Genomic DNA, 61,364 nt, shown 5'->3' with positions numbered 1-61,364 from the left:
CTTGTCAGTATCTGTTGGTTTTTATTTTTCATTCACTATAACCATTCAATTGCGACATACAATTGCTATATATGTCAGAGGTCGCACGCCTCTGGAGCAACTAGGGGTTAAGTGTCTTGCTCAGGGACACATTGGTGTCTCACAGTGGATTCGAACCCGGGTCTCTCACACCAAAGGCATGTGTCTTATCCACTGCACCATCACCACCAGAACAATATGTATTATTTCTTCTTATATTCTTAAGGAGAAAAAGAAATAGGTACAATAGACATTTGTTGAAAACAGTAAAAGTACACATCTCAATATTAATGTGAATATGGTTATTATAGCAAATACTTAAATAATTAAAAAAGTTTACACACTGAGTCACACACTGACTGTGTCAACAATCTGAGACATTACTGAAATATCTTTGGAAACTCTGGAACACAAGATCAAAAATCAAGATCAGTTTTATTGTTACCTAGGAGAAAGAACATGGATATTAAAGAGATCTCTTGAAATTACTTACCCATTGAAAATTGGATGTGTGGTACCAAAGGTAAAGGTATTTTGCTAGACTGTTGAAAGATTAAAGCAACAATATGTAATTTGTTTTGCTGCCAGAGGTCGCATTTTCAAAACAATAACAAAGACGAAGCTTGACGCTATTAAGGAGAGAGTTGAACTATGGGAGATGTCGTTTTCACCATCCAGAGATGTATAGAATTCACGAATCATATAAATTATATATCAGCTAATAAATTAGTTTTTGTATTACCTGTACGTTTGATCACACCATGTTATGTCATCGTAATGAATTAGCTGCCAGGAACGTGAAATATAATGCTATTAGCCTGTTACTAATATGTGACTATTAGAGATGCGCGGTTGGAGGTTATAGCTGCGGATAAACCGCGGATCGGGCGGATGACGTGACGAAAAAAAATATTTTAATTGAATTCGGGCAGGTGGCGGGCGGTTTCTAGTCTCGCCGCTGTCATCGGATGGCAGTTAATTAAATGTTTTTTTTAAATGCTGCGCACACGCTGTACACTTTTACTGTGCACTGTCCACACACTGCATGTATTTGTCCATTTCTTTTACTAGATTATACAATCCTAAAAAACGACTGAGTCACTCTGACACGCAGCTGTCAAACTCACGCGCGTTGCTCAGCAACCGGGAGTGGCGCGAAAACTTCTGACAGCTGGTTTTAGCGCTTTAAATGCGCTTTAAACACCCCTTGGCGGTTGTAGGCTATAAATGATCATATATTATATAATCTTTTATTATGAAAAGAACACCCAAGCCATCGGGATCGGCTTTCCGAAAACGAAAGGAGGAGGAAGAAAAACGGGCCCAAAGCAGAGGTATGTAGACCATAGACATCATATAGAGACTAGATCCCTTATTAGCCACTGTGGCGCAAGAAATGCGGCCGCCATCTTAAACCGGTCATACTCCTATTTGCGTTGCATAGCAGCAGTAGATGCCAGAGCACTGTGCAGCATATTCCTGCTCAAATCGGCGGACCATCACTCGGGGATTACTTTTCACAAGTAAGATTTAACATTTAACATTTAACATTACCGTACTATTGGTTGTATTTTGTGAACAAAATATTCAATGTATCCTGTATCGTAGCTACATGTATGACCTTTGCAGCAAAAAAAACACGAGTGAAAATCAGTTCGGTATTCAGTGAGATATGATTAATTAAATGCGCTGGCAGCTCATTGCACCTGCCAAACAGATTACACTGAGCGGAGCGGGTGACCGATTTAAGATGGCGGTCCCACGGCTTGTCCGCGCCAATAGGCAGTAGCGGTCGATAGGGCGTCTATCTATATGATGTCTATGATGTAGACTATATCATCAAGCTCACAGCCAGTGGTTAAATTGGGCCCGGGCTCTCCGGGGCTCAGCCCCAGGCAGGGCCGGCACATAAGCCTGCCAGTGGCGCAAAAAGTGGGTATACCGGTATGTGTAGCGGAGTAGGCGACCTCATAAGATTTATGAGGAGTAGACGCCCTCAAAAAGATGGATAAAGCAAAAAAGCGGCCGGGGGCTAAAATAGAAATAGCCCATTCGTTTTGTTTTGTTTTGTTTTGCTTAATCGGCGGCGCTGGGTTAGTGCTGGTGTAATGCATTGGTCAAAAAAAAGTCAGCGTCAGCTTTTTTTCTGATACCGCATGAAACGCGTAGATCAGCGGCCCATTGGTTGTTTTCTTGATTGACACTGGGCTGGCCCAATCACATCTTTAATGTGAAGTAAAGAAAAATACTCTTTCTATTAGTATAGGAATTAGTACAAAACTTATGAAAGTTTCCTGTATTTTTCAGTGCATTGTTTTACAATAAGGGGATTATCATGGGATTAATGTTATAACTATTATTATGTAATGTAGACAGACACTAACTAAAAGAGGTTTGAATTTTTATTTTTTAAATTTGAACACTGAATATGGGATTGGAATTCTCAAAGTGCACCAGATTGATGAATTTAACATTAAAATGCACAAAATTTTCTTACGGGGGAGCATGCCCCCGAAACCTCCTAGCCTTGTAGCAGCCTAATACACCTTGTAGCAGCCTAATAAAGCGCATGTAGCAGCCTAATAGATTAGTAATAATAGTAGTGGTGGTAGTAATTGTCATTTATCTACTACAAGTTACCTGGTCAGATAAAATGTATTTGTACAATGCAATTATGTAGGATGATTGAAATATCCTGAAACGTTCTTTGTAGCAAAAAAAAAATCAATCAATCTCGCCTAGGGCAACCAAAGGGCTAGAGCCGGCTCTGCCCACAGTATTTGCAAGTAATGGATAAATATTTTTGTGCAACACATACTTAATTTAACTGTCATAGACTTGGTCACCAGACTTGATAAAAAGCGTAACTGAAGTACAAACAAAGTGCAATATAATGTAATGTACAATAAATAATATATATTTGCTTACCTGTCTAAAACACATGCGAGAGCGGAGTCTCTGTGGACAGATGGTTTTATTATTTTCATGTTATCACTGTGAAGCTGCTTTGATACAATCTGTATTGTAAAAAGCGCTATAAAGGTGACTAGACTTGACAGATCAAGTCCAAGTTTGTCGCGAAGCTCTCCCCATCCTGAAAACGCCACGCCGATATTGATCCTAGTTTTATTTATTTTTTTGGATTTGATGTACTCACCAATCTGATGACTGAACGACGCATTAGTGGCTTACGTATTGCGGACCATTGAAACAGCCGCTAATGAGGAATCTATGTATTATATCTATGGTTACTACGAGCGGAAACCGAGGATAGCGCTAATATTACGTCATTGACAATGACCAGGGATAAGCCATTATTAAAAACTGGAATTTCTCTGGATTTACAAATCCTTGGGAACTTTTGGGATAATGTCGCCTAAGTACACAGCTGCATGAAATATATCACACTGTGAAAGTGTCTTTTGAATGTTTATTACAAAAATCTTACATATTGTACCTTCAACTAATTTAGTTGTCAAACACAAAATGTAAAATTATTCAAAGAGGTCAGCCTCCCCCCCCCCCCCCCCCCCCCCCCCCCCAGTTATTTATAAATGTCTCCTTTTAACCATGCCTTTGATTTGTCCTTGATCATAGTTCTCACCCAAGATTTTTCAATTAAACTCCCTCTCCCATGGCCTGTGTTTATCCAAGCCAGTCTACTTCATTAGATGTAAGGTCTTGCTACAGTGTGTGCCAAGTTCAATTTTGAGTTAAGCATATGCAGTGGCTTCTCCCCACGGCATTCTCCAACGGAAGGTGCCGGTAGGGTATTGACGGCGCTGTCAGAAGTTTTTGCTTAGCTAAGCACAGGTCTCCTGACTGAGGCGGTGGAGACGGATCTTCCGATCAATAGGTGCCAACCAGTTACAATAAACTCCCCTTCAGACACACACACACACACACACCATGGATCCCACCCCCACTGCCATCAAAACCTGGCTGTAGACCGTGAAGCTGCCACACTGCAGGGAAAAGATCCCCACACATGATGTGCCGGCGCAATGCAGAAAGGGGACCAAACTCCGGCACCCTGTGTGCAACTATGTCCTCAGAAAGACAGGTAAAACTTATACATTTGATTTAGTTCTGCAAATCTGAGTGACATTTTAATGACCAAATGGCGTTATGATGATTTTAAGGTGTTTTATTAAGATATTTGATAACCAGCATAGATCCTTTAATCCTCAGCCTACTGTCTTAAAGTCTTGCTTTTCTTTCCTTTAAAATTTAGAAATCTGGCTTTAAAAAACAGGCAACAAATTCACAGGTTTTTGTTGCAATTTTGTTCATGTGAAAAATAAAATAGGTTATTTGTCTTTTTTAAATTTGCTAAAATAATGGTAACACTTTACAATAAGGTTTATATTTTTAACATGAGCAATGACTATTACTTCTGCATTTATTAATCTTAGTCAATGATATAGTTTCAACATTTACTAATGCATTTTAAAATCAAAAGTTGTTTTAGTTAATGCACTCTGAAGACAAACAATGAACAATTAGATTTTTACTCATGTTTACAAAGATTAATGTTTACAAAGATTAACATTAATAATGTTATATTTGTGGTTATTTTAAGCATTATGGTTAGTTAGATAATGTATTAACTATGTTAACAGATGAGACTTTATTTTTAAAGTGCTACAACAGCAGCAATGAAAAATGCAATAAACTAGTGAAAACGTAAATGTGGAACTTATAAAATATTATTATCACCTACATGTACTGTGTATGTGTAAACTAACATGGTGTTTGCTAAGGTCTACATTACTATTAGGTTATAATTGCTCATTTAATTGTTATATAACTTTGCATCAAACTTTAGCATGCAACTCCATTCCACAACGTTTGTGTCATGACTGAGTTCTTAAATCGTGTGGGTTGATGATGAGATATTGCTGTGATATGCACTTTTCTAAACAAGTTTAAGTTTATTTTTATTTGGTGGAAAATAAAATACAGGTAAAAAATCTCATAGATTTACACTGAATGATTAAAAAAACATTAAATTGACCCCACAGCTGTATGTAGGGACCAGAGTGTTTGTAAACAACACAAAACAAATGCTAATAACCAGTCAGAATGCTTTAGCAACCGCATAGCAACACCCTGGTAACCACCCACAACACCATAGAATTGGTGTTATTGAGTTTTACATGGTCAGGCGCCATCTTCTGGAATGTAAAAAAATATGCATATTATGAGCATGATATGTGGGATCAGTCTAAAACTTTGTGTGGGAAGAACAGGCTTGGCCTACAATGTTGTCTTCATAGCTTACCAACCTCCAAGATCCACTTCCTCATCTAAGTTTTGGCCAGTTTCCTTCTTTCCCCCTGCCATGCACTGGCATCTCTGCTGTGCCAGACAGATGGGCTGTGCTGGGCTGCTGTGCTTGCAATGTAGCTGTTTACCTAAAGGAAAATACACTGTGCTTCAGCTAAATTTAATGTGCATCACAAAAGCAACACAACAAGGATGTGGAAATTATTGTGTAAAAAGCGGGTGGACAGTAAAAGACCTTTACTTGAGTACTGTATTCAAGTAATCTTTTTGAGTATGTACTTTACTTGAGTATTATTTTTTCTGGAAACTTTTTACTTTAACTTCATACATTTTAAAGACAAGTATTGTTCTTTTTACTCTATTAAATTTCTGCCAAGGTCATTAAATAGAAAGTAGTAACGTCAGTCAGGGGATGTTTTTGGTTGCAGATTTTGGATTTTGGTTGGAAATGAAAGTCGTGTTGACTTCAGAACCCGACGTCGGGTTGACGTCAACATCCAACGTTGGCATTTTAATTTTCAACCCCAATACAACATCTGTCCAACGTTGGAGATTACCGTCAATTTGACGTTGGATTCTGACATCGACCTGATTTTCATTTTCAACGTTGAGTTCGGTCTTCAAAATGCAAATTTTGTCATTGTTTTGGAGTACACTAGCTTATAGATAACAGTAAACTTTTCATAGAGACTTAGGGAACTATTTGAGGGAACGGCCATTTGGGTGTCCAAAACAATTATGGATGTTATTGAGTACACTTATTCAATGTCACATTCAATCCCACTACTGGAACTGTGTTCTAGAAATAAATTTGATATTGATATGAGGGTATAAGGGCGATTTCTGACACAACCAATATCTGAGTAACGTTAATTTTACTAGTCTTCTCGACTAGATGTCATCCTTTTCTCTTTTTTTACCTTGTGTGGTCCCTGTCATCAAAGGTGGACAGCAACCAAAGTACATTTACTTGAGTGTTGTACTTAAGTACGCTTTTTGAGTATCTGTACTTTACGTTTTACTTTACCTTTTACTTTAACTTTACATTTAAAAGACAAATATCATACTTTGTTATCATACTAACTGGTGGTGTATTCACTAGGTTGCTTCAGAGGCATAAGGTACTGTAAGTACATACAACAATGCAACAATAATAAAACAATGCATTGACATTTAATTTTTACTTTTGATAATAGGCCTAAGTAATTTTAAAAACGAGTACTTATGTACTTTTACTTAAGTAAAAATCGGTCTTTACAACTTTTACTTGTAACGGAGTAATATTTGACCAGTAGTGTCTGTACTAGTACTTTGGACAAAGTATAAAGGTGCAAAGTGGTACAAAGTGACACAAGTCTAGTCTCAGACCTATACAGACAGACAGTCAGCAGTATAAGGTTTTTGCAAATAATGCAATATATATTTGTGTGTAATTAATATACATACAAGCTATATAAAATTAGCATTGAGTCTGCCATTTCATTACAAAAGATATTTCAACCACTGAATGCTCGTGATTTAAAAAATAAAATTAAATAAAAAAAATGCCACAATTTTCCTATGATTTATGCACATGCAATATTGGACATTGTTAGTGGCCAAATTAAATATATTAGTGAGTCTGAAAAGTGTGTTTAAAGATAGTATATTGGTGGTCCGCATGTGTAAAATCGTCCATAGAAGATGAAGCATCCATGGATTGGATTGGATGCTCATATCTTACTGGGTATCAGAATTTGGGTCTGCGCAGGCGCACTGCGTTCACAGGTGGTCGTGTCTTCATACGGCAGAGAAGCTTCAGCTCAACGCATCTCATTTTGACGATCTACCCTGAACAGTCACGATTTTTAAACGATTGTTTCTTTAAATACTTCTTAAAATGGGCTAATCAGAGTGCCGAAAGAAACAGAACTTCTCAGTCTCAGAGTGAGTTATACATTTCTTGGCGAATTTATAGAGGCTTTAAAATGAGCGCGTGCGCACGAACTGCTCATTGCATTTAAATGCATCCTTAGTCCTTTAAATGCATTCGTCTAGCTTGCAGTGAAAAGTACCATAAACAAGTTTACACAATTGTCTGTATAAGACAGCGGTTCAGCTCAACTGCAAGTTCTGACTCTCGCAGTTTTGTACAGTTTCATTGATTGGCAGAATTTTGTCGTATTGCGTTGTGTCGTGCCTCTAATTTGCAGTGTTGACGTTGTGTTTACGTGCAGGTTGGTTCTTCTAAGCTCTACATTTCCGCTGAGATCCATTGTGTTCTGATGTCTCTTCTTTAACTTCAGGGGAATGATAACGCCTTCAGACATGAGTCCGCGCCGATTGTCAGATATCAGTCCTGAGATCAGACAGCTGAAATCCCTCGTCATTGATGAAGAACTAAATGAAGAATTGAAGTCATCGAGATCGGTCGAGTACATCAACAACGCATCCATAGAAGAGCGGATTCTGAGGATCACTGGTTACTATGGTTATGTGCCTTGGAACGCATCTCTCAGAGGTAGGCTACTACTAGTAGGCTAGCTTACACTTGATGTATGCTTGTGTTTATATGGTAAAGGTAAAAAATGAAAGAAATATTATATAAGTTAAATTCACAATGAACTCAAAATAGACGATTCTTTTTTTCTTTTCTTTTTTACAGAATATTGCAGTATTTTGATTTGTCCATGCACTTCATTATGATTTAATTCATGGGACATCTTTGTTAAAATAACTTATCTTATCTTAATAATATTGTAATGAGATATTTTCTCTGATGACGTGTTTACTGACGCGAGTGCGGGACATCTGTCACTCACATGAGATCACATCAGTAGCAAACCACAATCATCCAATCTATTCCCAGTGGACAAAATAAATTCCTGCCCTACATTTTACTTGTTGGAGAGAAGCCGTTTCAATCGGGTATACGTCACAATAGGGAGTTTTGTTGAACTCTGACTGAGTGTACTATATAATTCATAATTTAATTAATCGTATTTCATTATATTGCATTATAAGACTGTTTACATGCATTATGTAGTAGGCTATGTCCTTATAAGTTTAAAGGTGGCTTAAAGGTTCAAGCGAGGACTGTTTCTTTTTGCTTTTCAGCTGGTGGTCCAGTCTATTAGTTTGATCGATTTTTTTTCACACGAGGGGTAAGTTGTAAACAAACACATCAATCAGAGTCCAACTTCACACCCCTGCATCTATCTGAGCTCCTCCGCAACCCCACGCACAAGCAACAAAATCTACGACCCATTTGAAAAACAGCTGAATCATTTGTAGAAAACTTTTTTACTTTCTATACGTGTATATGTAGTAGGCTACTCAGTAAAAATAAATTTTAAAAAATGCAATTTTTATGTCATTTAAAAATATTGCATATTCTGAAAAAATCTGTTAAGCAAATGATGTATCTATTGTTGTATTTGAGCTGAGCACTGTAGCCAGAGATATGATATGCAGCTCTAGCACTGATTCTATATGCATAAGATGGTAACAGAGTCAGAGCCCAGATTTGCTGAGTCATCAGGGGCAGACGAGGTCTCTCTCAATTCTCATTTCAATTCCTCTACTGACTGCATAGCAATTTTATTTAGATTTGAACTAAAATAAATGTTAACTTTGTTGTGTGTTTTTGTCTTTTTTTTATATACTGTATGTCTGTATATTATACACATTATATATACTGTTTTTATGAATTTTTATTTTAGTTTTAGTTATTTTAGTACATCAAGTTAAACTAAATGAAATGAAAAATGTTGTCTTGGCAAATTAACTGAAATATCTTTTTAGTCGTTTTAGTTAATAACCCATACACTGTCATGTCTTTGTTGTGCTGTTAGTTAACTCAAGCCTCTCCTGCATGTACATATTGAAACTTACCACAGTTGCTCCTTAAGCAGTTGAGACCTCTAAAACCCCCTGAGAGCATAAGCACCGATCATCTTTAAAAACTAGCCGGCAGTTCAGCATGTTTTGATGTTCAGATTGCCGATATACTGGGTTTTTGAATCATTGGGTTTAGAGGCCCAATCTTTAACCACTTTAACATCACTTCGGGTCAATATGCACAGCACTGAGCTGGCACTCGTATCACATTATCTATCCCAGACTTTGGTCCGTGGTGTGGCTATGGTGAGGGTCACATTCGTTGTGTTGACTGACTGCTACTTGGGGACAGTCTGTCTGTCTCCTTGTCCTCAATGCACTGACAGTTCTATCCTTCAGACCTAGCTGGTTCTGGACAGTACATACTAAATGTTTTCCGACATACCATGAGGACACAAGTATAGTACATGAAGGAGAAATGAGATGCCTTGTAAAACAATTAATGTTTTTCTGCATAGCAGGAAAAACAATGTTAAATCTTCAGTGCAATGGACAGCAATACGTTTGACGATCTTGTGAATGGCGTCTTGCTCTCTGTTCTTGTATCTTGTTTTATAATGTTTTATAATCATCTCTTACCTTAAAAAAAGCCTAAGGACAGGTCAAAAATATGTTCTGTGTTAAATTACATTGTCACACAAATGGAGGACTGTTTAAATCCCAGAGTAAGAAGAAATTGACTTTATTTCTTACAACTGCAATTTTTATCTCACTGTTGTGACTTAACAACTGCAACTCTATATCTCACAATTGTAACTTTAAATTTACAATATGACCTATACAGTACCATTTAAAAGTTTTTGCTAAGTACGATGTTAATTAATACGTTATCATATATATATATATATATATATATATATATATATATATATATATATATATATATATATATATACACACACACACTATATACCACAAAGATTAAATTGATAAAAAGTGACAACAAATGCATTGATAATGTTACAAAAGATTTTCAAATAAATGCTTTTCTTTTGAACTTTCTATTAATCAAAGAATCTTTAAGCAGCTCAACTGTTTTCAACATTGATAATAATTGATAATAATAAATGTTTCTTGAGCAACAAATCAGCAAATTAGAATGATTTCTAAAAAGGATCATGTGACACTAAAGACTGAAGTAATGATGCTGATTATTCAGCTTTGCCATCACAGGAATAAAATACATTTTAAAATGAATTAAAACAGGAAACAGTTATTTTTAAATTGTAATGATATTTCACAGTATTACTGTTTTTAATGTTAAAGTAAAGGCAGCCTTGGAGAGCATTAGAGGCTTCTTTTAAAAATCATTTTTTTTAAAATTCTTACCGATGTCAAACTTTGCTTGATTCCTGCTGTCAAATTCCAGGTTTATGTTGAAATATTACTTGATTTGAGTTGTCTAACTAATGTTAGAGTTCAGAAATTATATTATTATATCTTTTATTTGCTGCATTTAAGCTTTGTCAGCATCAGCTTTGTTATGCAAATTTCTCCTATAGTACTTCATGAAAGTTTACTGCTGAAAGAAAAGAGTTGGCAGTACAGTTAAATTCCTGTGGCTATTCTTATGACGTTGTATTAAGCAATTATGCTGTCTGTTTCTGCAGAGGAGGAGCAGTCCGGCAGCGAGAAGGTGGAAGTGAAGGTAGATGGCCATTCGGCTACAGAAACAGTCAAAGCAGATTGTGTGAACAGACTGCAGAGGCTCCGCTGCTGTTTGTGTACGACTGCAGTCCTCCTGCGCAGAGCACTGTGGGGTGTCGCTATGGTCATCTGCATCTGCGCGTCTTGGACAGGCTGCACTCAGTTGGCCAAAATAACCGTCAGACGCTGGAATGTCCCGTTCACCCTCACTTGGTTCTCCACCTCCTGGAACTGTGCCATCTTCCCTCTTTACTACCTGGGTCACCTGTGCTGTAGCAAGGACAGACAGAGCCCCAAACAGCGCTTCAGGTGGGACGGGTTGGGTTTCCTTTCATGCAAGTAGATCTTTCTAATTCTGTGGCCTATGAAACTTCACTGAGTTTCAAAATGAGAACTCTTTGCAAAAGTGCTGCACTGTGTAATAGTTTGGATTTATGCAGACACTTCAATTTGGCTTGCAGAACCAGAGTGACTGTTGACTTTGCAGTTCTGTTGGGCTAGGGTGCTCAGATAGATAGAGGACTTGACCTAAACCTCATTTTCTTAACAATGTCCCATGGCATTTTTGTCCTTTTCATGAGTTCGGGACAGCAGATTTTTCTAAAGGTTTAGTCTTTTGTACCGAGCAGCACTTTTGGAAGTAGGTGTAATTTAACACAAACAGGGTTTTCCTCGTTTGTATCTAAATTGGATATGTTGTATCACTAGTTCTTCTTTAAGTCATCATGAAATCAAAATCTATTTATTAAAACATTCTCAATGTGCACATCTTATTGTGTACATCAGTGCAAGAAAAAATGTTTGTCTTTGTAATCTTAAAAATTTAATAACTTTCTCCACTTCTGAAATTACTTTCCTTGCCTAATGTTGATTAACATTACACATTATCCAAAGGCTTTTTATGATTTTGTTTACTATTGTAAGTAACCCCCCCCCCCCCCCCCCCCTTATGAGAAGTCATAAGAAGTCTCTTATGCTTTCCAGTGTTGAATTTATTTATAAAAAATACAGTTAAAACAGTAAAATAGTATTACATTATTACAATTAAAAATAGATGTGATTAGATGGAATGACGATCCTTAAAAAACAAAACACTCTAAAATGCTGATTTGGGGACAAAGAAACATTTATTATTAGTATCAGGTTTGATTTTTTTTTTACTGCTTAATATAGTGGTGTTTTCTTTGATGTATAGAAAGTTTTAAAAAAAACAGCATTTAGTCAGGTGTGCCCAAACAATTGGCAATATATGCTACAAAAATGCATATTGTAAATGGTAGAATGATAAATGTTGGTATGATAGATTATTTGCATGTGTGTGGATTCACAATAGAGAGTGTTGTCAGTTCTTGGGAGATGACGGGCTGTCACTGAGAATGCTTCTCTCTCGCGTGGCTCCTTTTGGAGTGCTGTGGACTCTCACCAGCTACCTGTACCTGCAAGGCCTTCGCAGAATCCCCGCCACTGATGCCTGTGCCCTCTTCTGCTGTAGCCGTGCCTTTGTCTTCCTAATATCCTGGATTGTCCTGCGGGATCGCTTCATGGGTGTGCGGGTGAGTCTATTATGTATCAATTGTTGTATTATAAAATGCTTTAATAGCGGCTATACTGTTGTGTGTAATTGAGTCTACTGTGGATTTTCCTTTTTATTACAATGTACTTTGTTAAAACAGTGTTCTGTCTGATCACAGATTGTAGCGGCCATTTTAGCCATTGGGGGCATTGTTATGATGACATATGCCGATGGTTTCCACAGCCATTCTGTGATTGGCATCTCCCTTGTGGTTGCGTCTGCATCAACAGCAGCAATATACAAAGTAAGAGAGGATTATATACTGTAGCACAACAAACACATCTTAGACTGTCATACGTCATTGACCTATATTTCAAATGAACATTTAATTGTTTCATTCTCTCTTCAGCTGTACAGAAATGCATAAATGCGCATGTTTCCTCAGGTTCTGTTCAAGCTTGTTCTGGGTAATGCAAAGCTGGGTGAAGCAGCAGTGTATCTTACAGTCCTCGGCGGAGCTAATTTGGTCTTCATTAGCGCTGTACCTCTGATCCTGCTTCTCACGGGGGCCGAGGACTTTGTTTCACCTAGAGATTTGCCATGGCCAAGCATCTGTGGCATGTCCGCTCTTCTGCTGGGTAAGAAGATGGACACAAATACACAAGCTTCTCTTATGTTCTTGAATATCCATCTTCCCTTCAAATTATTAGCAATGTTGATTTTTCTTTGTTTGCCTTAGTGTTCAACTTCCTCTTGAATTTTGGTGTTCTGGTAACACTTCCTACTCTGATTTCTCTGGGCGTTGTCCTCAGTGTGCCTGTCAACGCTGGTGAGTCACTTGTTGTTTTTAAAAATAGTTAAACTGTTATGTTCTTATAAATTTGTTTTAATATTTCTTCTGTAATCCACAAAAGGAGATGCTAAGACAGTATGTTAACTCTGCTCTTTTCTGTACATTGAAAGTAAATATTGACAAAAAAGCACCATAATGAAATTTTGAAAACTAAATAATTTTCCAGAAAATCTCTGCTTTAAAAACTCTTTTGTGCAATTTGAATATGTTTATATGAAATATTTTTCATCTTTTACTTACTCACGTCAGATCTGTATGAGGATTTTTAGTGGAATGTCGCTGATGTTTTCCATATAAGTAATGTGAATATAGAGCTTATTGATTACTTATGTTTTTTTTTTAGATTTTTTTAAATACAGCGTCAACATTCTGTTAAACATTTCCTTTTGGGTTTCACGAGGAAAGCTAGCTTGCAGGTTTAGTACAACATGAGGCTGAGTAAATTAGTTTACTCCTTCAATCTCATAATATACACTAAAAGTTTGATGTCAGTAGAAACAGTAGTTTATGCTCAACAAGACTGCATTTATGTGATCAAAAATACAGTGAAACAGTAACATTGTGAAATATTAATACAATTTAAAATAACTGTCTCTATTTTTATGTATTTTTAAATTTCTAGCATCATTGCTCCAGTGTCCAAGGTCACATGATCCTTCAGAAATCATTCTTATATGCTAAATTTGCTGTTCAAGAAACATTTCTTATTATTACCAGTGTTGAAAACAGTTGTGCTGCTTAATACTTTTGTAGAAACCATGATAAGTGTTTTTTCATGATTCTTCGATCAATAGAAATTCAAAATAACATCATTTATTTTAAACCGAAATCTTTTGTAGCATTATAAATTATATAAATTGTTACTGTCACTTTTGATCAATTGAATGCATCCTTTCCCAAAAAGAAATCTTACCGACCCCAAGCTTTTGGAAGTTTAAATTTTACTAGAAATTGCATACAGTTGAGATGTTTTCCAAATATCCCTGATTATATTAGCATCTTTGTTTTTAAGATCAAATTATTCAAACATTTGAAGTAATAACCAAGTGACCACCATAAATCTTCTGCACTCCAGTCATAGATCGCTACATGTGTGAGATCCAGCTCAACAGTGTACGCGTCATTGCGGTGTCCATCATTTGTTTGGGCTTCCTTTTGCTCTTGCTGCCCGAGGATTGGGACCAGTGCCTGCCACACTTACGATCAATGCTGCACAAGCGAGAAGAGCCACAAGAGTGCGCCAGAGACAAACATTCAGAGATGCTTCACATCAGGCCAAGGGAGGCCAAGAACTGCAACGCCAAAACTACTCCCAGTGTCCACTGACTTAGCATTTTATTCATCCCATAAGCTCCGTATGGACACCAGTCTTCCACATGTGTGATAAAATTTAGATGTATTGCACATTAAATTGAATGGCAATCACTGCTCAGAGAGATGGTACAGATCCTCAAAAGAGGGTGTTATAGATAGAAGATATTGAACAATTCTATGCAAAGTTTGATTGGTTAACCTGTTACACGATTAAGTACGAGCAATTTTTCATTTTTAAGCACAGCTGTGAGTCTAGATTTGAACATTTCATTATTGCTTCATATGTTTAATGTTTGTATATTGCCAGTATCTCCATCATCACACTCTTCAAGTATAAAATAGTACTCCTGATATGAGCTGTATTCTCAAATTGGCTCTATATACTCTGCATATGTATTTGACAGTGTTATGGCCTCTCATATAATCTGTGAGATAGGCTATACCCACAGATTCTTCAGATTATTGTCTTATCCTTACATTATATCAGTGGCAATACTTGTTTCAAATATTCCTGTGGAATTAAGGCTTAATGTAAACCTTTGTAAGGATGATTTTTGTTACTTCTCATTAGCAATAATAAAGAATGAATGCATATCCTATGTATACTGTAGTGTATTTATCTGAAGAAAAGACCAAAAAAAATTATATATGGGGGTCGGTAAAATTTTATTTTTTAATACTATTTATCACCAAGGATATTAATTTGATCAAAAGTACTACGTAATTTATAATGTTACTCTCTCTCTCTACATACAGTATATATATGCTGTTATTTTTAAATAAATTATATATGTGTGTGTGTGATTAAAAATTAAATATATACACAATTTGTCATTATAAAATTTAATAGAAATTTGCTACAGGTATTGTTTAAATATAAAAAAAACAAAATCTCAAATAATTTTACACATTACTTCAGGGCAATACACAGGGAATTCAAATACAGAATGTGCCTTACAGATGCAGACATGAACAAATGTTTTTTAGCACAACGGATTATTTTACCTCTCCTGTTACATCATAGTATGTAAAAAATATTTATATATATATATTTATTTTAAAAAAATTGCAATAAAATATGAGAAACAACAAAAAATAAAAAAAACATGAAATGACAGACCTAGCAAAATGTCTCTCCATTTTGCGATCCGTAAAAAGAAGTGCTATGCTGAAAAAAATGCTTAAACAATGATATCCAGTGATAGTCATATGGCCATTATGTAAAAGAAGGTCTACAACGAGAGATCTTTGATCTCACAGACATTTCTTTATAACAAGTAAAAAAGTAAAAGATGCTGGCGTCAAGAAGATATGTGCTTTTCTATAAATTGGGAGAACTTTCATACAGACTAAAGGCAAACGATATATTGAATGTCAGTGCACTTTTCCTTTTAAGAAAGCTTAGCAACCCTCTTTCATCCAGCTCCCCAAAAACTAAAACCTGTACTTATGAAAACTTTTATTTGGTCACAAAAAACACAAACGGGAATCGAGTTGCAGTGGAACATGTGACCCTTCTTTCTCACAAAACCTGTTTATCCTTCATATGAGGTATGGTGTCCAAATTCTTTGAAATGTAAGAACATTTAGATAAATTCAAAACATTATTTTTTTTCTCTGCAGAAATAAACATTCAGTATTAAGAGACCACAGCAAAATATATATCTAAATAATGCCTTTCTGGGCTTTTCTAGTGGACTGACGGAAATACAGGTAGGCCAGAAGAAGGAGAACAAGTATAAAAAATGTGAAGAGGAGCATAAATGTGACGTATCCCCCATTAGGCATCAGGGGAGTGTCTGGCGCTTCAGCGGGGATCATGTTGGTCAGGTTAAGCATGTAACCTAATGTCCAGCCAGCATCACTGTCTCTTATCTGCAAAAAACGAAAGCAGTTATGACACAATGTGTGGCCCCAAAACTATTTTTTTTGCAATTATTTTTTCTGTAAAATAAAAGTGATTCAGTATTAAAAGTATTAAATTGATTTTAATTTGTACCTAAACCTACTTTAAAATGTTTTGAAAATATTTTTTCCAGTTTCTAAATACTTTGAACCTACTAAATACTAAATACTATCATATTTATTTATTTTATTTTTAAATATATAGTATTTTTGAATACTAAATACTTTGAGTGTATTCTTTGATGAGAAATCATTTTTTAATTTACCTTTTTAATGAAACGGATGTCTTTCCAGTTTTCAGAGGTGAAATTGTATCCGTCTTCCAGAAGAGTGAGTATGTATGTTCCTGAGAAGCAGTATTCTGAAAGGTACTTCTGTTTTGTTTTGGGATAATTTTCTACAATCTATAAAAGTCAAGCAAGTTCACATTTAGACATCCTGTCCCAACAAAATGCAACCGTTTTAAAACATCTTTCAAAGACAGTAGATAAACCATTTAACCTTTTCCCATGAAGTAGAGCAGTATTCTTCCAGCTTCTGCTTTGTAGTAGTTAATGAATCACTGGTCAGATTCAAAAAGTCCATCACAAAGAAAAAAGCAGAAAAGGCCTACAAAATCAAATAGCGTGATTATTAACACTAGTTTTGATTTGCAACCAGCCATTCAAATTTATCCAATCAATCTTCATTGTTTCTTACCCCAAATTTTCCATCAACAGAAGGCTGGAAAACCTCATTGAAAGAGCATTTTGAGTAAGCACAACGGCTGGTATTGAAAACCTTTCGGATCGATTGTTGGCACAGAGACCAATTCCCCAAACCCACATGAAAGATATTTCTACTTGAAATGTTCACTGCTTTCATACAAGGAGTATCAAAGACACTTTGAACTGTCTTGGTGAAGTTATATCCATGGTGGAAGCAAGGATCCTTTAACTCAATGGGGTCTGTCTTAAGGAAGAAAAAAATATTTAAGAATATAAGATACAATTGTATTAGAGTCAAGTGTGACCTACATCTATACTTAAAATATACATAAAAAAACAATAGTTAACTTCAACCAAAGATAAAGTAAAGAACCAAAATGCAGCTAAAAGTTTCATTGTCCCTCTCAAATTGAAATTGTTTGCTGTAAAATGTTTTAATGGCTTTGCAATGTAGGCATCATAAAGTATGTACAGTAAATGCATTAAAAGGGTACTGTACATATATTGCCTCAATACAACACTCAATTTTATACAATATGCAACAGGGGGATTTTACGCAAGTCTACTCCTTTTCTTTACATATATATTTATTTAGATTGTACTAGGAAAGGACCGTGAATAGCCCACACACCAATGGCTTCGACACACTTTTTTAATTGCAATGACAAGCATACCTTGCTAGCAGCATGTGTTGACACTAATTTCTTGCTCATTGAAAGCTTGAGAGCTTGGTCCTTCCCGTAACAGAGAAAGCTGTGGGTGTACAGGTGATAATCGTTTCCATACAGCCTAAAGTCAATAGAATTGTCATCTGATTCAATGTCCTGTTGAGGTATGAAGGTTATCTGAGTAGAGGCGCCACCCAGGTCCAGAGCTCCAAGAGTCCCTGTGGGCTGCATGAGAAACACAGGAACTGACATCATTCGCCTTTTCACTCTGAAATTGTTTGTTTCACTCTTCATTCTTATACTAGATAAGTCATTCACACTATATTTTGCACTGTAATTCAGTGTGGAGCAGAGCTTTGGGTTAAAGATTACAAATTTGAAACGTTGCTAAACACAGGCGGAAAAAAACAGCATACCTTATTTAGGTTTTCGCTCAGGTAATTGACAGTGATCCATCCAAAAGCTCCCTCCTCTTGGCCTGAAATGATACGAGCTCCCTGGTAGGAGAAAGGGTACGTCTTCAGTGAATGTTCCACCGAGGCCAGTACATTTTCTGAGGCTGTTTCATCCTCCATCCTTGAGAAAATAGATATTATTGAACTTCATCTGTAAATAATTAATTCAATAATCATGACATTGAAGGATCCTATGAAGGAGTGAGAGAGCTCTCAGATTTCATCAAAAATATCTTAATTTGTGTTCCGAAGATGAACGAAAGTCTTACGGGGTTGGAACAACATAAGGGTGAGTAATTACTGACATAATTTTCATTTTTGGGCGAATGGCTCCTTTGAAGGGATAGTTTATCCAACAATGAAAATTCTGCCATCATTTACTCTCCCTGTCCGTTTTTTGTTCCAAATCTTTATTTTACTTTATTTTATTTATTTTGTTGAACACAAAAGAAGATATTTTGAAGACTGTTGGTAACCAGACAGTAGATTGTAGCCACTGACTTCCAACGTATTATTTTTTTTTATATTATGGAAGTCAATGTCTACCGTCAACTGTCTGTTACCAACATTCTTTAAAATATCTTATTTTGAATTCAACAGAAGAAGGAAACTCACACAGGTTAGGTACAACTTGAGGGTGAGTAAATGATGACAATTTTCATTTTGGGGTGAACTATCCCTTTAAGGCTTGTCAGTAAATGACCACTTATGATTGGCTAATGTAATTGCATAGGAAACAGTATCCGCGCCCTCTCTCTATTGCACGCCAGAAAGTGTTTTGAAAACATATAAAACCGTAATTTACAGACAAATCATTATGAAATGGATTGCTTTCGATTTGCGATGCAGCTGCTGTCAGATCCAATACAGCTGACTGCTTCATCTGTCAACAACGGTTTCTTTGCGAACTCTCCATTACACTGTGCCTCGTTTACAAAACAACCTGTGGTCAAATTCTCTGAACAAACATATAATCCTCTGACGTGATCCAGGACGCCACTAAAAATAACAATGATGTAAAACTATTTGTTGATATCTTGCTCTGCGGGCAGGCATATGCAAAATGCAAATACATTTGTTCGTGTGACATCACAAGTCCCCCAATATCCAAACAAGCTGTTTTTGGAGCTTGATTTACTGTAAGTAAATGCTTTGTTTACAATCAGGAGGACGTTTTAAGCTCTGAAAATTGCAGGATGTTTTAATAGGACAAATACCTCTTATATGTCATAAGATCAATGCAAATTTGATTTCTCATGTTTGATTTCACCCCTTTAGTAAAATTGTTCAAATAAATAAATTGTTCAGTTGTTCAAATAAATAAATTGTTCAAATAAATCATTGTTCAGATTTGCATTATATACTGTACACTACTGGTCAAAAGTTTGGAATAATTCAGAATTTTAATGGTTTTGAAATAAGTCTCTTATCCTTATCAAGGCTGCATTCATTTGATCAAAAATACAGTAAAAATAGTAATAATGTGAAATATTATTACAAAATCAATGTTTTCAATTTCATGTTTTAAAATTGAACATTTATATTTAAAATTTATTTTCAAATAAATGCTTTTCTTTTGAACTTTGTATTCATCAAATAATCCTGGTTTCCACACACACACAAAACATTATACATAATTGAAATAATTGAACACCAAATTAGCATATTATAATTATTTCCATGTGACACTGTAGACTCGAGTAATTATGCTGAAAATACAGCTTTGCCACTACAGAAAAAAATCACTTTTTTTTTATCAAATAAATGCAGCCTTAGTGAGCATAAGAGACTTCTTTCAAAATCGAAATCTTATTTATTTCAAACATTTGACCTGTAGGATAATTACAGAATAAAGACAATTCATCATTGATTTATAAGTCTTTCGTCTGAGTACTTAGAGTTCTATTCCAAATTATTCTCTATATCTCTCTACTCCCTTTTTGATTCTTGAAAATTGAGAATATTGAAAAGTGATTACTTGAGCAGTCGCATGCCTGCTGTGGCTCCCAGGTACACGGGGGTTTCTGTGTGTCTGTGAGCAGGTATTATTTTCTTGGCCTCATCCATGCAGTCCTGTAGAGATTTGCCAGCCCCCTCTGGATTAGCATAGTAACTGGAGATGCCTTTGCCTACAGTATACAAAATGTTGTTGGAAATTATGTGGTGTTGACAAACTACTAACGGGATAGTAAATTAAACTTCTGTCTTTATCTTTCATGGAATAGCGAAGAAGTAGTTTAGCAGACTGTCTAAACTGCGCTATAATGAAAGTGGATGGGCAAAAAAGTACCATAAAAATATAAATTATCATATATATATTTTCAAGATTTCGGAAAGACATATGATAGCTTTGTGTGAGGAAATGGCTGAAATTTAAGTCGTTATTTAATAAAAATCAGTGACTGTATGGAGAAAGAGCAGCTTGGACAATCTGCTCAATACAGTATCTATTTTTTTGTTCCACGGAAGAAAAAGTCACACATTGTGCATTCAAGTCCTCCTGGGAAGCTTGTATTTAAAAGTTGGGAAGTTGTGTTTATGACGTCATGTGCGTTCAAGTCACTTTAGTCTGAGCAAGATGGCGGTGTACCTTCTCTTAATTAAAATACAGCAAAATCTGGAAATCTACTTCTAGAAAATGAAGAACAAAGACAGTACATCAGGTGCATTCTGCTTTTTAATGTTTTTAATTAATTTATAATTAAGGTAAGATAACAGTAAAAAAGTAAAAAAAAGTTGCTTATTTAAATTAAGTACAATCAACTTGGATGTCATTTTCAACTTTTCGAAAAAAAGTTGAACATTGCTTAACTTATTTTGATGAGTTAAAGAAATGTAAAAACATATGCTGTCATAACTTATTGATCATATAATTTTTTACAGTGTATAAATATTGTGGAATTCCATGACCCAAACTCATAAAGATCGGGGCTTAAATAAGAAAATCCCAAGCTTCCCACTCGTATTTACAGCTTTGTGGTGGCATTCCTGATCATTCAACTCATAAATACGATCTTTTCCACATGACTTGAACGCACCAACAAACACTGGGGGTGAGTAAATGATGATAGTTTTTAATTTTGGTTGGACTATCCCTTTCATGTAGTTAAAAAAATTACTAATTTATCCAGAATTATACGTTTTTCAGTTTTAGTTGAAATCCAATCCAGATCTTGGCCTCTGCAGAGTAAATTAGAGATCATGTACCTTGTACATTGCAGGTGTGTTTCTGCCGTACCATGCCTGTGTTGTTCTCCTTCTCGGCAGGCCATTCATAGATAAACACAGAGGTGTGCGAGGAGCCTGCATCCAGAACTATTCCATACTGTCAAGTGAACAGGAACGACTGCATCAGTGAAGTCTGTACAAATCTAATCTGATTGACTCAAAGTGTCAGTCGTACCTTGTACTTCTGGGCTAAAGGTTTGTTCTGGACGACAGAAATGGACACCATGATGACGATCCCCATGATGATCAAAGCAGTCAGAGTGATGAACGCTGGTCTGTGCCATGGGTTCTTGACTTTGACTTCTAAAAAGAGATAATAAAGAGAGACGGTTGACAATTTACACTTAGTATTTAACAGCCTCTGTAAGTCTGTTTTACAGTGTAAGCTGAATAAATACATAAATGTTGTTAACTAAAAAGCACATGTATTTCATATCTGTGTTACAGAACTGTGCAGTAGCCTTTTAAATTATTAACAACAGCAATACAGGCTGGTGTCAATATCATTCAATTCTGCATTCAATGCAAACTCAATCTATACATCTTGGGTTTTTCTTCTTTTTCTTTTTCAAAGTCTATAGTACAGTCTAATAATAATAATTGTGAAGTACTTTTTGTGTTTTGGTGAGGCTTTTTAGGTGTTAAAAGAAAATAAATCAAACAGTTGGAATGGAAAAACAAACAGGGGTTGAAAGCAAGATGGCACTGTGTATTCTGCTGGGCATTACAGCTGTCTCCCCACTGTGTATACAATAAAGCCCTCTAAGAGGCCCTTCATTCGTGTTTTAGATTGATGTATATATTTTACAGATCAGGAGAATTTTTCTTGCTCAAATGAATAACTTTGAAATAAAGAAAATATCCTGTTCTTATTTTCTGTGATGGACAGGACATCTGTCTAGGGTGTTACCCTGTCTTTAGCCCAAAATGCTGGGAAAGGCTTCAGAATTCCCATGAGCATAATGGACAAACCCATGCTTGGCGAATGGTTGGATGGATTGATAGTTAATTTTGGCAAAATGTTATAAGTAGGCTACCCTTGGGGAAAGTTATTCCAGGAAAGAATGCGAATTTCGGGTTCACTATTCAACGAATTACGAGATGATAAAAAAAATAAAGGCGAAATTATATGTAATATTATTATAAGTTTATGAAACCTCTGTAATGTAATTATTTTGATTGTTTCATTTATTTAAATCAGATAGGCTACTCAACTTTGTACATCAATGAATTCAGCCTAGGGGAGAACAGGGAATGTTGCAGTAATGGATATAGCACCATAAATTTAACCAATTAATTAAATTACTATCACACATGACCACCTCCCACATGAGGTCCACACATAAGCTGTCACTATGTAAAATTATAAATGATTAATATGGAGGAAAAAAACACATTTTGAAGTAATTATTCTTTCACATCTGTCTCAATTTAATTCGTGATGATCATGTTAATTAAAGTAAAATAACTGAATTGGTATAATCGAAATCTAATGTATAACATCAGCACAAGTTTTTAGAGGCTGATTTGTTCTGGCGTATTTCCATTAAAATATTAAAAAAATAATTAAATAAGGATGGTGATGGGGTATGACACAATTAATAATAAATCTGATCACATTACATTTGTGCACAAGATTTAAAATGATCATGTTTTCAGTTATTTAAACTCTGGTAAAGTTTTGTGTGAAGGTCCAATTTAACGAGACATCTACAAAACACTACTTTATTTTGAAGCAGACACATGGACATGTTACGTCTGAGGCACACATTAAAAAAGAACAGATCTCCCCTGTAGGCTACGCTATTAGTTTAGGCCTAGTTCTAGTCCTTGCAAGCCCAATAAAGCCACATCTGATAAGGTTTGCTTAAAAGGACATTTTCGCATGATTTCATGCAACGAAGCGGAAAGCAGTTAACGTTAAAAAATAAATGCCAAGATTGAAGCATTTCAATCCGCGTGCCTTGTCGCGCTTTTCACCTACCCATCAGGACACGCGCAGGCCGTTTAACCGCTGAGAATGGTGTCAACGACTGTCGAGGTTTTTGTGGTAAGTCCCAGTGAACTGAGAGTTAACCGATTCCTGCCCACTTTTCAGTATTAAGTATCAGGATTTCAATATTTGAGTAACGACTAATCACACATGTGTACGTAACTGCATCTTTGCTTTCTTTACAGAAATATGCGTGTGATTTTGGGGAAACACCCATTGTGCATGTGGAGCCATGCAGGCTTGCAGTGACGTCACGGGCGGCAGTGAGCGGAATTCCCTAGTGCAGTGAGTCGTGCACTCGTTTTAGAACTAAACCTGAGTGTGAGCTGTATAGGCTACTGATGATCTGTCTCTGGAACTGAAGCTTCTGCCTTTAACGTGTAAGTCAGTGGCATCCAAACACTTGGATGCCACTGCATGCCAAAGACAGAAGCTTCAGTTCCAGATTTTTATTAAAATGTTTTATTAAAAAATGATTAGGGGAACTGTCTTCATAAGAGGACACAATGGACGAAAGATGTGTCCAGTTCATCCAAGCATATACAGTATATACTGTATACAGTATGTCAGAAATGAGATACAGAAATAAGTCACTTTTAAATAACCACTTTCCTTCATTCATTGCATGTAGCAGCATATGTTATTTACTGAACAAATAGCGCAACTGTTGTTCCCTTAAAGCAATAGCTCAACCAAAAATTTAAATTCAACTTAAATTCCAGTCTGTTTTTCTGAAGAACTGAAATACAGCAAATGATTCATTTTATGACAGTTTTATGTCATTTTTATGGCTTGACAGCCCCATTCCTTTATGGAAAAGAAATTCCCGGGAAATTCCTCATAAATTCACCCTTTGTGTTCCAGACAAGTGAATGCAATGAGGGCAATTCGATTTTGTTTATTCCTTAGCAAGAACAGCAGAACTATTTATTCGGGAAAATAGGATCTGCTGCATGCTGTAAATGCAGTGCATGAAGAGAAGTGGTCAGATTTGAGAATACAGATCACCTTGTGTTTAAGAGACATTTAAGAGACATAAGGTCATACGGGTTTGGAACAACACGAGAGTGAATAAATGAAATATTATTCTTTTGACTCTTGTGGAAGGTGCTGTTATCCAGAACAAACTGCTCAGTTGTTGGTTTCCTTCCCTGAATTGAACGCCTGTTTGTGTTTGGATAATCTGCAGTGTTGCCTGGACACAATGAAAACACTCATTGTTAGATTAGAGGTTTGGTGACATTTTGTTAACGTAGTCTCTTATGCCCACCAAGGCTGCATTTATTTAAACATAATACAACAAAACAGTAATATAGTTTAAACAGTATTCCAGTGATTGCAAAGCTGCCATTACTCCAGTCTTCAGTGTCACATGATCCTTCAGAAATCATTCTAATATGCTAATTTGGTGCTCAAGAAGCATATTATTATCAATGATGAAAATAGCAGTTGCTTAATAATTCTTTGATGAGTTCTTTGCCAGATTCTTTGATGAATAATTTCAAAAGAACAGCATTTATCTGAAAAAAGTGTAACATTATACGGCCTGGTGTGCATCTTGAGACAAAATAATGGCACTGACACATTTTTAATATATGTCAGTGCAAGTTGCTTTCAGTTAAAACGGCTCAAACATGCATTTTACTCTTGGACTAGGTTTAAGTCTTCTCTGTGAAATCGGGGGTAGATGTCTTACGTCACTTACAAACAATTTAATGCATCAATTTAAAGTATTAATTACTTTTGAATGCTAGTAGCCTGGTCTTTTTTAACTGTTGCTATCAATTGTACAATGTAAACGGAGCAAAGAAACACTACTAAGTTCTTAAACACCAAGAGACACTGTTAAGTGTCCAAAGTCACATCGATATAAGACTGGTCTGTTTATGTAAGACTAAGCAGACTATGCAGATTTTGCACAGAACTAAATATATGTTATAAGTCATATTGCACAAAACCAAAATACTGTCTGAGAAAAACAGCTGTGCATGCATGTAATGCACTTTGCAGCTGTCCAGTTTGCAGTTCATAAACACAGAAGAGCATTGGTTGTAAGCAGCTAACAAATTGCTATAAGAACTACGACAACTCTCTGATTTACCAAGAACTTCAATTTACATTCTTGTGGTAGTTAAAGTTAGAGGAAATCCATGGTAAATTAACCATGGATGACCTACAGTACATATTCCCATTAGGACTGAACAGCTGTGTTTTATTGCTCTGAAAACTAAAATGAACATTAGCCTTGGTGTTTTTCATGCATGATTTTGCAGTATTCTTATTTTATGCAGTCCTATCAAATTTAAAACTTTGGCAATACTTTTAAAAATCCCTTATAGCGTAACCCTTTACATGTGGAAAATGCTTTTCAATTTTGATCAAATCATCCTCTATTTTCCGTTCAGGCCTCTTGGGAATACGTCACTTGACAAGACAGAACGTTAGCAGATTGCGAAGAAACCAGAAGTACCGCTGTTATGCTAACAAAATAACATTAGAACCAAACAACTCAATCAGTGGTCTTTTATGGACAAACACTCTTCTACACTATGTTTACTGCATTCTTCCAGACAGAAAAAATGCATCACCTCAGAGCTGTCTAGCAAAATGTCTGATTTTATGCCAAATGCAAGTTGTTACTGATATAGAGACAGGGGCCAAAAACAACCTTTGGCACCAGTGGCGTGTTGCTTGCCTTACTTAACAGAGCGTTATTACAAAACAATGAGTTCCATTTCCTCTTGAGAAAAGGGAAACGCACACAAAAAAGCTTTCTTTGTGAAAAGATGGTCATTTCAATAGATCTTTGTATAGCAACCCTACATGTCTCAGCTGTGAATCTTTTATTGCCTGGAACACAAGAGATACGTTAGAATACACTCATGTTCTCAAGTAAACAGACTTTCTTTCCACGTCGGGTGTTTCTCTAAAGTCCTCCATATATCAGCCATAATTGAGACTATGTCTCATCAGACTGTCACTGTAGTCGAAATCCCTGACTAAACATGTTACATCAGGTTTAATATCTTCTCTGTAAGGTTCACCTGCACTAACATGCCTTAGGTAACTGAGAAAGCTTGTATGAGGTAATCCAAGTCAATGTGACACTCTTGAGACATGGTAAATAATGATGTGTCACATCACACCCTAAATAGAGAACTCTGACATTGGTTCTTGCAAAACATTCGTGTGAAAGTGTGATGTCTTTGGGTTGTTTGTATTGTCATGTAGGCCTATCAAATGCACGGTAGCTTTTCTTTCAAACACTGAAAGAACAAAATTCTATTCCTCATTCAAATGTGGTTTAGATTACAAAAAACAAAGTACCTGGATTATCTGTAAAAAGCTATCTGATAGCATAAAATTTTGTTGTGCGTCTCTAAGCAACACACAAATGTTTCATTACTGAATGTCCTCGTCAGAGCTCATTTCCCAGTACATTCAGCATCTAGCTCATATTCACGATCTCAAACATTTTCTCAAAACTATCATTTTCAACATCTTCAAAATCAACATTTTGATTGCTGACAGCTTCTTCACCAGATCCACCATCAAGTGACAGGGACACTAATATGTAAAATGCAGTTCATTACTTTTTCAGTACTCAGTCTGCATTAAATCACGAAGCCATTTCAAGTTTTGCTGATGATACTTCCTATTCTTTTGTTTTCTGCCTAGTGCCTGCGTTGACAATGATTGAAACGTCACTTGTGTATCAGAAAATTGCCACCTTGTGGAATAAAGGTAAACTGCACTTATTCAGTCATCAAAGTTGTGTAGAAAAAAATACCTACATTGTTAAATTTTCAGACAGCCATACAGATGAATGAATCAGCTGTTTAAATGAATCGGTTGAATGAATGACTGGATGATTTACTGATTGCCGCTACCTGCTTGCAGTTTAGTTTAATATTTAGAGTATAATTTCATGGTAACACTTAAGGTTTCATTAGTTAACATTAGTTATCTAGCCTATAGTTAACATGAACTAAGAATTAACAATACTACAGCATTTATTAATCTCTTATTAATGTTAATTTCAACATTTACTAATACATTACGAAAATCAAATATTGTATTTGATAACATTATTTAATGCACTGTTTAACATGAACAAACAATGAACACTTTTATTTTTATTAATTTAACATTAACAAAAATGAATAAATATGGTAACAAATGTATTGCTCATCGTTAGTTCATACATTATATAATTTTTCATTCATATGCTATTCATGCCACCTCTGAGCTTCATTAAAGGGTAACTAAACCAACAATTTTTGTTTAGTTAATGATGTTATGACGGTGGAAGGTGAACCCAGGTGCAGACAGGATGCACTGACAAAGTTCATTATAGACAGAAAACAGAGAAAACAAAACCCACGAGGGGGCAAAACATAAACAGCAAAAGAAATGACAAGACTAGACCAGACTAGACTAGACTAGGACTGACAAACTAGACCATAAAATAACTACAGAAACAGGATCAGTAATTCACCAGACAAAACTCTCACAAGGTACTCACAGGTAAGTTAACACACAGGTAGAAATCTGTATCACAAACAATAACAATGAATCAACACAGGACAGCAAACACAAGGGATTATAAAGGGAGACACTAATAACAGGAACAGGTGAAACTGACTAGACAATAATGACAAGACGAGGGTAACAAGGGGGTGGGGTAACGTAACGAGACAACACAAACACATGGCCCGAACAAAAGGCCATGTGCTTGTACAAAAAACATGGGTCTGTCATGATCCAGCCTCAAGACTAGGGAAAATCAAGGACAAGAAGGCCGGATCATGACAAATGATCTGTAAGAATGGGGCTTTATTAGTACTGTTCATTGATTCTAGTAACTTTTTTGACATTTGTGTATAAAGTGTTTTAATTCTACAATATATGGTGTAAAAACGTCTGAGTGCTGCCCTCTTCAGGTTGAACGGTGGCTACTGCAGTTGAATTTTCCTATTGGATGTTTGGGGTGGTTTGTGAGGTAAGGGGTTGTTGGTGAGGTAGGCAGGTTCCATACAAAGAGATGCGTCTCAGGTGCACACCCCCTTCCGCTGGGCTCTGCCCACTTTTCCAGCATTTTTCAAATATTGCTAGTGGGTGGAGTCAGGCCCTGTCCAGGGGTTTAGTGACCCTTTAAAGCTACACTGTGTCATTTTTTAAGTTGATTCTTAGCAAAAAAACACTTTGTTCTTTCAAAATTATATGTGCTCATTCATCTGTAAACTTCCACCAACTAATCAAGTATTCTCGTAAGCATGGAATCTTTAGAATACACACGAGTGAGTCGCTCGAGCTCCATCTTGAAAATACATTAGCCAAAGAGGCTTGAGTAATTAAACTCAAATTAACATTATTTCATGGTTCTTTTAATAACAAAATTTGTGTATATTGCACTGATTATTACGATAAAAATAATTACATAATTATAATTGTATTACGAATGTGAATACGGTAAGGCAGTAGCCTATAAGCTCAGGTAAAGCTCTAACGTCAGCACGCTCATTGGATAGCTACATGCTATGCTACTATCTAAGCTAACTAAAAAACACTAAGATCGGAAAAATGTTTAAATTCACAATCTATAACTTCGATTATATACTAGTATATGAAACATATAAGTTAAAAGACATTAGTGACTTGTTATAACGTAGTTCAAACGACTTCTATAATAAAGTGATTTTGTCTGATTTGTAACCAGGCACTAAAGCGATTACCCATAAAACGTGCTTTGAACCAATCGGATTGCTTGGGTCCTAAGCTGGGACCCATATCTTCAGTGGGACATCTTCACCACACCGGCAGATTTGAAAGCCTGTTGAAGATGGAGGATGCCTATTCTCGGGGACATGTAACAGAGTCGCCAAGGAAGCGAAAGAGAGAATTAAAACGACAACGCAGCCACCGTAGGATTTAAATGGGAGGGACTAGAAAGTTATATTCAGTTGGTAGTCATACAATTTCACCGCTAGATGGGAGAAAATCTTACAAAGTGTAGCTTTAAACAGCCTGTGTAAATATACCGAAACGCCTTATTTTAAAGAATTATTTGAAATGAATTCAACATGAAATGTAAAACTCTTATTGAATGAAAATGAATGAAATATTTTTTTATAATTCTTTACGTTTTATTTTGTATTAAAACACGTCTACTTTTCAATAGTCATCAATAAAGGAAGATGTTTCTTCGCCTTTCAAAATTGTGTAATTTTTACATCTGCCAGCAGGGAAGTGTATGCTAAGATCTAGGATTTATAAAGCAGACTGGACGATAAACACTAACTGTAAACGAACTCTCATGGCGTGAATCCCACATTCAGCGCCTTCCGTTAAAAGTAGCCTAAGTGGTGTGAATAAATAACATGGCCTGATCCAGAGCTTACACTGATGTATTATAGACCCTATAATATCTCATCATAACAAGTATTTTGACCTCACTGTAGCCTTTTAGCTAGCAGTCATTTGAGACTTACAGTAACAAATGATTTTCCATTGAGTGTACATTTCCTATTCATCCGTGTGTAATGCTTTTCTTAGAGAGGTAATAAAATGAATTGTGCCTTTCTTGCCACTTTAGGCCTTCTATGCTATCTAATAAAGTCCATTTAAAAGCAGTCAGACTGTTTTAACGTGAGAGCCAAGAAGCCTCTTTAGCTGACACATTATGTGGTCTTACAGACTGAAATGAGGCAACTGGAAGTGTCTGGTTTAGCGGTTTAGAAAACTTGCACTCAGAATTTCCATAAGAGAGAATAGCTTTTGTCACACCCATGTTTGAACCGTGTGCCAGTGTGATCTTGTGGTTAACATGGACTTGTCAGCACAAACGCATGTCTGAGAAGGACAGATTCACAGCAGATGTCTTCCACTAACCTTCTTCGGAAGAGAGACATGCCAATGCAAAATCTTAGTGTTCTTTTTTAGCGTTATGGTTTGGGGAAAGTTAAGATCTGAGCTTTGATCTCCATAATTAACCAAGATAAGGATTTTTTTGTCATAACAGGAAAGGCCTAATTATGACATGCTTTAATTGTTGTTTTTAGGAGAATATTTAAAGTTCTACACAACTACACACCGTCTTATTTCCCCTGTGTATTAAATGAAGGGACCTTGTAAAGTGTGATGTATACATTTCAGCACCTCAGAAATATTCAGGACAGTCTTCCTCCAAGGGTTTGTTCAGCCAGAAAAGGATGTTTATTTCAACTGCTCTGAGAGCTGTTTTGGGGTTAGAGGAAGTGAGCGTGTCTGCTTTCCATTTTGCTGAGTTGTGAAATGACTAATGACTTAAGTTTTAAAACTAGTATTTCATAATGAACTATAATGTCCAAAAATGTATTGGTAATATAAAAGTTAAAAAATATATATATATTTTTGGCGTTTTTTAACATAATTGTCTATCTAAATATCTTTATATTATTGTTTTTTTAAATAATACATTTATTTATATATTTTTATGCATTAACAAATGTATTTTAAGATTGTAAATCGCTTTTTGTTAACCTTTGTAGTACATGTAATATGTACTATATTTAATTTGAAGGTTTAAATTAAATATATTTTAAATTTAAAAAAATCCTTAAAGTCAGCATGAAATGGAAGTCAGGATAGTCATTTATTCCCGATTGTGACGTATACCCGAGTGAAGCGGCTTTTCGAACAAGAAAGAATGTAGGCAAGGCGGGACTTGATTGTGTCCATCGGGAATGGATTGGATAATTGAATCGTTATAGTTTGCCATTGCGTGATCTTATGTGAATGACAAGGTTGCTCCGCCCAAACACACCAGTGAACGCATCATCAGAGAAGAGAAGAGGGTAACAATTTATTTTGATGGTACCTTTTGAACATTCTGTAATAAGACTAGAAACTTTAAAAAACTACATTGTCAACTAAGTCTCATTAGAGTATTAGTAGACTGTTTGCTTAATATCTGCTAACTGTTTATGGTCCCCCAACAGACATTCTTCTAACTATAAGTAACTTTGCAACTACATGTCAACTTATTCTAACCCTAACCAGTCTACTAATACTCCTCTAACACTCTAATAATAGTTAGTACACATGTAGTTCACACTGCAGGGGATTAATGCTCAATTCCGATTTTTTTTAAAAAATCTGATTTTTTTGCAAGGCCGTTCACATTTCCAATTAAATGCGAACTTTTGTGTTCTCCTGTGTGAACGTGAAATGACCCATAAGTGACCCGCATGCGCAGAAGAGTACTCAACGGTCAACGACGTTAAGTAAGTAGCTAAACATGGCCTGAATAGAGCTTTTTTTTTATTTTTTTATTTTTATTGAACAATAGTATTAACAACCATAATTGGCCTGGTACAACGTATGAAATGTCTTCTTAGACAACAGACAAGCACCTTCACATAGGAAGTAGAAAGGCCTGAATAGAGCTGTCCCCCCAAATTTTAATGAAATCAGAAACCTCGCTTCCCTTCCATTGACTGGTCTCAGCATCGTCCGCCTTAGTTTTTGTTTATCTTCTCATTCCCGCCTACTTCAATGCAGAATTATGATGTTTGTATCATATCAATGACGTGCGGGTCGGATACATGCGAGTCGCATTTCAAAAGGATCGGATACATATCGGATTTGGACCACATACCCAAGTGGCCTGGATCGCATTTGAAAAGATCGGATCTGTGCCGTTCAGAGTGTCATGAAAAGATCAGATACAGGTCGCATAGGGGCAAAAAAATCGGAATTTGGTCATTTCAGCCTGCAGTGTGAGCGCCTATAGTCAACAGAATGTGATAAAGGGACCACAAACCGAGAAGAGATGTTGCAAGAGGAAGGGCAAGTTTTTTGATTAAAGATTACAAGGGCACATACACTTTAAAAAAATAATGATGGTCATGGATAAATAATTTATAATAAATACGTCAATTTTCCATAAAAAAAAACAAACAATAATTGTCCATTTCAATTTCATTGCGACTTGCTTTCAACATATATTTGGCATATGAAATATTTGACATATTTTTTTTTTTAGGTTGCAATGTCATGATCCCTTTGGACCTGCACTGCAAGAAGTAGAAAGAAAAAAAAACAGTAGAAAACAAAAAAAAAAGTTCTGGGGTAGGCTAATTTTCTACCAGGACATTATCCTTTAGGTTTACAGACATTTCCTTTAATCCTAAAACACAACACAACGCAGTGTGTCATTCAAAATACAGTAAAAACATCTGTGAAAAAAATACTTTACATTGGGCCATTTTTTTTTCTTAGAGTTTCGAACACAGAGGCTTTATCTCTGCTTACAAACAAGTTAGTTACATTTTGAGTGACACACAAACATCTCAGCCAACAAACCTGATTGTGAGTAAGCCTGATTGTGAAAGAGAAAAATATGTCCTCACAATTATCATTAATCGCTGACAACAAGAAACATACTATTTCATTCACTGTGGCATCTTTCTCCATTCCAACCTGACCAGTCCAGCCCAAGCAGAAATATATTGTAATTAACTTTTTTTAATCATAGATTTCATTGCTCAGTCATTACCATTTCTTCACCATCCACTCAAATGCATGTATTCAATGCAGTTGTGTAAAGTAACACTTGCAATCTGCTTGAGCATGTTAACAGTGATTTTGATTGATTCATTTAAAGTAAAATAAGAAAGCGCTCCATTCTAGAGAGACGCTGGAAGTCATATGAAATGTGCTTTTCCTGGCAGTCAAATTGGCCATGAGCGAAATGTTTAATTAAGAAGGAAAGTTCCATAAAACTCAGTTGCGATGGCGCTACGCAGAGTCATTCATTTGTGTTACAGATGTATTGTAATAACACATTTCTTTATCTATTAATTGATTTACATTATCATTTTAAAAATACACATCATTATCAGAGACTTTCCGTATTTAATGTATGTATTATGTAATTATGTATTATGTAACTTGATTACTTTATTATGTAACCCTAACCTGATGTTAATCAGCTTTTAGTGGGTAGTTTGTGGTTGATGATCACTTGAAAAATGATCACTCAGTAAAAGATGACATATTACTGTATTAGTAAGCTTACATTTTCTCAATAATTCACATCTTCTACTTTCATGTTTGAAAAGGTACAATATAGTCAGATGGACACTAGCCTATACAACATTTCATTCTGTGCAGATGTAATTTGATAGTTTTAATTAATTTATTTAAAAGTTTCTTAATTTTTCTCTTCATAGATTTTAAATCTAGCACAGTTTGTCTATGGCAAATGTTCTCACGTATAGTGTCATGAGAAGATCGCATCTGAGAACAGTGGTCAAGATTGATGTCACACTCAACCCACGCATCACTCATACATCTGCAATAAGTCATGAGAGATCTCAATAACGTGTGACTATAGAGCCCTGTACCTACACATGCCATTTACAATGGCATGCAATATACCACACTCTGAGGTCATGAAGAATCCATTTTGCATGCAACATTTCCTATATTTCACCTCACTAAATAGAATAAGTGTCATTTTATTTGTTATTTCTACTCTTTATAAAACAAATTCCACTTTTGAAAAGCCTGTCTTGTCCAAAGATGCATTGGATTTTTGAAGTATAGCCCTTTAAATAAAAGGGAGTTACTTTGCTTCTAAAAGAGTGTGGGAGGGGTGGGACTTCCGCAATTGCACATGACTGGAATAATGAGGAACATCTACACTGACCTTGTTGTGTCAGCTACAGGAAGTTTAGTTTACTCAAGTCACTTAGTATAGAAGATGGCACAGTGAGTAAATGTTTTCTTATTTTAGAGGAACTTCTCCTATCGAAGGCATTTCCTTACCTCGAGCAAGAATGCAAAACTCCATGAGACATACAGCAGCTCCGACTGACTAACTAAATCATTTTTTGTCATGGTAACACGTGGGATGTTTTGTCAGTTACCAGATGGCCTGTCCACTAGCTCTCAGGAAGAAATCCTCCTGTGGTATGAAATCTTTCTCTCTCTCTTCCTGATGCTGCCTCGGCGCTCTCAGTCCTGCACAGACTCTCTGCTAAAGCTCTTAGATGGACACCAGATGCTGAAACCTGATGCTTCAGACGACCAAGCAGCCTGCAGAGGGTTTCTGTATTTTTTTTATCTTTCTTTATTTACATTGCTTATTTGTTTGCATGTCTAAGCAAAATGTAGTGCAAGATCTCAGAAAAATGGTGGATTATCCTGATCTACAATAGTGCTTCTTAGGTAGTAAATAAATCCAGTGCGTGAACTTTTGAACTGTTTGACAGGCAGTCAAACAGTTCATAAAAAACAGCATGCTTCAATAGTCACTAGTTAATTAGTTAGGTCAGCGAACAACAGATATTTAATTAGAAAACCAATAAAAAAAGCATGTGGGAGACTAAAACACATATAATTCCTGAACTATCTGCCCAAAGTCCCAAACAAAGATCAATAAATGACCACTCATTCATAACTAAGTACTAGTGAGTACTAATATCTTTTCTTTTCTTTTCTTTTGATTTAGAGCAAAAAACACAAAATCAGATCATTTTGAGTATATTTCCAGTCATCCAGCTCAAAATAATGTGATCCAAACATTGTCCTGAAGTTCTGTACTTCTTTTTCATGCTCCTTCCTTTGTCCACCAAATTACATCCTGCCCTGCGTGAACCCAATATGGTGAAGTGTGCGTTCATATGAGTGGTTGTCATAGACTCACCTCCTTGTTCATCCATGAATGCAGCGACCTATAATTCTCTCTCTCTCTTTCTCTCTCGCCCTCTTTCAGACTCGTCCCAGCTCTCAGAGTGCTGTTTCGGGTGTTTGGCTCGGCTCTCTTAGAGGGTCTTTCCCATTCTTGAGGTTCTTTATAAGGCTAGGGGGCATGAGTGGGCGGGCCAGTCGCCAGGCTTTCTCCCTCCCTCAGCAACCAACCATGTTAACGATCTGTCTGTTACCTCTCTCTTCTCAACTGTGTGTGTGGGAGAGAGAGAAAGAAACAAAGACGCTGACAAAGAGTGTGTCTGTCTGTCTGTCTGTGTGTGTGTGTGTGTGTGTGTGTGTGTACATGAGAGAGAGATAGACTGAGAGAGCTTACCTTATAGTATCATTATTCACACCCTTCCCTCACTAACTGTGTTCGTACCACTTTTGCAAAAGAGCTCTGACCAGGAACAAAGACATTTTTGTTTCTCTCTCGGTTACAACTAGCTCTGTCACAGCCTTTGGTAGTCATAAAAAAAAACATCAACACACAACAAAAGTCATGTTTTGTTCTCTTCTGTTATGTTGTCTCTGTTTGTGTCTGGGTCTTTCACACAGGTGATGCCCTGGAGACAGAAAGAAGTGTTGGTGGACATTAATAATGATATCTTTAATGTAGGATGTGAGAAATATGAGGCTTATTTAGGCTTATCTTGTGTATTACAGTATATAAATGCAGGGATAGTTCACTTAAATGCAACTTTCATTCATATAAATTATAATATAATGTGTATCATTGTATTCTTACCAGGTTCAGGCTGTCTGAAAAACTCTTTTCTGATATTTGGACTATACAAATTTGAGCCTGTAGTTTTGAAGAAAAAGGGATGTTGGTAAATACGAGAGAGACATTTGTACAGCATTTTCACTTCCTCTACCAGTAGAACTGATTGGCACGAATTCTAAGAAGGTATGCAAGCGAACAATTATGTATACTGCAATTTTTTACTGCAAAGAGAAAACTGTTTTTGATTTGAATGCTCAGAAACACAGATGCTAGTCCGTTCTCTCTAAAATCTCGAAAGAACATGTGTACAGCTTCCATGAGATCAGGCTGACACGTAAATTAAGAAATGAGTTTACAATTACATTGTATGGAAAATTAAGAAATTAATTTACAATTACATTGTATGGAAAAAAGCAGTGAAAGTGAATGGGGAATAAGACACGGAAATGAAGAAATGTGCTTTTTTCCATACAATGTAAGCAAATTGTGACTATCGTTGTCATTCTGATACATCTTCTTTTGGGAATAAAGAAGTATGGGTTATGAGTAAATTATGACAGAATGTTCACTTTGGGTAAACTGTTCCTTTAAATGCAGATATTCAGTTTATCTAGATGAGTAAAGAGATTAAACACAAGATCAAGGTCATAATATGCAGTTTAAGGTTTTTGTTAAAAGTTAGCATGAAATATTTAGAATATATTTAGAACACTAAAAGTCTTTGAGGCAATTCCACAACAGTGAAAATGCGTTGGAACGTGGTCACTCTAAGTGGAAACTAGTTGCTCTTTTAAATTTAGAACACAGAAAGGACCTCTGTGATACCAAATGCATAATACATTACTTTTGGAAGTTAAAAAGAAAATGCATCGTCTGAATGACTTCCTGGGGCCCCGAAACAGACTTAAACAGCATATTCTTTCAATTAAACTTTCAGAAACCTGTTTCCATGGTGTATGTTTATATCCCCTGTATTTGGATGGTAACAACATAATCAAGTGCCTCATCTTGTTTCCATGTGATTTTTTTGGAACAATGTAATTGGACCGAAATATCTGATTAGAGAAAAAATAGCAGATGTGTTCATAGGAAACATTTGAAAGGGAGCGCCTATCACCTTGCATCCTCAGAATATAGTATACAAAGACTATTCAATGTTACTGGGTTGGACAACATAAACTTTATCTGTGACCTTCCCATTAATAAAAAAAGAAAAAAAAGAACCTGTGCTTTTCAGTCATTCTCCCAAAGACCTTGAATATTACGGAGTTTCTCACAAATTTATAATTTCCGAGACATCATCAATGATTGTTAGAAATATGTGGTTTTAGGATTGGGTCAAAAAGTGTATCCAACCATTTCTGCACAGATCTGTGTATATCTATTCATGTCATGGTTTGAAGTGTAACTGGCAAAGTATTATTAAACGAACCCCCACTAATGGCACTAACCGTTCTTCAAAAAGTAAACTGAAATCTTTGCAAATGGTGACTCAGATCCAGCAGGCTCACTAATGGCTGTTTGGTAATGATGTCAACCATCTGCTTCCCACATGGAGAAACTCTCTTCCCTTCAAAAAGGTTTTCTGCTACACATTAAAAGGAGCATTTGTGGTACACAACTTGGACAATAAGTATGCACCCAGTCAGTTATATTGATTTTCAATCAATAAATTAATTTTGAGCTCATCACAATTCCTGAAGAACACCAGTGTTTCATAATAATAAAAGAATGAAACAAAACTCGATTAGCATTTCTTTCAGAATGAGGAAAAAATGCAGATGTTCCTGTTGCTCCTGTTGCTATGCCGCAGGAAATTATCTTTGGTCCTACTTATTAGACACCAGTCAGCACTTTTGTTCTCTGCACTCTTCACATTCTTCTGAAATAATGGATTTTCTCAGCATATATGAAGTCTATTTAAAGAACACATTCAGCACAGATGTCATTCTCATTTGATGTATATAGATAAAAGAGTGCATAATGGGATGAAATAACTATATTGTGAATTAGATTATTTCTGTGTGTTGTGAGTGGTACTCTGAAATAGGTTTTTCAACTGTTTAGACATTAAGGAGCTGTTCAGTTCATTTTTTTTAGGCTAATCATGCATGGCCCATTTTCCCCCACTTTACAACTTCATCCATCAATTCAATTCTACACTGTAAACTGCATTAAAAAACAAAACAAAAAAACAACAACATGATATTTATTGCCTTTAAACCAGTGTGCAGTTGCATAAACTGCTTCGACTAGTCTTGTCTTAAATTAGTCATCTACTTTTTTTCTTCAAGACTGGTCATATTTTTTTAAGTCACCTATTTAAGTTACATAAAAAGGGTTGTGTAACATGGTTTTGGATTTTGTTTAAGTTTCATGTTTTTTATTTAACATAAATGTATACAAAAACAATGACTTGACTTGACTAACAAGGAGAACCTGTGCATAATCAAACAATGAACCAGTGAGAACATGACACATAGACAAGGGAACCAATCAGAACAAGACACATGGACAGGGGAAGCACATGGCAGGAACATGAAACATGGCTAAAGCAAACTACTAAATAAAAGACATGAAAACAAACTTGAACCAAAACCCAACCAAATGTGACAGGTAGATTGTACAATTTGAATTGGGAAAGTAGGACGGATTATACCCCTTGGTTAACTGCTAGTTGTTCAAACTAGTTTAGTTTATGCAACTGGCACTCAGGTTTTCATAGTAGAAGATTTAGGGTTTCATCTATGTCTAAACTGACAAACATGTGAGTTGTGCCAGGTGTTTCACTCTGGAACTTGTCTCAGATGTAGATACGGGATAAGAGCTTTTAACTAAGAATGTGGAAAATAAATAAAACCTGTCCAACATCTGGATTGTATTGTCTAAGGTGTCCTTGTCAATGATGTGCTCCTTTAAATTGAGTCATGATGATGTGAGGCCATATGGATCATTCCTGTTATGCATATTTTCATGTCCCAATGATATATGTTTCAAACTCACAATTATGAAATGTGGAAAAATCAAGTCAGGTTTATATTTAATTACAATATTGTCTGATATCACCAATTTATTAATATTGATATTTATCTTTTTTTTTTCATGTTTTTCTTTCTCAATACCTCACTAGGTATTTATTTATATCCTGTTAATATTTTTCTGCTATTGTATAAATAAGCTATTCTTATTAAAGGTGAATTGCATTGACCAGAGCATACTGTAGTTATGAAAGTCTACATATTCAAAAGTTCCTGAGCTGTTAATACAGGTGAATACAACAGGAATGCCCCACATTGTCCAATATTCAATAAATAACTAATTTAATTTATATCAATAAATATTTTTTTCTTATGAGCAAGACAAAACATTACTTTTATCTATTTTTTTATAGATCAATTTACAATAGAAATAATTGCCATTTTAGTACCGCCTATGGAGTCTGGAATACATCACAGCTCAGGCCTATTTAAATGACTATTTTATATTTGAAAGGGATAGTTCACCCAAAAATGAAAATGTTGTCATCATTGACTTACCTCATGTTGTTCCAAACATGTATGAGTTTCTGGTGAACACAAAAGAAAAATATTTTGAAGAATGTTGGTAACTAGACGTTGACTGTAGCCATTGACTTCCATAGTAGGGGAAAAAAAATACTATGGAAGGTAATGGCAACGTCAAATGTCTGGTTACCAACATTCTTCAAAAAATCTTCTTTTGTGTTCAAAAGAAGAAAGAAACTATGGTGGCTCGGCCAGTAGTGCACAACACAACAAAATTTAAAGAGCAAACATCCCAACACAACGAAATTAAGCCACAACGAAATGAATCCACAACACAATGGAAATGAGCCACAACACAATGGAAAATGGAAAACACAACAGAAATGAGCCACAACACAACGGGAAATGTAGCTACAACACAACGGAAATAAGCCACAAACAAACGGAAATATTTTGTGGATTCATTTCATTGTTGTTGTGGATTAATTTCGTTGTGTTGTGGCTTAATTTCGTTGTGAACTTTTGCTTTTGAAATGTCGTTGTGTTGTGCACTACTAGGCCACCGTAAGAAACTCTACAGGTTTGGGACAACATAAGGGTGAGTTAGTTAAATTTTTACATCATTTTCATTTTTCAGTGAACTATCCCTTTAATGATTCATTCATGAACGGCTGGAATAAGAACTGGGCCACCAACCCTCTAAAGACATAAGAAAACTATGCAAAATATCAGCGTTAACAATGGTCCATTGCCTATGTCCGACCTATGTGTCCGACCCGGTCCGGGTTTAAATCTAACGCATGCGCAATGTCACAAATTTCACTGCTGCGCATGCGCATTAACCGAAGGTATCCCATTCTGATGGGTATGGTGTTCCGTCAGAACACCGTCCCTTGGAAATGATGACGACCGGTCTAATCAGTGTACCTTGATGTTTACACGTCGCCCTCTAGTGCTGGAGATTATGATTCAAACCCATGGTGGCAACAACTTTTGACATTGTGCCTGCGATACCGACAAAAGTACTGCATTCTGACCTTTATTGACATTTTAGAAGATTATTATTATTATCGTTTATTATTAAAATTAGACAGTAATTTTTGCGAAGGTTGTGTATGTTAGGTAACAAGCGGCGCATCCAAGCGACCGTAAAAATATTTTGTGAATCGTAACGTTCTCGGCGTAAAGTTTAGTACGTACGCTCGTTGCGTATCAACGTGGATGAACGTCAACATGGCCGAATCCATGAGAGCAGCTCCTCAGAGTTGATGTGGCACTGAAGAGCAGCAGTGGCAGTGAGCTTGAATTGAATCAGTAATATTTATTTAGCAGATTAAGGTATGTAAGATGGTATTTACACATTGAGATATTGCACGATCGCTTTTGCATTAGAAATGTCATGTTGGGCCATTTATTCTTCCTTCTTGCATCAGCCAACGTGTCTGAAGAAAGTTTACTAAAGAAATAAGACGTGTTGTTCATTAACGTTACTGTCTTTATTGATTGCGTTCATTAATTGATTATTGTAACTGTTTCCTGAACCTCGTTGTCTTTTAATATTGTTAAATATTATTCTAGATATCATGCACTTAGATCTTGTATGCACAAAACGTATTAAATGTCGTATTAATATTTTTTTTAAAAATCAAACCCTGGTCACAACTTTCCTTCAGCACAATTATGCACCTGTCTTTGAATTTAAATGGTTTGTAACGTTACTAGGTCATTTGGGTGTTGAATTCATGTTATATATCAAGCTTTTGTTTACATTTACATTCAGTTTAAGAAATTATGATCACATAATATCTCACATAATTCATTTATGTTGGGGGACTTGCCTAGTTGGGGGACTAGACTAAGCGAATTGATTAGATGAATTAATTTATTTTTTTAAAAATTTATATCTGAAATATAAATATCTGGGTTGTTTTAGTTGTACAGATCTGGTCACCATGTATCTCCAGAAGATGTTCTCATGTTCTCGGCTTTTAGCGAGACCAAATGCTCTGCAAACCATCAGAAGAGCTGCTTCACAAGGCAAAAGTAAGTACTTGTGTATTATTTATGTGCCTTGTATCCCATACCTCTTTAAAGAAAGAAAAATATGTTGGGTAATATAAAGAAAAGTTTGCAACACTGACTGACTGCCCCGACCGGTATATCAGTATATACTTCCTTGTTTCTTATTTATTGAAATCAGTCAGTAATTAAAATATGGAGATGCAAGTAGTTGTTTCATGACCCTTGCTCCTAATTTACAGCACGTCTGTCTGTCTCATTCACTGGGTCAGTGCTCATCATTGAGTTCTGTCCTGTCAGCGTTTGGTTGTGCTGTCTGGCTTTGCTGATGTGGCACCTTTTAGCATGTTATTTTCTTTCATAAAGAATGTGGCGGGGCTTTGGTGGGCGCTGTACTTTACAAGCTCACAGCTTTGTGAATGGCTTGTCCCAGATTTCTGTTCTCTTCATTTGATTGCTTTGACTTTGATTCCAGATAACTTTTGTGACTGCACTGACATAATGTAGCATTTTTTTATTTAACCTCTGTAATGTGAAATTTAGGAGTTAAAATTATATTCACCTGGAATTTAATGAAGGGCAAGACTTACGTTTATTCGTTGAAAGTTGTTTGGGTCATGTAAGTTAGACCGTAATAATGTTATTGGTTATTGTTATTTTTCCCCTGCTAAAGAGCCTTTGTTTACATCAGCATAAGAGAAGCAGAGGAAGTTATTACATTTAAGATTATGATTATTATAGTTTATGAGAACATAATGAGAGCATTGATGAATTTTGTATAATAAGACCAGGGATATTTAATAAGTAAAATATAGTCAACATTGATTTCATGCTTTGTTTAATTTTCTGGAATCCCATAAAGACCTACATTTGTTTTCAAGTACATTTTCACTTAGCTTTCTTTGATGTAAAGGGTGTGATTTCAGATTCACTGTTTTTACTCAACTTTTTTTCTTTTTTACATTTAGACTTTTCGCCGCCATGTAAAACTCATTTAAAGTATTTAACAATTTTTAACTCTTAAATTTAATCTTTTTAGTCTCAGAATATATATTTAAAAAAAAACTTTTCATACTATAAATTACTCTACACTTGTAGCATTTAAAACGGTTGAACATTAAAAAAACATTTAAATGTTTGAATTACTAGACAGGGGACATTAAATATTTACTTCTCAAATGATTTGATAAGTAAATATAGTCAATTATGACTTTTACTGTCTTTAAATCAGTTTTTTTCTTTTTTGGAATACCAAGGGGACCAGCACAGTGTTCATTTGTTTACATTTATGCATTTAGCAAACAAAAAATAGAGGAACATAAGCAATTTGTCAACGGTATTCATAGTATACAATGCCATTTGTTACATTATGGACATGCACTTCATACTTCCTGTTTTCTCTGCTTGTCTCTCACCATTTCCCCATTATTCTGATATTCATCGGTGATACAATCAGTGCACACTAACACAATCCATGTGTACCTACGGCTTTCCTGCATGGCATGGCTCCTCATTGGGTTCTTTCCCGGCTCTCTCTCCCATGCAGATCCCTCTTCCTTTCCATTTCTCACACTCCATGCTGTGCGTCAGTGGAGTAATGTGCCTTTTTTTACAGTGCCACTGGCACGGGCGCACGGTAAGTCATTTGCCCACCGCAGTGAGCTGCGCCAGGCCAAAAGAATCGTTGTCAAGTTGGGGAGTGCCGTCGTAACCCGCGGCGACGAGTGCGGCCTCGCTTTGGGCCGACTTGCTTCAATAGTAGAACAGGTAAAGGATTTTCAAATAAGTCTGTGATGTAACCATTTTACTAACAAGAAGGCGTTATGCAATATTTCAATGTTGACACAATATGACTCTGAATTTTGATTGTTTAAGGTGGCCGTGCTTCAGAATCAGGGTCGAGAGATGATGATCGTGACCAGTGGCGCTGTAGCATTTGGAAAACAAAGGCTGAGGCATGAAATTCTTCTCTCACAGAGCGTCAGACAAGCCCTGCATTCAGGCCAGAATCAGCTCAAAGATATGGTGAGGGCATACAAATTTGTTTACAATTTCTTTGGTAAATTTCTTTTTTTAAATGCTTTAAACAAAAATACAATGTTATGTTAAATGTATAGAAAATTCAGTTTCAATTACTCACACTCATTTCATTCTAAATGAGAAGACTTTTTCAACTTCTAAACACAAACCTTTTTAAATCTAATTGTAGAAAAATCTAATTGTAAGTCCGTTCCCCCTAAACTTAGATTCTTTGTTCATAAAGAGATCGTAAAAGAAATGTATATGAATCGAGTGGTTTAATGCAAGGCTCCTGAAGAGACAGTCACTTCATATGATGAACGGATTTAATTTAGGCTTTTATTCACATATAAACATTGATCATAGCACACAAATAGATCACATCAAATATGGTAAATTAAACCGTACCGTACTACTAAAGCCATACTTGCCTGATGTGTGAGAACAAATGAACAAACCTCACTGGTTCTCTCGTACGTCAAGCTATCCTTTTAACTTTAAGAATTAAGAGGAATGTGTTTCCTCTGTCAGGCACTGCCGGTTCTAGAGGCGAGAGCGTGTGCCGCTGCGGGACAAAGTGGGCTTATGGCTCTGTATGAAGCAATGTTCACTCAGTACAGCACCTGTACAGCCCAGGTACATACACACACTCACATATGCATGATGCCACTTCAAAATATATTCTTATTCATATTTTAATGGATTTTTTTGTTGTTGCTTCAGATCCTGGTTACAAATCTGGACTTTCACGACGACCAGAAAAGACGAAACTTGAACAGCACCCTTCACGAGTTGCTGCGTATGAACATCGTTCCCATTATCAACACCAACGATGCTGTGGTGCCTCCCCCAGAACCCAACAGCGACCTACAGGGGGTAAATGTGGGTACAGAGCAAAATGAATAGGGAGATAGTCCTCCCAGCAGCCTTGCCTGCCATCCTCTTCCGTTTGGAACTGCATGCTGGGAGGGGGCTTTACAGATGCATGCTGGGAGTCAGAGCAGAGCAATATAGAGGCTTGATCTTTGTCTTCTGCACGGTTGCAGCCTGAGGGTTTTTCCATTCCTGTAGAAACTGGAATGAAACTAACATTACTTAATTCACAGTACTGTCGCTTACTCTCTGAACTCATCTATACTTGCTCTATCATGCACTGGCTGCGGCTTCTAATGTGGTTTCATGTGGAATTCTGCCTTTTCATAGACTAGACAGAGTCATTGTTCATCACACCCATTTTATTGTTATAGTTTAGTGATAAATGCTGAACAGAGCTTGAAATATAGAGATGATGTCTTGCTTTGTGGGTTTTAAAAGACAAGGGCTATTTTCTCTAATTTGCTCTTTTGAGACAATTTTTTTCACACTCTGTATTTCTCTTTTTCATTCTGCAGGTTATCAGCATCAAGGATAACGATAGTCTTGCAGCGCGGCTTGCCGTGGAGATGAGGGCAGATCTTCTCATCGCTCTCTCTGATGTAGAGGGTGAGATTTCAGATTGAATGTTTAGATCATTTCCATACTTGTTAAAGGGTAAGTTTGGCGTTTTACAAGTAAAGCCCTGTTTTAAGATCGTTTCTGATGAAATCGAATGGTTAAGATTAAAATTTGGACAAATGCCGCTGTCCCGAGAATTTTAGGTATATTTAGCTAACACAAAAACCTAAAATTCTCGGGACAGCAGCATGTGTCCAAATTTTAATCTTAACCGTTCGATTTCATCAGAAACAATCTTAAAACAGGGCTTTACTTGTAAAACGCCGAACTTACCCTTTAGGGCCCCAAAATACTTCAATAGTCATTTAGACTATTTCAACAAAATCAGGCAAAAACTGTTTGAAGACTGGATTAATAATGCTGAAAGTTCAGCTTTGTCATCACAGGAATAAATTACATTTTAAATATATTCAAACAGAAAACAGTTATTTTAAAATTGTCATAATATTTCACAATATTACTTTTTTAGTATTTTTAATTAAATAAATGCAGCCTTGGCGAGCAGAATAGACTTATTTTAAAAAACATTAAAAATCTTACCATCCCAAACTCTTGAACGGCAGTGTATATATACATATGTGTATATATATATATATGTGTGTGTGTGTGTGTGTATATATATATATAGGTCCTTCTCAAAAAATTAGCATATTGTGATAAAGTTCATTATTTTCCATAATGTAATGATATGGTTCTCTGTAGCCCAGGTCAGGCGCTTCTGCCACTGTTTCTGGGTCAAAAGTGGCTTGACCTGGGGAATGCGGCACCTGTAGCCCATTTCCTGCACACGCCTGTGCACGGTGGCTCTGGATGTTTCTACTCCAGACTCAGTCCACTGCTTCCGCAGGTCCCCAAGGTCTGGAATCGGTCCTTCTTCACAATCTTCCTCAGAGTCTGGTCACCTCTTCTCGTTGTGCAGCGTTTTTTGCCACACTTTTTCCTTCCCACAGACTTCCCACTGAGGTGCCTTGATACACCACTCTGGGAACAGCCTATTTGTTCAGAAATTTCTTTTTGTGTCTTACCCTCTTGCTTGAGGGTGTCAATGATGGCCTTCTGGACAGCAGTCAGGTCGGCAGTCTTACCCATGATTGCGGTTTTGAGTAATGACACAGGCTGGGAGTTTTTAAAAGCCTCAGGAATCTTTTGCAGGTGTTTAGAGTTAATTAGTTGATTCAGATGATTAGGTTAATAGCTCGTTTAGAGACCCTTTTCATGATATGCTAATTTTTTGAGATAGGAATTTTGGGTTTTCATGAGCTGTATGCCAAAATCATCAGTATTAAAACAATAAAATACTTGAAATATTTCAGTTGGTGTGCAATGAATCTAAAATATATGAAAGTTTAATTTTTATCATTACATTATGGAAAATAATTAACTTTATCACAATATGCTAATTTTTTGATAAGGACCTATAGATAGATAGATATAGATATTGTATGGTCATTTAAAAGTTCAGTACATTTTTTGAAAGGAATTCATTTTTTTATTCAGCAAGGATGCATTAAATTAATCAGAAGTGATAGTAAAGACACAATGTTACTTACGATTTCAAATAAATGCTAAAAAAAATGTGTCGATGGATATTTCATCCTATGGTATTATATTAAAAAAAATAAGATAATATTTTGAACTATAAAATGAAGCCAAAAATTAACATTAAAGGGAAAACTTCAATGACTAAGAGTCAGTCTTTTTCATGCAGTTGCAATTGATGCAGGCTGAAACTTTCCAGACTGAGTAAACAATGGCAGGCTATACATTTTTGGTTGAAATCTTTCTTAAGCTCAACTGTTTACTCTCTGTCCTCTTTTGACACTTATTTAGGCCTTTACGACAGCCCACCGGGGTCAGATGATGCCAAGCTCCTGGATACATTTTACCCTGGGGACCAGCATTCCATAACCTATGGCACGAAGTCCAGGGTTGGCATTGGAGGAATGGAAGCTAAGGTATTATTACAGAAAGGGGATCTGATATAGAAACACAATGTAGCTTTTGATAGTATGAATGCCTAAAAATGACAGTCTGTGCGTTCTCTAAACTTTAGGTGAAAGCTGCCCTCTGGGCTCTCCAAGGTGGGACTTCTGTTGTAATTGCTAATGGTACACACCCCAAAGTCACAGGTCATGTGATCACTGACATTGTTGAGGGCAAAAAAGTGGGAACATTCTTCTCAGAGGTCAAGCCAGCTGGTAAGTTATCTCATGTTCTACTGAATCAGTTTTCGTCTGGCATGATTTGTTTATCCCTGTCTGTTAAAAGTCCTCAGATGCCACTTTTCTTCATCCACAGGCCCTACAGTTGAGCAGCAGACAGAAATGGCTCGCTCTGCTGGCAGGACACTTGCTTCCCTTGAACCAGAGCAGGTTAGCTAAAAATTTAAACCACTATTTTAAATGACTGTCTGGAATCATGTGTGCCTATTTTCCCAGAAACCATTGAATCATTGCATTAAAATGAAATATTCTGGGTTATTTTCATCTTAACGTCTATAGACAGCACCTGTGACAAATCATTCTGTTTGTCCACAGAGAAGTGACATCATCTGTGCATTTGCTGATCTCCTCACCGAGAGGAAAGACGAGATCTTATCTGCCAACAAAAAGGACATGGAGCATGCTGCCAGCACAGGTAACAGGAAGTGATTGCTTCTCTCCAGACCATTTGCAATGTAATTTCCCCCAATTGGAGTTGCATATCAGTCAGTTTTATCTGTGATGTTACAGGTCGTCTGTCTCCAGCCTTGCTGAATCGACTCAGTTTGTCATCATCAAAGCTGAACAGTCTGTCCATCGGTCTGCGCCAGATCGCAGTCTCCTCTCAGGACAGCGTTGGCAGGGTTCTGCGAAGAACCCGTGTGGCAAACAACCTGGACCTGGAGCAGATCACCGTCCCCATAGGAGTACTGCTGGTCATCTTTGAGTCACGGCCAGACTGCCTCCCTCAGGTCAGGTGCACAAAATGCATGCCTATATATAAATAATGTTATGTTTTGGTTTCCCTGTTTGTGAGCATCTTTATGTTTGGGCCATTGGGTGGTGCTTAAAAATCTGGGCTGAAAACAGAAAAGTTGTTGGTTTCAAACCCGACAGTAGCCAAGGCTCCAGGTTGCTCCATTGAGATTGAGAAACCAGCATGTGTACTGTCATGTTTTATAAACCTGCTAAATTACTAAATGTTGTTTATCTCAACAGGTTTCTGCTTTAGCCATTGCAAGTGGAAATGCTCTTCTGCTGAAAGGTGGCAAAGAGGCAGCCCACACAAACCGCATCCTGCATGAGCTCGCCCAGGAGGCCCTGTCCATACATGGAGTGAAAGACGCCATCCAGCTGGTAAATGAAACACTTTTGCACAGTAGATTTTCAACACACACACACACACACACACACACACACACACACACACACACACACACACACACACACACACACACACACACACACACACACACACTACTGTTCAAAAGTTTGGCATTAGTACTATTTTTTTTTTGTTGACAGAAGTCCCAATAAAAAATAAAGTAAAAACAAATATTCTGTAATAGTATTACAATTAAAAATACTGTTTTATATTGTAATATATATCTTAAAATTTAATTAATTCCCGTGATGGCAAAGCTGAATTTTCAGCAGTATTAATTCAGGCTTTAGTGTCACATTTAATATTAATAATGTTGAAAACTTTTGCTGCTCTTCAAATTTTTTGTGGAAACCGTGACACATTGTTTTCAGGATTCTTTGATAAATAAAGGGTTCAAAAGAACTGCTTTATTTGAAATCGATATTGTATGTAACAATATACATGTCTTTACTGTAACTTTTGAACAATTTAATGCATACTTGCTGCATATTAGTATCAATTAAAAAATATATTGACCTTCTGATTGGCATTGTGTATGTATATGTATACAGTTGTAATTAAAACTATTCAACTCCCATTGCAAATCAGGTTTATTGGCAAAATTTACAGAATTTCAGCTGATTGCAAAGAACAAATCAAGCAAAAGTAATTGAAATAGAACACAACAAATGTTGAAGTGTATTCAAATGTTTCAACATGTATTCAATGCAATGGGCATTGAATAATCTTGATTACAGCTGTATATGTATATTAGTCATTTAAGAATGATATATTTTGTGGTAGGTGAGCACGCGTGAAGAGGTGGAGGATCTGTGCCGTCTGGAGAAGATGATTGATCTGATCATTCCCCGTGGCTCCTCTGAGCTAGTCAGAGATATTCAGCGTGCAGCGAAGGGCATCCCTGTTCTTGGTCATAGTGAGGGGATCTGCCATGTTTATGTGGACCATGAGGCCAGTATTGACAAAGCCATTAAGATCAGTAAGACTGCCAATGAAGATTTACTAGTGTGGATTATGTTTATAAAGTACAACTATGTGGGATTTTTTTATTTATTGTTTGTAACGGTATAAATTACACTAGTTATGTTTCATCTTTCTAGTCCGAGACTCCAAATGTGACTACCCTGCAGCCTGTAACGCCATGGAAACCCTGTTGGTGCATCGAGATCTTCTCAGAACGCCAGTGTTTGATCAGATCATCGACATGCTGAGAACAGAACATGTAAGACTGTCAATGGCTATGTTTCCATTCAAAGTTACTCATTTAACTTGTACGCAAAATTAGAATATCACAAAAAAAAATTGCGAAGCACTGTTTCCATTCCATGTGTTCAAGAGAACAAAATCATCACTTCCTGGGAAATTGCCGCAAAATATCTTTAAAAAAGGTTGCTGGAAAGCCACTGTGGCTCTTTTATGTTACATCATAAATGACTTGTGCAGGCTTGCGCAGACGAAATGCAATAAACACTGTCGTGCTATTCAGATGCCTGATGTTTGTGAATGCAATCGTGAAACAGTTCAGGGAGGTCATTATACCAAATCATTTTGATGACAGACTTCAGCTCGGGCATTTTAGAATAACTAAAACGACTTTTGAGATGCCGTGCAATGAAACCGATCCACTGGTTAGTCCAGTTATCCAATCACATTCTCTGTTGAGGCAAAGTCACGCGAGTTGTTTTGTTGTTGTTGCTCATCGATAGATTTATACAGTATATGTGTTTCCATCATAGTTAAAACACGTCTTATCGGATTTTTTAACTTTTTAATTCATATTTTTCATTTTTTTAATAGAAAGTTCCAACAGCATTTATTTGAAATATTATTTTATAACATTATAAATGTGTTCACTGTCACATCAATTTAATGTGTCCTCGCTGACTATAAGTATTAATTTCTTTAAAAAAAAAAAAAAAATTAATGGTAGATCTCACTATTACTGTTTTTTTGTTTTTGTAGGAACAGGCTATTTTATTTTTCTGCATATTACAAAATGATAGTCTATGTTTATTACTACATGTTCTTAAAATGATTGATGATTTGACCCCTGTAGGTGAAGATCCACGCTGGCCCCAAGTTTGCATCCTACCTGACCTTCAGTCCATCAGAGGTGAAATCTCTGCGTACCGAATACGGGGATCTGGAGTGCTGTATCGAGGTGGTGGACAGTATGCAGGAGGCTGTTGATCACATTCATAAATATGGCAGTTCCCACACTGATGTTATTGTCACGGAAAATGGTAAGGCTGTCCTTTAGTGGTGGATAATCATGTATGATAAATCTAGAGGCTTTACTGAGAAAATAGCAGTGCTGTAGTGACATCTAGTGGAAACATTGTTGCTGCTTCCATACATGCATTGACATCTAATTTTAAAAACGTATTTAATCAATGATTTATCTTTATTTTTCATATGCTCTGTGTAGAGGAAACAGCAGAGCAGTTCCTTCAGCAATTGGATAGTGCCTGTGTCTTCTGGAATGCCAGCTCACGGTTTGCTGATGGATATCGTTTTGGTCTAGGTAGGTCTCTTTTTTTATTTTCCCCCCCAAACACTTAATTTAAATATTTCCCTTTTAATTGCCTAATAATGACCCTGTGGCGTTTTGAAGGTGCGGAGGTTGGCATCAGCACGGCCCGTATTCATGCCCGTGGGCCTGTGGGGTTGGAAGGGCTTCTCACTACCAAGTGGGTCTTACGGGGCGAAGGCCACACAGCTGCAGACTTCTCTGAGCAGGGCACCATGACGTATCTGCACGAGAATCTTCCAGTGGCGCAGCTTCTTCCTGGACGCAGAACCACCAGCTAGAGCTTTTAAGCAAAACTCACCCAATTAAAGACTCCATCAGGCGGTGTATTTCGATTAAGTGCGAATACATGGAAAATCATACGTGGATAGAGAGCTGTTCTGTAAACCCATAAATTTAAGAGCCTTTATAGCTAATTTCCCATAATTTGGACTGTCTCAAGGGGCAAAGAGACTTCACTTCAAGTTAGTCAAGTGTATCCTGTTCTCAGTACATACCAGTTGAACTCAAAGCTATGAAAAAACACACGAAAGGTCATGCCACACAGACGGATAAGGGATTTTGCTTAAAGCCTTGATCCATCTTTTGTTCATGTTGTAATTTTTGTTATGATTTGTGCGTTGTATTATGTTTCTTTGAGTAGCGAAATGTTTCATGGCAAATATAATGACAATTCCACCCCAATACTGAGTTAATGAAAAGAGACTTCCCGAACTGCCAATGTTATATTTATGTAATATTTAATATTTGAAATCCAGTAGCAATTTCAAAATGACATTTCCTGGCACAAACGAGAGCATTAAAAATGTGTGCTGAATTACAGCATATTGTGTACACATAATTTCGAACATAATAGGGAAATAATTTTTTTCATATGGCATACTGCTTGTCATATACAACATTAAATAATAAAACTGTATTTTTATGGAAAAATAACCATTTTCATGTGGCATAGTGCTGGTCATATAAGACAAATGTATTATTAATGAAACAAGAAACTACTTTTTTCACACTGCTTTGTCATGTCAGTTGCTTTTATTGAAAAGAAAACAAAGGAAAAACATAAATTTCCTGTTCTTCTCCTTTTTTTAATATTCGTTGCCTTTAAATCATAAAAAATGCGCAGCACTGTAGATATTTCACTGTTACTGCTGTAAAATTCATCAGGGACAGACAGACTTTGTCCTGAACTGCTACAGAAGGCCTTGTTATGTTTACTTAAAAGTACTATAACGCTCCACAAAATAGTGATGCTTATGGTGAGAAGAGTGTTCTGAAGATGTTCACAATTTTTGTATGTAGAATAAATTTCTTCTTTTTTTTGTACTTTCCAAATGCTTCTGGATACATTCGACGCTTCTGATAAAGACCTGAAAGTTTAATTTGTACCTGAAAGATGTTTGGAAAAAGATTTAGGGAGGATGCTGACATCGGGGCCATTTTGAACTTGATTAATAATCTTTCTTGAGTGCAGTTCAGTGTGGGAAACATCAAGAGGCTGTTCTGTAGGGAGAGAGAGACTTGCCAAGCACTAAGTGGGACATGGAAGAGTGAAAACAATACTACAGAGGATTAATTATGTTGCTATTAGGAAAGAAGAGACTGCGAGAAGACTGAGGCTTGCCATGAAAGTGCCAGTGCCTTTTGACTTACGAATTCTTTTTATTCTCCAAAATATGCGGTTTACGCTCAATGAGCCTTCATCAGGAACTAAAAAGATCCAGAGATGAAGAGAAACAGTCTAATTCATGTGTTATTGTGTTCCAACTTTACTGTGTAAGATCTATGATCAATGACTTTTGATTGAAAGAGGTTAAAAAAATGCTCAAATGAGGAGAGTGTTACTGCCAGAACAGGAGATGAAAATACAGGTGCAGCTTTAAGAAAGCATATTTATAACTAACACACTTTTTGTAAAGTAAAGAGCGTTGACCCTTAAAATTGTATTTCAGATTAATTTTGTCAGTGCAGTTTTATTAAGTTTAAATTATGACTGCTAAATAATTCTTGATTTGGTGTTACATCAACCTGCGCACCAAATGTCACATGTCAAGGTCTAAGTTGAGAGTTTAGGGTATATGGAAATGAAACAAGCCATCGGACCTTCACAGTCAGTACAGCTTTAATTGAACATTACTTGAGGCGAAAACTCATATTTCTTGTGTTTCCTTGATCTTTAGAGACTAAAACGTGCTCCCTGCAGAGCCAAATTATTTCAAATGTATAATTAATCGTCAAAGTTATTTATTAATTTGTAGCTTTGCCAATTATGGGCTTCTAATTAAAAATTTCAATAATTGATATTTATCTCTGAAAGGGCTCGGTATCCATTCCTTATGAAAAATGTATGAGTTGAGAAATGGACTTGGTTTTGTTTTGTGTTCTGAGAGAGCTGGATGCTTGGGGCTAGGACCAGGCCACTTTGACTTTTCCTTTTTGAGTCTGCATTGCCCTATGATGTGCTGCTAATATGGGGCCTCTTTCATGGGCCCAAAGCATCTGCTAGACATCATATGATCTTATTAAAGTCTTCTGCTCTCCCATCCTCAGATACCCTTTTTTTTTGTTCCTTAATAATTCAGTTCAAAGAACAAGCTCCTGTTTCCTTAATAATTTTCTTTTGTCTCTTGGGCACAAGATGACGTCATGCACCATCAAGGCAATAGGTACGGAAGGCCAAAGGGGCCAAAACGTGTGAAACTAACATGTTAACGCATAATTACGTGATTTACGCGCAGGTTTTAAAATTAACAGCCGCCAAATGTGGGTAAAAAATCAACCGTGGTGGGTAATGCTGCCAAATCACTAGCCAATTTGGCGTGTTACTTATTATGTTTACTCAATTTGGGTCTGATTCATGAAACATTCATAAATATACGAGTAAATATGTGAGTGATTTGCACGTAAAGAGACCTTCCCGAAAACTCTTCTCCTGATTCACAAATACTTCGTAAACGTTAGATGTGATAGTGAAATGTGTGTGTGTGTGTTAATTAATTCCAATCAGTCGTAAATGGTATGCGCGTGCACGTTCATTCTCAATTACCATAAATCCCGCCCATTAAATCCGACTGACAACTATATATGGGCATCATATTATGACATGAATGCGAATGAAAAAGAAAAATTTCTCAGATGCAGAAATTTAAGTTTTATTATCAGAAGTTCATTCAAAACGCCACATTTTATTTTCAAGCGTACGTGGCGTATCGGGTCCTAAAAAAAAGGAAGCTTGTCAGCATATTACAGATGCAGTCAATGGAGTTTCATCTGTTAATCGAACATTCCCAGAAGTGAGAAGAAAATGGTTCGACATTAAGCTTGAGAGTTAAAAACGAATTAGTTCACTTCGGAAAAATCGTATTAAAACTGGAGAAGGACCACCATCGCAGATGCTATTACTGGCTCTCATAATAAGAAAAACAGTATGTAATTACTATATATAATATTTTTTCAGAATGCTGTGTAAATATGTACCCGATTAAGGTGAATTAAAATGCAGTCTTATTAATGAGCAAAACATTCGGATGTTAAGCGGCCTATTTACGCGTGGTTGGGAGCAGGTGTAGATTTCTTGCGTACCAACTAACATTTGGAAAATACGAACATTTTAATGAATCCGAAAATTTACGCCAGAACCACTTTACACACGATTTACACAAAAATTCGTTCTGCTCGTGTTTCATGAATGAGACCTTTTGTGGGGGAAGTTTGCAGTAGCACCTCAATGCAGTACATGAGATCCACGGGGAGGAGTCGGATCAAGATCCAAGGGGTGGAGATGGGTAGGATTATGGTTGGGTTTAGGGATGAGGGGTGTGTTTAGGGATCAGGGGGCGGAGTTGGCTAGGTTTAGGTGTATGTAAGGTGGGAGGAGTTGGATCTGGATCCGACTCCTCCCCGTGGATTTCATGTTCCGCAGTGAGAACCATCTCGAAGTTTGTGTATAATCTGCGCATATCTGGCTTACTTGAACGTGCACGTCACTTTGCAACAAATAGTGGAGCATTTATTAATTTGCATTGAAGCAAAAGCGAAGATTAAAAAGCATTTGGTTAACAGAAAACATTTTTTGATGTTCTTATGTACTGTATCGATCTGTCTACCTAAAACATTTTGGGTGATGAGGATGAAAGAGGAAGGAGGAGACAGATGGTTGGATTTTGTTTGAATAAGAAATTAATATATGAAATCCAAATTATATATATGTATATTATATATATATATATATATATATATATATATATATATATATATAGGCTAAGCTGTGACATTAATTTGGTTTCTTTTTTCTTTTGGCTAAGTTCTGAAAGGCCGGTAACTTAAAGGTTGTGTAGCCAAATTGGCTGTTGAGTGAAAAAGTTAATTTGAAACCCTGTTTAATACATAATTACGTGCAAACGCATAATTGCGTGTAAATGTGGAAATTACACGTTAACACGTAAATTACGTGTACGATGTTAGTTTCGCACGTTTTGGCCCTGTTGGCTTTTCATAAATGGATGACATATACTCATACGTCAACGTTTTGATGTTTTCATTCACTGCATTGCATTCAGATTGTACAAATATCATTTGTTTGATTTTAATAAATTTTTTCCTTTATTTCCAGTTGTAGTTGGGAAGGGAAGGGAAGGGTGCTGATAAAATACACAGTTTGCTCGGTCAACAGTGCTAAAGGAGACAGATAGCATTACTTAAGCCAGGCTGAACGGCACTTGTGCCGGATTACAGCAAGCATAACAAATACATTCAGCACGACCACTTCGAGGTGATTGAAGGTTAGACATAGTAACTGCATGGACAGGCAGTGCTGTTGACACATTGGGAGAGGTGGCTGCGTGATTTGAATCTTCAGTTAAGGTCAGTCACACGTCGCAGGGAGCCCATGGTAGGACTTGGACTGCCCCACTCGACGTGCCTCCTGTATTCACCAGGACGCAGGAAGAACTGGCGGCCAGTGTAGTTGGGGTGCTCATGGAGCATCCAGTAGCCCTCCAGGACATTGACAGAAGAGATGTCTCCGTTGTGGAATCGCTGACGCAGATCAGGGCAATCTTCCTTCAGCTCCATTGCCTGACCACCGAAATCGGAGCGCTCAAAGATCTTCATCCTGTAGTTTCCAGTGTACTGAGGAAGAAACAAACAGTATTATATATATATATATATAGCTATATAAAGGTTATGTTTAAAGGTGAAAGTTTCTACTACTCTGTTTATGCATTTGTAACTTAATTCCCTCCAAAAATGTAAAGCATTGCTCTGATTGATCAGCCTGACATGGCAACATTCCATCAGCCAATAGCCTGAGTATGGGGCGGGATCTATTCTGGCAGACCAATGGCAGACAAGGTGAGTGTTACCTGTAAACCTGTTTGTTTTATATATTTTGCTATTAAGAACATAATATAAACTGAGTAAACATCTGAAATCTTTAAAGACAAAAATATCAAATAAAAGTACAAAATATTCAAAGAAGAACCATTATTTTGGTGAGCTAGTTCATCACAACATAGCCTAACCACTAATATTTTGATGCAAAGTGAAAAATATTGCCTATCATTCTAGATGCTTTTTAAATAATACTATTGTCGACTAATGCTGATTATTCAGTAAAGACTCACGGAAGGAACCATGCGGCAGGAGCGAATGCAGTCGTTGAATCCAGCCCAGTGCTTGAAATCAGGGTATTCGCCCTTAGACAGCATGTACTGATATCCAGAAAAGTTGGGCTTCTCGTAGGCCACCCAGCTTCCACTATCTACTCGGATGGAGTTGCAGCGAGAAAAGTGAGTCTGCATGTCAGCACAGTCTCCACTGCACTCATAGTGACGGCCCTGGAAGCTTTTGTCTTCAAAGAAAGTAATCTGTTGGATGTTGTAATGAAAGACAAATACAGGATTAAAGGTTCATTTTAAGTTTGAAGTTACACTTTTTCTTGAGCTTATTATCAGATTTTTACATACATTTGATATAGAAAAACTGAAATGTTCAAACATATTACCTGAACACAACAGGACTATCTTAGGCTAATAGCAGTCTGTTTTTCAATTAGTTTCATTCCACTTTATTGTTGGAATCAAGCTAATTAGTAACAGAATATGATGGGTACAGTAAAGATCCCTTGTTTTTTCATTACCAATGTTAGCTGAATTTGCATTTCATTCCATTATTTTGTCCATGAAATACCCTTAGTGCAAACATGTATGATTATAACTCAAATTACTACACACTAAATTAAGTAGGGTTAGAAGAACTGTTTCCAAACATATAACACGCTAAAAACATAATAATCACTGCAATACTTATCCAATCATAGACTCTTAAGCATTTGCCTATTTAAATCCAAACTGGGACTTTTTTTGGCCGGGTAGTGTATTTAGAAGTTAAAAGCATGCTTTTAGTTTAGATCCGTATAATTTACAGACACTGTTTGGTCACTTACCTTGCCCATTGTGACTGTTCTCCGAGTGGACCAAACCATTTCTGAGGTCAGGACCTCTTTATAGACCCAGCATGGATCAGGGCTTTGTGTGTGACTCACAAAACTCTGTCTGGTCAGCACAATGTGTTCTATAGAGTAAATGCGACTGTAGATCTGCCAGCATGCATTGTGTCTTTGCAAGCTTTGTGCTTTCTCTCTCTCTTTCCAAAGACAGCACCACTGCACTTTTTAGTGCTTGACAAAAAAGTTGCAAACTCTGCTTTTAGTTGCTTCAGGGCTTTATATTTAAATGGAATGAACTAGCAGGGCACATAAATGAGGATTAAATGGTAATATGAAACTGGGATATTAATTGATTTAAACAAGATTTAATTGAATTGTCCTCTCAGATGGGCACAAAGTTCTTAATTTTTTTTTTATCAGCTTGTTTTATGGTTTGGAATGAGATTAAAATAAATTCTTCAACCACGTCAGATTTATAAAGTTTAGTTTGGCTTGGAATCGCAATCTTTTTTTCATGTGCATTGGGCAGCGGATCAGTGGATCCTCATTCGAAAGAGGCAAACAGAACAAACTATTTGTTTCCTTCGCTACAGAGTAATGCAAAGTTTATTGAAGAAAAGACAGCATGTGAGAACTGTTTTAATTGGTTTTAATGTCTTTAATGGTTAAAAAAACAGACCGCTTTTACATTTAACTGCTCCTCATTCTCCTAAAGGAGCCAATCATGGGATTCATGCAACCCCAGTCCATGCAGGCTCTGTACTCTCCGGGCCTCAGGAAATACTGACGTCCTCTGTAGTTGGGGTGCTCGTAAAAGACCCAGAAGCCCTCCATACAGTTACTGGAGTAGATGCCGTGGTGGCCAAAACGGTCGTAGACATTGGGGCAGTCGTCTGTGAACTCCATCATGTGTCCGTGCATTTCAGGCCTGTTGTAGATTCTCATGCGGTAGGCTCCTCTGTACTGTTGTGTGGGGAGAAAAAAACAGCAGTTAGGCTCAATAATCAGGGCAATGCAGACAGATTTGAAAGACCAGTTGTCAGAACGTTAGGGAGGCGAAACTCTGAATTCTTCATGTCGCTGTTGAGACTGAGCCTTTGAACATGACTTCCTGCTGCACTGCTGTTTCAAGGATTTTCAAGTAGACGTTTAGTCATTTTTGTCGAACAAACTCTAGTGACAGTGTCATGATTCTTCCACTGCCAAAAACAGAGATGAATGGAATTATGATGAGCTGCGCAGTCATTGGAGTGTGTCTTGCTCCATTTCAAATAACTAACGCTCCTGGTGGACCTGTGAACCCCTGCATATATGAATTACTTCAAACGGCTCGTTGATTGACGTTGCTTTTTTTAAAGGTGTCTAACTGTGTGAAATAAAACCCATCAGTTTGATTGACTTACTGGGGGGAACATCTGACAAGATCTAATACAATTGTTGAAGCCCATCCAGTGGTGAAAGTCAGGATACTCCCCACGGCCCAGGACGTACTGATACCCCATATAGTTGGGCTTCTCGTAGCCCACCCAATGACCCCCCATAACCCGGATGGAGTTGCAGCAGTTGAAGTGCCTGTAGGTGTCATAGCAGTCAGAAGAGCACTCGTAGGAGCGCCCCTGGAAGTTGCGGCCTTCGTAAAAGATGATCTGATGACAGAAAAGCAATGATTTCAAAAGCCACAGCAGGTGGAAAGGATGTTAGCAAGGATCAGAGAAAAAAATTCATGTAAGTTAAGTCTTTGAATGAATATCCTGATTCATTTAGTCCAGTTTTAGATATTATATGCATTGTATGGGCCTATATATATTATCTTGTGAGTGAAAATAATATACAGCTGTGTTATGGTTTATAGTCAAGTCATGAGAAACCATGAGTTTGGGATTCCATCAATATGTAATATATAAATTCATGTAAAATTGGATTTTGTAACGTCCCTTTGTATAATTTGAGATGCATTTGTGGAGTCTTATTCTGCTATCTTCTATCTAGCTTGACAAGCACATTTAATACTGTATGATTTTCAGGTCATTTCTAGCTAATGTCCCTTTTGTAGTATATAAACATATACTATCTTGATGTGAATGGCAATTTAAACAGTCAGTGTCACTCTAACTTTAAGGTACCACTATCAGCGCCTACCTTTCCCATGATTGCAGAGCAGGATGTCCACGCCGTTCTGCCGTACTGCCACAGAGGTCCCGGTGGACCTTTTATACTCTTCTACAGATGTAGCCAGAGGCACATCACAGAGACTAGTTTACCTTTGAAAACGTCACAGACCTTTCCCATTATTCATTTCTCTAAAAACAACTAAAGCCACACTCCCATTATTCCCGAATGCTAGAGTTTACCTATACAAATTCCGCTCACCTCATGAGCCTTACCAGCAAACCATGCCTTGTTCACCCATGACCTGGTGATGTGCTCTTTTCACAACTGGCCACAAAAGGTTTAAGAGGTACTATAACAGGCCTTATATGGAACAATGTGTAGTAAAAATGGCATGTAAACAATTTTTAACTGAGTGCACAAGTTTCATTTGATTTAAATCAAAGTTCCATATACGTAACAGGGTTTTCAAAAGGAGGGGCCCACGGCGGCCGCAAGGGGATGGAGGTTTGAGAAGAGAAGGATTCTATAGGTGTCAAAATGAACATGTTCACTTTATGAAATATGTTTCTAATAACATGAAAGGCAATTATTTAATTGGGCAAAGTATTTAATTGGGCAAAGTATTTATTTTCGAAAATGTTACGTTTTTGGTGGTTCTTGACAAGTCAAATTTCTACTTCACATTTTCCTTCCTTCTCTACATACACCTATTTTAAAGAGACTGTCGAGACTGCAGATAAAGCAAACGTTCAACACAGGTTTTTGAAAATCCCTATATAGTAGTTCTCTATAGCTTTGTTTTTTGATGTCATCATCAAATATGCAATTAGAGGGAAACACAACTGTCACATTCTGTTTTGATTGAGGCAAACCAGCTTGACAGACATTTTGTTAACCATTTTGTCTGTAGATTTTTGTTGAATTATTTATTTTCGATTTCAAATGCTGGCATCACAGAGAGTGATTTCATCACAGCACACATTTTGGTACATCTGGTGTCTATTTTTTCCTACCGTGTGCATTTTCAGCCGTACTCATCTAAGTGATTCTGACACTATTGATTGTTCTGGAATGTGTTGACATAACCTCCGACAATATGTTGCCTTCTTTTGTTTCCATAGCCTGAAGAGCCACTCTGATGCAAGGCCTTCATAAGGCTGTGTTGAGGTGGGTCATACATTTCATGTGTATGTGTTTGTATTATTGTGTGATGGTTGTTTCAACTCTAGGACAGTAGACTCTGGCATGTAAGCAAACCCCTCAGCTGACAGGCAAAAGGCCAAAGAGAGTTGGCCTTGTGTTTCTATCTTTTCAAAGCTCCCCTTATCTCTCCTTTCATCAAGATGAGGAGCAACGCTCTGTTTTGTGTATTGTTTTTTTTTGCTGGTTTTACTCCAGAGAAAGACAGCTTTTGTAAAACAATAGCTACACTGTTCTTTGTATCCACTCTAGCATTGTTTTAAAACACAGCTCAGAGAGTGAGAAGTTGTAGGTAGCGCTTTGTCTCTTTATCTGTCAATGGCTTGAGCTGACAGTCACAAATATTATTAATGTGTCAGATCTCTTTAAAATGAGACTGATTAAAGTTTGAGACCACATTGAAAATCTATTTTAAACCTGGTGATAAAAAGTTTTGAATTTTTTAAAAAAAACTTAAAACAAAGAAACATTATGACAAAGTGGAGGATTAAAATAAAGTAATTATTAAATTAATACAATTCTGTGCTATTTCTAGATCACTCGACTAATAAGAAAAATTTTAACATTGATCATTTTACCTCATTAATTAATTTATTTATTTTACACAAACTTGTATAGAGGTAAAGTCATTAAGGCAAAATATGGACAAAATACTACTACTATTATCTATTACCAAATACTAAGTACTTCTGAAATTAATTTCAACTTTTGAATGTAACTTTTTGACTCAACACTGGTACT

At 36.6% G+C, this 61,364-nt stretch overlaps 5 protein-coding genes and 1 long non-coding RNA gene across 13 annotated transcripts; 3 read left to right on the top strand and 3 right to left on the bottom strand.

Moving 5' to 3' along the window:
* Nucleotides 1–7,090: 7,090 nt before the first annotated feature.
* slc35f3a (solute carrier family 35 member F3a) lies at nucleotides 7,091–15,110 on the top strand. 2 transcript variants are annotated; one of them, XM_077201256.1, is made up of 8 exons: nucleotides 7,091–7,233; nucleotides 7,593–7,807; nucleotides 10,797–11,142; nucleotides 12,167–12,386; nucleotides 12,525–12,650; nucleotides 12,792–12,984; nucleotides 13,086–13,175; nucleotides 14,275–15,110. In XM_077201256.1, exons 2-8 carry the CDS (start codon nucleotides 7,597–7,599, stop codon nucleotides 14,523–14,525), a joined length of 1,437 nt encoding a protein of 478 aa, XP_077057371.1. In that variant the 5' UTR covers nucleotides 7,091–7,233; nucleotides 7,593–7,596; the 3' UTR covers nucleotides 14,526–15,110. The 2 variants fall into 2 exon arrangements, with proteins under 2 accessions (XP_077057371.1, XP_077057370.1); XM_077201255.1 differs by having other exon boundaries at nucleotides 7,097–7,233; nucleotides 7,524–7,807; nucleotides 14,275–14,633.
* Nucleotides 15,111–15,480: 370 nt separating this feature from the next.
* On the top strand, nucleotides 15,481–15,673 carry LOC143709848 (uncharacterized). The gene is made up of 2 exons (XR_013194404.1): nucleotides 15,481–15,540; nucleotides 15,597–15,673. It is a non-coding gene; the product is annotated as an uncharacterized LOC143709848 (long non-coding RNA).
* On the bottom strand, nucleotides 15,551–35,314 carry entpd1 (ectonucleoside triphosphate diphosphohydrolase 1). Of its 2 annotated transcripts, none has more exons than XM_077200567.1 (10): nucleotides 35,162–35,314; nucleotides 21,652–21,779; nucleotides 21,456–21,573; nucleotides 20,227–20,377; nucleotides 18,210–18,369; nucleotides 17,800–18,018; nucleotides 17,118–17,369; nucleotides 16,920–17,027; nucleotides 16,685–16,822; nucleotides 15,551–16,388 (listed from the first exon to the last, which is right to left on the bottom strand). In XM_077200567.1, the coding sequence occupies exons 1-10, from the start codon at nucleotides 35,175–35,177 to the stop codon at nucleotides 16,179–16,181; spliced, it is 1,500 nt and encodes a 499-aa protein (XP_077056682.1). In that variant the 5' UTR covers nucleotides 35,178–35,314; the 3' UTR covers nucleotides 15,551–16,178. The 2 variants fall into 2 exon arrangements, with proteins under 2 accessions (XP_077056682.1, XP_077056683.1); XM_077200568.1 differs by lacking the exon at nucleotides 35,162–35,314 and adding an exon at nucleotides 23,461–23,575 and having other exon boundaries at nucleotides 16,034–16,388.
* Nucleotides 35,315–40,270: 4,956 nt separating this feature from the next.
* aldh18a1 (aldehyde dehydrogenase 18 family, member A1) lies at nucleotides 40,271–51,930 on the top strand. Of its 4 annotated transcripts, none has more exons than XM_077200565.1 (18): nucleotides 40,271–40,773; nucleotides 41,369–41,478; nucleotides 43,070–43,221; nucleotides 43,330–43,479; nucleotides 44,005–44,109; nucleotides 44,197–44,355; nucleotides 44,865–44,955; nucleotides 46,798–46,922; nucleotides 47,021–47,165; nucleotides 47,266–47,339; nucleotides 47,505–47,604; nucleotides 47,700–47,920; nucleotides 48,168–48,305; nucleotides 49,117–49,312; nucleotides 49,434–49,555; nucleotides 50,390–50,576; nucleotides 50,762–50,857; nucleotides 50,948–51,930. In XM_077200565.1, exons 2-18 carry the CDS (start codon nucleotides 41,388–41,390, stop codon nucleotides 51,142–51,144), a joined length of 2,349 nt encoding a protein of 782 aa, XP_077056680.1. In that variant the 5' UTR covers nucleotides 40,271–40,773; nucleotides 41,369–41,387; the 3' UTR covers nucleotides 51,145–51,930. The 4 variants fall into 4 exon arrangements, with proteins under 4 accessions (XP_077056680.1, XP_077056681.1, XP_077056679.1 ...); XM_077200566.1 differs by having other exon boundaries at nucleotides 40,291–40,773; nucleotides 44,197–44,349; XM_077200564.1 differs by having other exon boundaries at nucleotides 40,643–40,773; nucleotides 43,001–43,221; nucleotides 44,197–44,349.
* A 3,787-nt stretch (nucleotides 51,931–55,717) lies between these two features.
* On the bottom strand, nucleotides 55,718–57,317 carry crygmx (crystallin, gamma MX). Of its 3 annotated transcripts, none has more exons than XM_077201251.1 (3): nucleotides 57,294–57,317; nucleotides 56,488–56,730; nucleotides 55,718–55,993 (listed from the first exon to the last, which is right to left on the bottom strand). In XM_077201251.1, the coding sequence occupies exons 1-3, from the start codon at nucleotides 57,315–57,317 to the stop codon at nucleotides 55,718–55,720; spliced, it is 543 nt and encodes a 180-aa protein (XP_077057366.1). The 3 variants fall into 3 exon arrangements, with proteins under 3 accessions (XP_077057366.1, XP_077057368.1, XP_077057367.1); XM_077201253.1 differs by having other exon boundaries at nucleotides 57,309–57,317; XM_077201252.1 differs by lacking the exon at nucleotides 57,294–57,317 and adding an exon at nucleotides 56,976–56,999.
* Nucleotides 57,318–58,001: 684 nt separating this feature from the next.
* On the bottom strand, nucleotides 58,002–59,459 carry crygmxl2 (crystallin, gamma MX, like 2). Its single transcript, XM_077201254.1, has 3 exons — nucleotides 59,451–59,459; nucleotides 58,715–58,957; nucleotides 58,002–58,274 (listed from the first exon to the last, which is right to left on the bottom strand). Exons 1-3 carry the CDS (start codon nucleotides 59,457–59,459, stop codon nucleotides 58,002–58,004), a joined length of 525 nt encoding a protein of 174 aa, XP_077057369.1.
* Nucleotides 59,460–61,364: the final 1,905 nt, after the last annotated feature.

The sequence above is a fragment of the Siphateles boraxobius genome, unplaced genomic scaffold, assembly GCF_051911475.1.
Source record: "Siphateles boraxobius isolate OS27281-9 unplaced genomic scaffold, OSU_SipBor_1 46, whole genome shotgun sequence".
NCBI lineage: Eukaryota > Metazoa > Chordata > Actinopteri > Cypriniformes > Leuciscidae > Siphateles > Siphateles boraxobius.
This window is presented reverse-complemented; position numbering and strand designations above follow the sequence as displayed.

Coding starts and splice junctions, on each gene's coding strand:
- slc35f3a (XM_077201256.1), top strand. CDS start 7,597: ATGATAACGCCTTCAGACATGAGTCCGCGCCGATTGTCAGATATCAGT. Junction 12,387..12,524: donor ATCGCTTCATGGGTGTGCGG/GTGAGTCTATTA, acceptor GTCTGATCACAG/ATTGTAGCGGCCATTTTAGC. Junction 13,176..14,274: donor CAGTGTGCCTGTCAACGCTG/GTGAGTCACTTG, acceptor TCTGCACTCCAG/TCATAGATCGCTACATGTGT.
- crygmx (XM_077201251.1), bottom strand. CDS start 57,317: ATGGGCAAGGTAAGTGACCAAACA. Junction 56,731..57,293: donor GCAAGGTAAGTGACCAAACA/GTGTCTGTAAAT, acceptor AACATCCAACAG/ATTACTTTCTTTGAAGACAA. Junction 55,994..56,487: donor CCTGCCGCATGGTTCCTTCC/GTGAGTCTTTAC, acceptor TTTCTTCCTCAG/TACACTGGAAACTACAGGAT.
- entpd1 (XM_077200567.1), bottom strand. Junction 18,019..18,209: donor TGAGCGAAAACCTAAATAAG/GTATGCTGTTTT, acceptor TTTCTCATGCAG/CCCACAGGGACTCTTGGAGC. Junction 16,389..16,684: donor ACATCCGTTTCATTAAAAAG/GTAAATTAAAAA, acceptor CGTTTTTTGCAG/ATAAGAGACAGTGATGCTGG.
- crygmxl2 (XM_077201254.1), bottom strand. Junction 58,275..58,714: donor CTTGTCAGATGTTCCCCCCA/GTAAGTCAATCA, acceptor CCCACACAACAG/TACAGAGGAGCCTACCGCAT.
- aldh18a1 (XM_077200563.1), top strand. CDS start 41,388: ATGTATCTCCAGAAGATGTTCTCATGTTCTCGGCTTTTAGCGAGACCA. Junction 44,110..44,196: donor ACAGCACCTGTACAGCCCAG/GTACATACACAC, acceptor TTGTTGCTTCAG/ATCCTGGTTACAAATCTGGA. Junction 50,577..50,761: donor TGTTATTGTCACGGAAAATG/GTAAGGCTGTCC, acceptor TGCTCTGTGTAG/AGGAAACAGCAGAGCAGTTC.